The sequence below is a fragment of the Lacerta agilis genome, chromosome 16, assembly GCF_009819535.1.
Source record: "Lacerta agilis isolate rLacAgi1 chromosome 16, rLacAgi1.pri, whole genome shotgun sequence".
Taxonomy (NCBI): Eukaryota; Metazoa; Chordata; class Lepidosauria; order Squamata; family Lacertidae; genus Lacerta; species Lacerta agilis.
Window position 1 is genome coordinate 29,451,856 of NC_046327.1, and position 66,223 is coordinate 29,518,078.

The 66,223-nt window shown below is 43.2% G+C and overlaps 3 protein-coding genes and 1 non-coding gene across 12 annotated transcripts in view; 2 read left to right on the forward strand and 2 right to left on the reverse strand.

Moving 5' to 3' along the window:
- The window catches only part of LOC117060664 (cation-dependent mannose-6-phosphate receptor-like), a 9,928-nt gene extending 6,629 nt beyond the window's left edge, over positions 1–3,299 (forward strand). For both annotated transcript variants that reach the window (XM_033173077.1, XM_033173078.1), the window contains exons 6-7: positions 443–569; positions 1,700–3,299. In XM_033173077.1, coding sequence (XP_033028968.1) covers positions 443–569; positions 1,700–1,822 — 250 coding nt within the window. In that variant the 3' untranslated portion in view covers positions 1,823–3,299. The remainder of the gene's footprint in view (positions 1–442; positions 570–1,699) is intronic.
- Positions 3,300–6,162: 2,863 nt separating this feature from the next.
- On the reverse strand, positions 6,163–31,472 carry LOC117060493 (polyhomeotic-like protein 1). Of its 8 annotated transcripts, none has more exons than XM_033172741.1 (15): positions 31,375–31,472; positions 21,931–22,090; positions 20,599–20,709; positions 18,963–19,040; positions 18,059–18,208; positions 17,017–17,172; positions 15,292–15,787; positions 13,402–14,189; positions 12,123–12,309; positions 11,377–11,585; positions 11,035–11,149; positions 10,437–10,545; positions 9,142–9,289; positions 7,185–7,416; positions 6,163–6,567 (listed from the first exon to the last, which is right to left on the reverse strand). In XM_033172741.1, the coding sequence occupies exons 2-15, from the start codon at positions 22,042–22,044 to the stop codon at positions 6,413–6,415; spliced, it is 3,048 nt and encodes a 1,015-aa protein (XP_033028632.1). In that variant the 5' UTR covers positions 22,045–22,090; positions 31,375–31,472; the 3' UTR covers positions 6,163–6,412. The 8 variants fall into 8 exon arrangements, with proteins under 8 accessions (XP_033028632.1, XP_033028635.1, XP_033028631.1 ...); XM_033172744.1 differs by having other exon boundaries at positions 11,377–11,513; positions 15,292–15,793; XM_033172740.1 differs by having other exon boundaries at positions 15,292–15,793.
- Positions 31,473–42,164: 10,692 nt separating this feature from the next.
- LOC117061331 lies at positions 42,165–42,279 on the forward strand. Its single transcript, XR_004428067.1, has one exon. It is a non-coding gene; the product is annotated as a U5 spliceosomal RNA (small nuclear RNA).
- Positions 42,280–49,727: 7,448 nt separating this feature from the next.
- Positions 49,728–53,488, reverse strand: AICDA (activation induced cytidine deaminase). The gene is made up of 4 exons (XM_033173169.1): positions 53,269–53,488; positions 50,253–50,523; positions 50,041–50,156; positions 49,728–49,781 (listed from the first exon to the last, which is right to left on the reverse strand). Exons 1-4 carry the CDS (start codon positions 53,434–53,436, stop codon positions 49,728–49,730), a joined length of 609 nt encoding a protein of 202 aa, XP_033029060.1. The 5' UTR covers positions 53,437–53,488.
- Between the last annotated feature and the right edge of the window lie 12,735 nt (positions 53,489–66,223).

The window sequence follows — 66,223 nt, forward strand, 5'->3', positions numbered from 1 at the left end:
ACCCAAAGCGTTTGTAACCCGAGGTACCACTGTACAGGGAAATAAACTTGCACAAATGTCATCAAGTGTAGCCTGCAATTTAGCTTCCCTAAAGTGTACCCATTTTCCTCCCCATTTCTGGGCAAATAATTTGCCTGCCATATTGATCCCTATTCCCTTCCCATATTTTATGCTGCTGTGTATACTTAAGTGTGATACCTAACAACCATTAAGCCTAAAGTTGTGCACATTGGGCTTTCCTCTGGTTGCTCAAAATTAGAATTTGACTAGACGCTTTAGGAGTAACACATATTATACCATAAAGGTTGGAATCTCCTATGCCAGTCAGCCTCATTATAAGTTCTTAAGCAGTTTGAAAGAGAACATCAAGTTCTGAGTTTTATTAGAAATCATTATAGCTTTTGCCTTCCTGTTTTGTTTGTATTTTAACCTTCTCTTTCAGGCTTGCTCCATTGGTTACAGTGTACCTCATTGGGGGATTTCTTTACCAGCGTCTGCTGGTGGGAGCAAAAGGCATGGAACAATTCCCCCACTTGGCCTTCTGGCAAGATCTGGGCAACCTAGTGGCAGTAAGTAGCAAAACAGACAAATCCGTACAGTAGAAGGGGCAACCTGTGATTCTTCCAGAGTTTGCATCTGATATCATGCACACAAGCTGCTTCTGGCTGTGCCACAGGAAAGATGTATGCGCATTCAGGCATTTTGATGAATCTTGTTTTAAGCAGGCCTGGGTAACCTCCAACCTGTGGACCAGTCATAGCCCGCAAAGCCATTTTCCTCATGACATCAGCTGATGTGTGGGAGGATGGGTTTGAATCCTGACAAACGCCATCCTGATTAAGGAGCTGGTTTGCATCAGAATCTCGCTAAAATGAAGGACTTTCAAACAGCCCAGTGCTGTTCTTTGAAGTCCTGACAATTTGGGCTTCAAAGCACAGCATCACCTGACACCATAGTGATGCCCACCTGTCATATTCAGCCCTCCAGGGGAAGGAGATAAAAATGGGCCCCCCTAGACAGAAAAGATGCCCCCACCCCTATGTAAAGAAGCTGCAGTGAAGCTTGGGGACCCAGCTTGTTAACAATTTTTATTACTTGCCATTTAGTATGATGTCTAATGCCGGACTGTGGTTAATCTTTACTAATATTTGTTGATATAAGCCACTATCGTAGCCATGGTTTGAAGTTGCATTGTGTCAACTAATGATTTGAGATTACCCAGTTTGCATTTGGACAAAATGATACACTGTTTAATCAGAAGGAATCAGAGCCTTTCAATTCTTTGTAGCTGCACTGAATGAGAGGCGGTGTGTGTCCGGCTAAATAAACGGATTTATTGTATTGTCCGAATATAGCTATTGTTTTTGTTGGGAGATTGCAGCTAATAAATTCCTGTCAATGGGCTTCCCTTGAGAGTTGTCTGGGAGGCAGTTGTCGCAGCCTAGGCTTGTTTCCTTGTGGGAAGTTCTGAACTGATGCTCTCATGCTAAGCTTTTACTTACTAGTTGCCTATGCAAAGCCTTTGATGTGCTTTAGGTATGGCAGTTGTGCTTATTTGGCTGGCATGTCTTCTATAGTCCCTTCAGCATTGAGGTCCTCAAATCATGCTAAGAGGTGAAATCTGGATGGAGACAGGGGCTAATATTGCAATCACTATTCATGGTCTGGCATTAGTACATTAACCTGTGTGTGTTTACAGGATGGCTGTGATTTTGTGTGCCGGTCGAAACCAAGGAATGTACCAGCTGCGTATCGTGGTGTTGGTGATGACCAACTAGGAGAAGAGTCTGAAGAGCGAGATGACCATTTGCTACCAATGTGATCTTTTCTTTTCCTTCCCTGTTTGTTCACATAAGCGGGTCTCACCTGGTCACTTCCCCTTCATCTTTCTTGTGATCACCCCTTAAGCGGCTTGCTTTTTACCATGGCTGCCCCGTTTTTCCTCTCCTGCTATGAATGAGTACTGGGACTGGGGCTTGGGGCTTTTATGAATGTAAATCTGTGGTAACAAACTTTGAAATGGGGGGACTGGACAGAGCCCTGAAGGGCAAATGCTTCTCTAGATTGCCTGCTGAGGCTGATTTTCCTCAACTTATGAAGAATTGCTTGTAGGTTTGGAATGGAGCAGCAAGGGGGGACTTCAGTATGTGATGTTAAAGGGAAGAACCTGAAGGTGCAGGGAAATACTAGTAGCCTTGGGTATGGGGGGGTGGGTGGGGGGGTAGAGTGGCTGGGATTGAGAGCTTTTACATATTTTGTATGGGCTTTATTCTACAAAACACTGGATTTCTATTTTCAATTATTCATTTGTACATTTTCCTTGAAAGGTGTGGGAGCTTTCCTTGCATTTTCAGATTCACCTTTTTAAGATGCAGTAGACAAGACAGTCTGGAGACTCGTCCATCTTAAAGTATGAATTAAAAGTAGATTTGAGGTCGTCTTTGTTTTCCAGTCGCTGGTACATGATGATGGCAATAATATGTATATTTTGCTATATGGCCTGAATTGAAATAGAGGTGGAGACTTCAGAGGCAAAGAAAGAAAGTTTCTGAAAACAGCGGGGGCACCTGAGTGCAATCCCTGCATTATCACTTCCTTTAAATGCTTTACGAGAAAGAGGAATTATCTAGCTTTAGTTGTATATGTGCTTGTGGCGGAGGTTGAAAAATATAAGGAACACCAGTCCTCTTGGTATTTCAACAGGGGAATAAGGAATGAAAGTCTGTCTGGGTGGTTAGTCCACAAAAACCTATGGAATAAACTTTTATCCTTCCAGACTAGTGCAAACATCACTGCTGGTCTGTTCTCAGTAGGGATGCTAATCTAAATTGCACCTTCATCTGCTTCCTGGAGGGATTGGGACATGATAGGTCTGTTGCTTTAAGAAATTGCTTTCTTTACTTGGTACATGCTATGCTATCACCTACTGAAGAGATCAGAGCTGCAGCTCAAAAATATTCCTTACTTTCGAAGATAAGCCATTTACAGTTCAAAGTCTCCTGAATTCACTAGTAACACCAGCTATCTCTTGTGAGGAATAATATATTTACTTCGTAGGGAGAGCTGGTGGTTCAAACTGGGCAGCATTCTGTGGGGTACACAGCAGGGCAGAATCTCCTCTTTTCTGACTCGAGCAATGATCAGCTGGAATGAAATTAGATAAACAAAGCTGCATCAAGTGTCTCAAGTTCCCTCCAACAGGGATATGGTCACTGCAATGGTCACTTTTTCATGGTGGTGTTTAAAATAACTTTGTACAAAGACACAACTTTAAAATTAAAATGGCTTGAAGCCCTGAACTGTGTGTTTGTGAGTTAATCATAGACTGCAGCTAGGATCATGCTGATGGGAGTTGGAATTTAACAACATGGAAGGGCTGGAGGTTCCCCCACCATTTTTGTCTCTTAAGTCAAAGAAAGCTGCAGCAAATTAACCTTGTTAAATACTACTTTCCTGCGCTCCCAGCCACACAAGAGGGAACATAGCTCAGTAATCAAACACAGAACTTGTCTGGAGAGTGCTTAAATTTCAGTTACCTGTATCTAGTTTAGAATTCAAGGACTAGGAATATCAACTACTGTATTGGCCCAAATATAAGCTGCACCCGCAAATAAGCCACACCTTTAAAGTTGTAGCAGGGAGGAGGAAAAATGACAATACCCGGGCTGCTTCCTGGGGGGAGCCACGCCACTGCTGGCAGCCTCCCCCCTTTCCCTCTTCTTTCTGGTGGCTTGGGAGAGGCTGTTTACCCACACTCTGGGGCTGCTTCTTGGGGGGGGGGTGCCTCACAGTTTTGCTGACAGTATAAGGTCATGAATAAAAGCCACACTTTAACTTTTCACTGGCGGAATTTGGAAAAAAAGTGGCAGCTTATATTTGGGGCAGTACAGTGCTTCACATAAACATGCTGTCAAAGGCTGCCTCAGCCACACCTTTTTGCTTAGTACCATAGCATTATTTAAGTTATTCTTGTAGTTAAGTATGAACCAGCACACACAATGAGATGGTTGCTGCTTCCCCCACCCTCCCTATAATAACTATTATAATCTCTTCCAATTCACACTAAAATGGTGATCGCTATTAACTAATGTCACAGGAAATCTGAGCACATTTGATTCTCCAGAGTACTTAAGAAAGATTCTATACTTGTGGTTAAAAGCTCTCATTTGTTAGTGATATTAAACTTTGTGTTCAGATTTGGGGCAGTTTAGAAAACATGCACTTGGCTGTATTGGGATCCCTAGTTAGACCACCAAGCCCCACACACCAACCTGTATCTGACATCATGGAGTCTTAAAACCCAAGCACAGTACTTTACAAGACCCAACAATCAGCTTCCCATCAGTGCTTTCCAGGTTGATTTCAAACCTTGTGGGCAAAAACTGCTTGCTTGATGTCACTGTGACATCAAATAACAGGTGGACAATCCATGTCAAACTTGGGGCAGGAGGTGGGGAAGATGGTCTGGTGCAATGGAAGGAAACTTGGTTGAGCCAACAGTCCAGAAAGCTAAGGCATGAATCCCAGCTGGTAGGCATGAAGTAATACTGCCAAAACTCTGGTTCCCTCTAGTGGGCTTTAAAAGGCTACTTGAGTTGTGAAAATACTACAAACCCTAGCATTCAAAAAGTTTAAAGGTGACATTTTGGCAGATAGAACTTATTAAACACTATTTCTACTAAGCAGAAGTAAATATGCTTAAGCTGAGCTTTATGCTAAGATATTAAGCACACTTAGGTTTCCGACAGAAATGAGTAAACTCCTATAGAAATATATGGAAATCTCTACAAATGATTGCAAGGTAGGTTTAATTGTTTTAAACTACTATACTCCAAGAAATATTGCTAAATCTTGTTCAGTGTTCCAGAACTGTAGCAGAGGACATACAGTTTCAATCTCAGATTTGAAGTTAACACAGTTAACAAATTTCAGTATCCTTAACTGCAATCTACAGTGACAAATATCACACCTAGCTTTATAAGTACAAGTAAAGCTTTCTCCATAGCTCCCCTGCTCAGTACATGTCCCCCTCCTCCAATTACACTGCTTTAAAAAACTGTTAAAAACAGTAGTTGGAAAAAGGAATGGAAAAACACATCCTTGACCAAAAGCCATGGCTATCATCCAGCAGACACTGTAAACTGCCCTAAACCTATTACTGGAAGAGTCATACTTCAAAGGGGGTAATGATTAGTACTAGATATTACCACTGATTGGAACAAGCCTGAAATATGCAAGCACAGAACAGTGGAAACACCTGCCCTAGTATAAACTGTCAGACACAACATAAAATTTGAAAGGTACAGACTTTGAGACAGACATACAGGTTACATCAAAACTAAGATTTTGAACATGCTCTGTATGAATTGTAACAAATCCCTTTTGTAGTTAAAACCAAAGCTGTACCCTACTTTTGAATGATTTAACATGAACAGCAACAAAGCTTGCCTTCATTTCAACCTGCCATACATCTCCAAGTGAAACTATTGCACTGGTGTATCAGGAAAGTTGGGGAGAAAGAAAAATCAGGCCACAAGAGGACCGGCAACTTAAATTTTGAAGCATTCTTTTTACTGAAGAGAACATTTGTATAATAAACAAAAATAAACAGGCTTCTAACAGGAGATACAAACCTGCTAGAAGAAGCTTTGTCCCATATGCTCTCAGGGGGAGGGCAAGATACAAAACTAGTAAAAGAAAAAAATTCAAAAGCAAGATAGAAACAAATGGTACTTCAGTACAATTGGATTCTCCTTTGGATATTGAATGGCATCTTCCAACTCCACAAGACATGTAGAATTAAAGTTTTTCTTTAAAAAATCCCTTGATATCACAGAAGTGCTCGTGTTGTCTTGCCAAGGGTCCTATTTAGGCATGAACAAGCTCCAATCCTTAAGTGATCCAGAACACTTTCCAGTGTTCTGTATGGGGTCAGTTTGCTACTTACTTCCACGTGACGCTATGAACTGAGAAAGGCGTCATTTAAAGGACCTTCCAACTTCCCCTCCCTCCCTCATCAAGAGAACCCATTCCCAAACTTCAGTACTAACTGGTTCCCTGGAAAAATTAATCTGTGTAGAAGGGGGAAAGACCACATGGGCAGGAAAATGAGAAAACAAAAGCAACTCTAATTCTGAGAAGAGGAAGGGTCCTTCTCGGCCCTCCCTCTGAGAAGCCTCACCACAGAACACTCATCATCCTTGCTTTATTGCCACAAGAACGATTCAGAGGCTAATTTTCAGGCAACATGAGATGCTCTTGAAGAGGTGTTTCAAGGCCTCCTGGGGAGATATACTTCCTCCATGTAGCACCAAGACTGGCTTTTAAGAGAGGCCAGTTTCCCTCAATTCAGTGTTGAGAGCTTGAAATGGTCCCAGTGGAAAGAGGGTGAGAACTCTGGCTTCTTGCGTTACTAGGTCTCTTTGAGGATGTTGATCTTGGCACAGATCTTGAGGGCAGGACCCAGCTTGATATTCATGGCACTCATAAGGTGCTCTTCCTTCAGTAGGAGCAAAGCCTGACCGTCAATCTCCTGCGACCGAAACTCCTCCGCAATCTCCTGGCAGCCTATAGGATTCAAGAAGCAAAAAACAAAACAGCTTGTGAGATGTCAAAGAGGCAAGCAGCTGATGTCATTTTGAAGAACAGGATGTTTGTATCAAATCCCTTAGCAATCTTGAGAATTCTCACAACAGGTCTGAGGTGAGTGACCGAAAGAATAAAGGCTTGCTGAAGGAAAGCTGGCTGAAACAGAATTTCCTAGGCTACAGCTCACATTTTCAATGATTATGCTATGTTAACACAGATAAGTCCTCTATCGTCATGACCTTCATAAGTCCTGGAGCACGCAGAATAGTGTTCGTAGTACAGTGGTACCGTGGAAGTCAAATGGAATTCGTTCAGGAAGTTCATTCGACTTCCAAAATGTTCGGAAACCAAAGTGTGGCTTCTGATTGCCTGCAGGAAACTCCTGCAGCCAATCAGAAGCCCCGCAGGACATTTGGCTTCCGAAAATAGTTTGAAAACTGGAACACTCACTTCTGGGTTTCGATCTTTCAGGAGCCAAGGCATTTGGGATCCAAGGTATGACTGTAAATTACCGTTCCACATACTGAAACCTCGGTTATACCTAAGCACCTTGTCATCTAATCTCACTCCTTCTCTTCTGCTGGTGTCAGACTCACCTTGCAGAGATGCAATGAACTCATACACTTCCTCTACACTCCAACGGCTGGGGTTGCTGGAGAGGAAGACCGGGTTGATGCCATGGAGGTCAGGGGTAGGCTGAGACATGTTGGAGCTGGCAAGGTCTCTCTCCCCATGACTAGCCCTCACTGAAAGGGGTCCTGGAGATGTTGGGGACAATGCTTCATCATAACTGGAGTTATCAGATCCTCTACTAGAGTCTTCTTGGCCCTGAAAGACGCAAGCACCAGAAATAAAAGAAGAGGAGGAAATCCTTAGGTGGGGGGAAGTCATAGAACAAACGTAAGATGATGCACAAGACTAGGGCTTGCTGATCAGAAGGTCGGCGGTTCGAATCCCCGCGACGGGGTGAGCTCCCGTTGTTCAGTCCCAGCTCCTGCCAACCTAGCAGTTCGAAAGCACGTCAAAGTGCAAGTAGATAAATAGGGACCGCTCCAGCAGGAAGGTAAATGGCGTTTCCGTGAGCTGCTCTGGTTCACCAGAAGCGGCTTAGTCATGCTGGCCACATGACCCAGAAGCTGTATACCAGCTCCCTCGCCCAATAAAGCGAGATGAGCGCCGCAACCCCAGAGTCATTCACGACTGGACCTAATGGTCAGGGGTCCCTTTACCTTTAGCAGGTATCTTGGGAGCAGTTTAAAAAAGGTAAAGGTAAAGGACCCGACAGTTAAGTCCAGTCGCGAACGACTCTGGGGTCGTGGCGCTCATCTCAATCTACTGGCTGAGGGAGCCGATGTTTGTCCGCAGACAGTTTTTCTGGGTCATGTGGCCAGCATGATTAAGCCGCTTCTGGCGAAACCAGAGCAGCATACGGAAACACTGTTTACCTTCCCACCGGAGCGGTACCTATTTATTTATCTACTTGCACTTTGGCGTGCTTTCAAACTGCTAGGTTGGCAGGAGCTGGGGCCGAGCAACGGGAGCTCACCCCATTGCGGGGATTCAAACCGCCAACCTTCCGATCGGCAAGCCCTAGGCTCAGTGGTTTAGACCACAGCGCCACCCACGTCCCTAAACAGCAGTTTACTTATTATGAATTAACAAATGTGCACTCTCCTCCACTAAAGTACAAGATTCTCTTCACCAAAGTCTAGCAACTTGGAGTTTCCACCTGTCTGGGAATTTTTCTCATGGTGGAGTGCATATAAACCCAAGTGTGCCATAAGGCAAAGCTGGCCAGATTTAATCTGGGTTTTAAGTCTCCAGTTCCGGGTTTTTAAATATAAGATTTTGCTTGGCTTTAACATTGGAACTTACGCCACTGACGGAAAACTGTGTAACAGTCAGGATGGCATATGCTGTAAAGGCAATATTTTCTAGCCCTTATTTGAGTTGGGAGTCTGTGGTCAACACGACTGGAGACAAGTCTTGTGTAATTTGTGGGTCGGTAGCTCCTTTCTGTCATGCATTCCCCAATAATTAATCCCCATTCAACATACATAACCAAGCACAGCCACTTGGGCATCTTGTGTAGGAGCTTATAGAGGACCATACATTCCTTCAGCAAGTTAAAGGTGTGTTTTTACTCAACAACTACAGTTCTGGAGGGTCAAAGATTAGGCCACTGTTCTCTCAAAGGAGCCTCAAAAGCTCCAAAGAAGGCAAGAATCTAATCTCTATCTTTTGGAAATATTTCCCCTAGGCTTTGGCCAGGTTCTGTGAGGTCTTAAGTACAATTCCAGTACTTCAACGGCCCTAGCAAATATTGCCCTCATCTCCTTTTGAAGTATTTTATTGATGGCTTTAATTGATGTTTCTTTTATTCTTGTTTTTACAGTGCTGTATGCTGTTATTTATGTAAGAATGGCAGGGTATAAATATTTTAAGCAACAGACTTAAAAGACCTCCAGTCCCTGCCAGATAAGCCCCTCACAGCACCAGAGCAGGTGAAACTCTGCTGTCCTAGGCAAGGAGGAATGAGGGATGGACGCTTACCCGGTGACGCTTGCCCTGTATCTTGGCTCGGGCAATCTCTGAGCTGCTACGCCGAGGCCCCCGTCGTCGTCGGGCATAGTTTGCTTCCTGGAGCTCCTTCATTTTTTTCCTTTGCAGCCGAAGTTGGTGACTGCAGCCCACATTGTACCTGGCACAAGAAAGAAGGAAGAATAAATGTAACAAGGCTCATTTGAGAATTCCTCTGCAAGCTGGAAATTCTAACGTGCTAGTCCTTTTCCAGCAAAACCGTTTTGAGTATGTGGGTGCTCAAGCCCTACTTGAAGAGTCGTTCCTGCATCAGCCATCTAATCGGGCTTATTGAGATCTTTCCATCAGGAGGTAGAAACAACATACAGCCTCTAAATTATTACCCTCTAAATCTGGGCTTGAGGAATCCAATGGGAAAGGCAACCATAATACCCAGATAACACTGTACAGGTTTAACCTCAACTTTCAGACTTGCTTTCCAGGGAAATAATTCATTATAAAGGTGCCTGAAACATTCTAGGTGCTATTCAGAAAGGGTACTTATTGAAAAGGTACTTCCTCTTGAGAGGGTGGAAGGAGGCATCCGTCTACTAATGGGGTAAGTCCCAGGGGGGTTGGGAGAGGCAGGGAACCATATGACTACTTCTGCATAATGTCCCTGTCCTGTCCAATTAGTGGAGTTATCCTAGGAGAGGAAGACTTCCTTCTAACAAAGGAGAAGAACTAAGAGTGATATATAGTGGCCTTGGAGGCACAAAGTGCCTTCCATCAGCTTTGGCTGGTGGCCCAACTGTAACCCTATCTGGACAGGGATAACCTTCAGTTGTTTATGCTCTGGTAGCCTCTAGTTTAGGATACTTCAATGCTTTGCAAGCGCAGCTGACTCTGAAGATGTTTTGGAAAATACTTCTGGTGCAGAATTCGGTGGTGAGACCGAGACCAGAAGAGCTGAAAATATTACATCGGTTCTGGCCCAACTGCAGTGGCTACTGATTAGTTTCCAGTCTCTATTCAAAGTGCTGGTTTTGACCCATAAAGCTTCAGAGTAGCTCAACAAGTGCCTCTACCAGCCCAGGTTCTGCAGTCCATTGGGGCCCCTTCTACAAGTGCTCACTCAAAGGAGGTGCAGAGGGTAACCACGTGACAACAGGCCTTTTCAGTGATTTTATCCTGATACTGGTCATTGACCACAGTAAAATGACTTTACTTTGCAGGGGTGGCTCCCATCTGTGGAATGGTATCCCCAGGGAAACACAACTGGCTCCATCATTATCGAGTCTCAAGGAGGAGTTTCCAAGCACCATTACCTCTTGGCACATGTTACAGAACAGAACCTTTTGGAACCACGAAATTGATTGGCTGGGCCGTATTTTCCACAGAACTCGCATTTCAGCAGATTCCCTTTCTTGTCTTGCTCTGAGGAAGCAAGAGAAGCAGACACTTAATAGTAAAACAACTAGCTTCATTAACCAGCAACATCAGAATGCAAGCTTAAGACTGTTTGATAGCAAGCTATACTCTCTGTTGAAAGCCAAGTATGGGAGACTCCCCAAAGAGAAAGAACTGGAAACCCCATTAGCTGTTAGCTCTGCAAAGCTGTGTGTAACAAAAGCACATCCCTTGTTCACCTATGCTTATTTTGAGTGTGTGAAGTGGTGCTCTTCCTTATTCCACAGATAAAATGGGTAGTGCTTCAGTATAAACCATGTGATCCAATACAGCACCTCCACTCCTTCTCCTTTCCCTGGGCACCCTTTCAAGAAAGAGTAATTAAAGCTAAGCATTTGGCTTGGCTCTCAGTAACCTACAGGTTTGACAAAGGTGAAAAATGTGAACATAGAACTTGAAAGACCCTAACCCCACCCTGTTCCTTCTCATCGACTGCAGTCCCTAGAGGGGACTCACCTGCAGCAATGCTTTCCCCTCCTGGGGAGTTGCTAGGCTGGTTCTCAGTTTGCCTAGAGGGAACTCCTCCCTGAAGGGGTTTTTCAAATTCTTTTAGGAGCTGAGAGCAGCCCACCTGCATTCAAGACATTGGAAGGGGGAAACCCAAGTCAGAAAGCAACTTTGTGCACGAGTATTCATTGTGTGATGCTAAGCATGCTTCAACTACAGGACTAGTAGAATTTCTTTCCTGGCTTTAGCTAACATAAGCCAAGTTAGCAAATGGATCATGCTGGCAGAACAAAGAGAGAAAGAAGCAGAGAGCAGTCCCTGCCCTAGATACCCAAGGCTGAACCCTCTTACCGGAAAAGGCTCTGCCCCTTCCTGGATGACAAACCCCTCTATGATGTGCGTTAGAATCTGAGGCTTGACAATGGCTTGCGGAGGTTTGGAATCTCCCGTCTGGCGTGACAACATGGCTAAGGTAGGCATAGGAGCAGCTGTAGGAGTGACAGAGCTGGAGTCACTTGGAGGTGCATTGGGGGAGGCACTGGGGAGGGACTCAGATTTCTCTGAAATAACAGAAGCAGCATTAACAAATTAGACCCATCTGAATTCTATATGCAACTATGCGAATTATGTATTTGAAAATTATGTATTTGCATACATAAAAAAATAGGCGGAATTGGTTTGGTTTGTGACATCTGCAAGCATTACTGTTATCAGTATGGCTTGCATAGGGCATGCAGAGCTGGGCAGAGAAAGCTGCAGGTGTCCACTATGACAAGATAGCTCCTGCTCATTGTCAGCTTCGAGTCACGGATGCCAAACACACGAGATTATCACATGTTGACCAAAGGCATTCGCAGGACTGAATTTGTGAGCCGTGTAAGCAAGAAAGTTAAGCCATAAAACAAGTCCTGGTCCAAATCTTTCCCCCAACATTCAGAAGCTTCACCTGTGGTTTATGTATGTGTTTTAAAGTTATACACCATCACCCAGATTCTGCTCTGTGTACAGGAGCATTTTAGTCCATTTATACATTCCACCCTGAATCTGCCACCAGGCCTAACCACTTATCTACTCTACAGGGAGCAGGCAGAACTTACCTCTGTTCCCTTCACCTCCAAGGCCCCCCTTATCTTCTGTGGCTTTGGGACTCTCTGCCACAGGAGATGACTTAGCAGGCAGGAGAGAAGGTGGTGCACTGGAGTCATCCCTCTCCTCTTCAGATTCTGCTTTGCGCTTGACTGCCAAAGTCTGTGGTTTGCTCTGTGTGGGAAGATGGGAAGGGACATGCAGATCCAAGAGAAGGAAGGAAATAATTCTATCCCAGACACTAAATAGGCAGCAAAATGCTGCTAACCTCCATAGGCTGCATGTGAAGAGATGCAAGTGGACATCACACCACATGGATCTGCTGCTTCTTCACGCTGCATTTCCTTGCAACCCCACCCCCAAAAGCCATTCCAGAAGGCCTGGAACAGCATGGTATGTAATAGTTTTGAGAATTCAAGTGACTGAAGGCAGAAAATATGAAATGGAAACTGCACCACAGTGGGTATGATCTACCAGGAAATTTTCCTACGGTGCCTTCATTAAATTAAACAGGAGCTGCAGTGTTGTTTGAGTGCAGTAACTTAGTGGATTGTGCCCATAATGGCTCCCATCCATCATTATCTCAGGCCCAAATCTGCTTCCTGAAATGGCCACTACCCTGAACAATATCAGGATGCATAAGCAAGAAAGGGCATTGCAAACACCAAGGGAAAGGTCCAAGAGGAGACAGGTGATGCTGTCATTTGGGGGGGAAGGCCTGATAATAGATGGAACCACTGGGTGAGCTGCAAATTATGATCTCCCAAGAAGTGCCATGACAAAACCTTCCCAACTGCTTTTTTACCTTCGAAAGATCCCTATCCAGAAGACAAGAAATGACCACATTTCACAGCTCACCCTTTGTCTTGGTAAAAAAAAAAAAAAAAAAACAGATTGGGAAATGCTACCTGGACACCAGGCTCCACAGTCTGTTCCTGGTAACCAAAGCTACTAGGGAGTCTGTGAAATAGGCAACGTATTAACGCAAATGCAGCCCACCAGTCACATAAAACAGCACACAAAAAGCTAAATAATATTCCTGTTTAGCTGCTTGCCTAGGTCTCCAAATACGAGAGGATTGCAAAACAGCAAGCAAACAGATCACCCACCATACATGGCAGATGGACCATATGCTTTGCAGGCCTGACTGTACATGATAGAGGGAATGACTCTCAGTTACTGGCTAGCTAGGCTATGTCATACCCCAAAGCCACATGTGTGAGCAAGTGCGGATTTTGCCCCCCCCCCAAAAAAAAACATTCCTGACTCTGTACTTATGAGGTAACTTACAGGTAACTGGACAGGCTGCACGTAGTAGGCGGATGTTTGTGCCTGAGCCATGACGGGAGAGGAAACCGTGTTCTTCACCTGGGTCGTGCCCTGGACCTGGGCCACATTGACCCCCGAAGTGAGCAGTGGAGGGGCTTCTTGTAGAGGAGGAGGAGAACAAGAAGAAAAGGAGGCAGAAGAGGTCTGGGACAATGAGGATGCCGTGTGGGCCTGGGATACCGGCTGGACTACGGCTGGCAGGCCCCGGGGGGTCTGCACTGCTGTGTTCATCTGCGGAAGACCCAGTGCCTGAGCCTGGGCTGAACCTTGCTGGCGGCTGCCAACAACCTGCACTGGGATATGAGGCGGGGGCTGCTGGGACGCCGACATTTTGGCGGCCCCGAGCTGCGGAGGCTTGAGGGGGGCTATGGGCGGTTTCGACTGAATGGGGACAGGCATCTTAGTAGCTGCCTGGCAGAGGTTCTCCTGCTGGAGCTGCACCGGCTGAGGTTGTGACTGCAGCATGGGCTGGACGACAAGGGTCTGGGCTTGCTGTTGGCCCTGGAGGGGCAGGGCCTGCTGCTGAGCCTGTGCTGGCCCCTGCTGCTGCTGGGCCAGGGGCGGAGCTTGCTGTTGCTGCTGCTGCGCCAGCTGGAGGTGTGTGGCAGTGTGCAAGAGCTGGGACTGGCGGTGCTGGAACTGCTGCTGGTGATGGATGGCGATTTGCTGCTGGATCACCACTTGCTTCTGGAGGTGAATCTGTTGTTGCTGCTGGATCAGTGAGTGAGGCTGGATTTGGGTATATGTGGCTGTAAAGTATAAAAAAAACAGTATTATGACACACCATCAGGGTGCACGCTGCTTTATAAAGTAATTTAGGCAAAAGAGGTCAGGTACCTACCAAGCCCAAGAAAATTGCAATCTTGGGAAAGGCCAGGAGCACAAGGGTAGGAGGCAAGCAAATGCAGTTGCATACACTTAAGAGTGGGGAGGGACGGTTGCTTAGCAGCAGAGTGCATGCAGAAAGTCCCTGGCCCAAACTTTGGCATTTTCAGGAAAGGAACTAATATAGTAGAGTTGAACAGGACCTTTGCCCAAGACTGCAGAGCTACTGCATGCATCACAAAAGTGGCACCTGCAGGCACCCAAAGAGGTCTTCCTTGACACTTAGTTCTCTTCCTCTGCAACTGGATTTGAAGGAAAACGTACAATGTAACGAACATAGGAGCCTTTTTCCAAGCCTAATTGTTGCAAAGGGAGGGGCTGATCTTTCTGGAAACTGCAGTTGGGAAAGTTAATACTTGCATCCCCAGATGCACTCTCAAGGAAGACAACTGCCCCTACTGCCCCCACATTTAGGCTTGATGGGGAAAGAAAGAAAGAAAGAAAGAAAGAAAGAAAGAAAGAAAGAAAGAAAGAGAAAAGAAAAGAAAAGAAAAGAAAAGAAAAGAAAAGAAAAGAAAAGAAAAGAAAAGAAAACTTTTTTTCAAAGCCAACTGGTGCCTAGGGGTTTGGGAGGAAGCACACAGTTGTGAGGCATGTGTGGTGCCCATTCAAGTTTCTCTGGAAATATGCCCAGAAGCCCCAAAGGGCTGGCGTCCCCACCAATACAAGCTAGAAGGACAAGCAGAAGACAGTTTTATATGCTTCACATTTCAGTAATAAGCCATCAGTGAAAAATGAAGGAAGTGAATGAGAGTACAGTTCTCCTCTCCAGGGCACATTGACTCCAAGCCCAACAAGATGCAAGGAATGGGCTAAAATAGATTACAGCCAATCTGCCATGAGGCATCTAGCAAGGGGGTGTACAATTATGAAGATAGTGAGCCTGGTTAAGGGGTACATGGATGAAGGTATCAAGTCAAGTTACTGGAAGGGTCACCAGTAAGGAAATCATGAACTGTCACCTACCAGAACTGATCAAGGTCTGGCTTGGGGCTGGTGTCGCTGTCCTGGTCAAGTTCATGCCTACAGTCTGTTGACCATTACCATCTGCTTCAGCCTTCTTTGCTGCTGCATTTTCTCCTTCCGTCTGACTTCCCTGGCTCACAGTCACTGCCTGGGCAGCAGAAGCCACTGGTAAAGGCTGAACTACACCAGTACCCTTCCTCTGGCAGCTGCCCCCTGGGCCGGATGAGGCTGCTTGGCTCAGCCCGGAAGTAGCGTGGCTCCCCACTGAGGATGCCACAACCCCAGAGATGCCATTGCTTCCCGCTGCCCCTTGACTGAGATTAAGTGACTGGCCTACATTGCCAGAAGCGGCTTGAGTCACTGTCAAGGTCTGACCAGCATGGGTGGCCTGGGGTAGTACTGAAGACTGGGAATTCCCGGATAAAACAGCCTTTGGAGCTGAAGCCTGGAGCTGTGCATTAGCTGCTGAGGTCTGCTGACTTCTGACAGCCAAATTCTGCACCTGGGAAAAAATGCAGAGAGACAGATAGAAGAAGAAAAAGAGGGAGAGGGAGAAATAAATGACTCATTAGCTTCAGGTTACAAGAGGCAGGGACCCCTGGTATCTACTCTGGCTTAACCAGCAGTAAAAACTGAGCATGCTTAACAGCTGTTAGGAAGCTCTGTTCACTTTTATTTTGGTGCTGCACCCTTTGTCTTGCACCCAAAAATAAGTGTCACAAGGTACTACAGGGAGTGAGGAATCACACTTTTTATTATTTTAAAGGGATCAATCCTTTAAAATCGCAGCTCCTTTCTTCCTCATTTTCAGTAAAATTAAAGATCTCATGGCACTTTCTGAAAGGACCTTAAAGAAAATCCATTTAACTCAACCCTGCGCAGTCACCCTCATTATGTTGAAAGGCTGCTCGCTCAAACCGAACCTTTTATATTTGTTTTATGGTTCTCTTTTGTAAGCTATCTTGAAAATCTAGATTTAAATACACATTTTCAAATAAATAAATAAAAATTAAAGGAAAAGAAACTGACCCTTTTCTCTCTGCAATCCCTTGGTGCACAGCTTGGTGCACACTAGGGCCTAACGTATATTATTGCCTGTGTCTGGATACACTTTCTCCTACTGCACTTTTGGGATAAAAGATTACTTTTACCTAAAAAACTGAGATAGAAAATAGATGCAGAGAAGTTAGTTCTCTAAAGGCTCCAAGAAATGCTAGGGAGGAAGAGGAGGAGGAGAGAGCAAGATATGTAACAAGCATCAAGCCACAGTCAAAGCCTAAGCAACACTGAAGGTCCACAGAGGTAATTTCCCCCGTCTTGTCAAATTTGTTCCCCCACCACCACCACCGGCTTTACCTGGAAAAACCCTCATCATGCAGAAACAGGCACCTCAGGTTTCTGGAGCCCCATCAAATCTGATTGTTAAGTCTGGAGTACTTGTCAAGTGGCAAACAGCACACGTTCTTCGCATCAGGACGATAATACAAGGACATAACCAATCAATGGGGGATAACCAATCAATGCAAAAAGTGCAGCTAACTAGCTAGCTTGTCAGCTGCAAGCATGAACCCAGGTTTTGAGAACCGGAAGGCCACTGGCTGAAGTGTGCAGGGACTGAATGGAATGGGGATGTTCTTCTCATGGGATGTTTGAGCCAGAGGGACACACCCGAGACTGGGGCAGGCCAGGCTGGTCATGGGAACCCCTGAAGAGGGTGTCACTGACCTGGTCTGTGTCTGTGTGGACCCCAGGAGAATGAGTGGGTGGTGCCTCCTGCTGAACAGCAGCCACGGCCCCGTTAGGCATCAGGATGAGCTGGGAGGTAAGAGGTACATTGCGCCCCAAGGTCCGGTTCACCTGCAACAGGTTCCCCAGCTGTGGCTGTTGAGGGAGGGTTAGGTGGTGTGGAGATGGGAACAGCAGGAAGGAGAAAAAGGAGGAAAGAAAGCGAACCACAAGCAAATAGGTTATCACAGTGCATGGGGCCTAGGGTCTCCGATAAGACAGTCATTCTGTCTCAGCATTTTCCTCCATCATGGCCACTTTGCAGGTGGTGGAAAGCAGGTTAATTATTTCCACAAGCCAAACAACCTCCACTTCTCCATACTGGGCCAGCAGCATAGGTTACCTATAGGTTTGTGTGGCAGATGTTAAGTGTGGAATGAAGGGAATGAGGGACCCCTGCTAGCTTAGATCAACTGCAAAACTTTTTTCCCCCCATACTGAAAAGCTCTAACCAAGATAACTAAATATAATCTGAGGCCAAACAGATCAAAAGGAGTTTGCTATTTCACAGATATGCAACCAAAGCCAAGGATGGAAATGTGAGGAGGATAGAGTACAAACAAGAAGTGTGTTTCTCATTTAGCCTAATTAAGAAGATGGCTTTCCGGAAACTCTTTAAAGAACAGAAGAGAAAGCATTAAAAGTCAGGGTGTTTTAAAAGGATGAAATGGAGTCGTATTTCAGATGAGCACTTTATCAAGGCTGGTTTAAAAGAGATCTGTTTTGTAATGCATTTCATAAAATCGTACCAAGTGCCATGGGGTCTTTAAGATTCATGGAAAATAAAACAGCAAATGACACTAAATATCCTCTGTCCCTGTAGTACATCTGCTGAATTGAGAATCAACCAACTGTTCAAGGGAACAGAGATTGCTAACTTTTGTCTGAGCACAAAATAGCAGACTGTATGAAAGCTGGAGATTCATCAAGGGGGCTGCGAGCTATTTATGATGGGTGAAAGCAACACGTGTACAACTCTTACCCGAAGGTACATCTGAGCTTGTGACTGGTTAAGAGGTGGTGATGTGGTGTTACCGAGGAGCACCGATTGTGTCAAGGTGGTGGCACTAGGTGAACTCACACTCTGCGAACGGCTGATTAACTGTGCAGCTGATGTGGTAGCCAAATTAATCTGTAAAGTGAAAAGTTGTTGTGGAGGGGGGGGGGATGAAAAGTAGTATTAACAGAATCTAAGCTTGAAACAATTTCAAAGAAAGTGTGGCTGAACTCCAGCAATACGACTGGAACAAGGCCCACCAGCCACTTTTAACTCCTGATTTCATGCTCCCCTCCCATACCCACCTTGTTAAGAGCCCAGAAATTATCTGAAAGAAAAGTGTGTGGGGAAGACAACCCACTCTTTTCAGCAGCCCTACCAGGCTATGTGAAAAGGAGCAGGGGAGGGGAGTGTAGCAGATGCTCTCCAAAACCATTTTGCCCAAATTATTCTCAGAACTTCAGCAACTGGAAGAACATAACAATGGACTTGCAAACAATGACCATTCGATTATGATTTATGCATCAAAAGCACTAAATAAAAGCAGCATATGCAGTTTTATTATCAGCAGGTGACAAGTGCTTGACACAGCCCTCTTCTGCAGATGCTAATGTTCCCCTTTCATTCAGTTGCCTTATCATTAGGAAGGAATATCCCCTCTAGGGATGCTGCTCAGTCTTCTCACTTGCAAATAAGGAACTCCCGTTCTCTTCCCCCCCCCCCCCCGACTGACAATACTATCTACTCTCCTCCACCAATACTAGCAAACATTCTCTCTTGGTTCCAAATTGCCAAACTCAACACTGAAGTTACCCATCCATAGCCAACTAATTCTCCAAGAAAACAGACATGGGATGGACAATCATTTGAGGGCAGGTTAGTTGCTTACCGAAGCCTGTGTAGTAGCTGTCTGTTGAGAGGTGCTTGTGTTTGGAGAGCTTGCCTGACGGCTTGCTGCAATTGTAGCCTGTAAGAAACATTTTATATATTCTTCCAAAACCAAAGATTTAGCCAAAGGCCCCATTATTCCCATGTTTTCTGGTCCTCAAAAGGTAAGGCACAACAAAATGGTCATTAACATCTGCCTCATGTTTATTTCTCCAGCTTAGTTGACATGCAGCTTCTATACCAGGGGTGGCTAACCTTTGCCTCTCCATATGTTGCTGGACTACAATTCCCATCATCTCCAGTTATTGCTCATATTGCTTGGAGCTTATGAGAACTGTACTGCATCTGCAGAGCCAATGGTAAGCCACCTCAACCTTTCAATTAATGTAATTAAACTTGCCCCTCCACAATGCTCCCCAACAAAGAGCAAAAGAAGTGAGGAATTAACTTATCATCAATACATACTCTCTCTTTAATCAGACAAATAACCAGAGATCCTAATTATGTTTCATCAGTGTAGGCTGAAGCTACCACTTATTCAGATAATTTGAGCAAATCATTGGTATTTCTGGAAGTGAGGGAGTTGGGAGTACAGTTTATGATGTGCAAGACAAGACCTTTACTCTGCTATAAAAGCATTTTGAAAGCAATGTAGCCATTGCTAAGACAATGGCAGGTGCTGGGCAAGACCTGTTACATGGACCTGTAGCAGAATGGAAGTATTTTCATCAGAAGCTACAACTGACAGCTACACCTGCTCTGTCAGAATAGGCATTTATCAGACACAGAAGTAACACCTACTCAGGCTCACATCTAAAACACTAAGTCAAGTTGTTTCAAAACCTCTCAGGGAAATGCTGAACAGACTTAAGATCATTTTCAACATATGCAATCTAAATTATTATCACCTTCCCCAACTCTTACCTGTCAGGAACAGAACAGTTAACAATATAAAAGGGAGGGAAAGGAAAATGAGAATCTAAAGGATGACTATTTTAAATTGAAGTTTGTTTGTTTTTAAGCGGGAGATGGCAGAGGAAGGCAAACAGAAACAAGTAACAAAAGTTAGCAAAATGCCCTGCTTCATGATTCATGTGTAGAGTATGAATAAAAATGTAAGGGGTAAAAGCGAAATTGTGTCTTTAACCACAACTGTGTCCCAGAACCAACCTGGAGTGCTACAGCTTGTAGTGAACTAGCTGGTAGATAGAAAGTTCAAAATGCATGTAAAATCGTATACAGGCAATGACCATTCTGTGCATGAGCAAGGCACACATGACTGGACGCACACACATCATTTTCGGCCCCAGAAGTGGGCGGGGCAGGTTTACATGCGCTCCGCCAACACATGTGATGAACCAGAATGCAATCCCCACGCAAATGGGGAGTTGCCTGTATTGGAAAACCTGAATCAATAAGCTCTTAAAGAGGCAAGAGTTAATAAGCATTTTTTCCCCAGAGCAGAACAATCAGTGTCCACTAAGTCCATTACTGTGAAAGTACAACGTTCTCTTCCCATCCTTTGATATCCCCTCCTTGGGCCCTGTCCATCCAAAATCTCATTTGTTCGTTCCAAACTAGGTGTTTCACTCTTCCCAGTTTTAGTCAACTCCTGTCTTTTGAACTGTCTGTCTCACCTGCTGGACTGCAGCCAGACTGTGTAATTGAGCACTGTTGAGCTGCTGTTGGAGCATAAACTGGTGGAAATACTGGGCTGCATTGGGCTGCCTCTGCAGTGCTTGAAGTGCCTGTAATAATAAATAAATAAATAAAAATTCAGAATACAAAGCAGAACACAACCTAACATGCCCGAGGTCTCAGAGGACAAAATAAGTGAAAGCATATAGAATCGCAGCCCCCTATCAGCAGATCTGGACCGCCACATATTTATTTACAGTGGAACAACAGAACATTAGGCTAAAAATGGTTCCACCAGCTTAATTAGAATGGTCAGGAACACAACAATCCTTAGATTTATTAGATATTAAACGGGACCTAGCAATGCATGTGGCATGTTTGATGCCTCCTACTGATTTTCCTAGGCCACTGGATAAGGCAGGAGTGGAGCACTGGAATTGGTCAAAGGATTTGATCCTTACCACTCCACTCCTGGGGACCAACTCTGACAACTTCAAAGGGACTAATCAGCTGACTGACAGTTACAATGAGCCCCTTTGAAGTACATTGGCTGGCAGATTGGATTCAAACTGTAGGTACACACTCTGCAGCTGTCTGCAGAGGGAAAATATCCATTTTCAGGTGCAAATGGACAAAGTAGGGCTTGCAGCAAGCCCTCTTGAAGGCACACCGCCAGTTCCAATCGCATCACTGATGCTGAAAGCACACCTTCAAAGGGACACACAGATAGGCACTGACCACAACACACACACACCCTGCAAAGGCATTAGGGAATTCCTGATGGAGAACTCCTTAGTGCAGCTGATCCCAGTGGGGCTTGCTATCAGTGCCAATCAAGCAAACCCTCACTTGAAGCTCCCAATAGCTCCCTTTGGAGCTACTTACTTACCTGCCCCAAACCTGACATCAGGTATGGTGGGAGTACTTAGGGGGATATGGCCTTGCAGACTAAACTGGGAGCTATGCTGAACTTAACAACTGCTTTGCTGCTTCCTGCTCTGGGCTTCTTCAGGAAGAAGAACAAAACAGAAATTGAATAAAATCCTTGGGATAAGGAGAGGTATTCACTTCTCCAGATTGGTCTATTCTTTCCTGAAGAGAAGGCTGTCTGCTTCTCCTCTTATGTGAGGAACATAACCAATTCAGTGCTAGTCTCCTACAGGTTCATTGCATTGGCTAAGCCTCTGAAGCAATTTCCCCAGTGCTCATAAAAAGGGCACCTACTGGCTAAGCAGCAGTTTAAAGTGATGTGCTGCTAGTCTGATGATGATACCTTCCAGGGCAGTTTTTCCCCAAGAACAACCATCCCAAGAACAAAGATGGTCCCCCACCTGCACTGCCTGCCGCTCATATAGAGTCATCTGAGAGATCTGAGGGCGAGTGCTTCCTCCAGAGCTTGAGCTGCCACTAGCAGAGTTTGAGTTTTGCTCGCTTTCCGTCTCCATAGTGTCAGGTCCCCAAGATCCTTGCCTGAAAGCTTTGTCTCAAGCCCTAGATGAAGAAAACTGGAGGTTAGCTCATGGCACAGAAACTACAACATTAATCTCCCCCTGCATTATAAATTTGTGGAACATTTCCTTCCTAAACTCATCATCACACAGCTTAACCAAAGCCAATAATTGAGGCTATTTTTAAAATAACCATTTAAAATCACACATTTTGATATGTAAATTCCTCCAGATTTATAGCCATGATTCTATAGTACTAAAGCAAAGTTAGGTTACCTGTGAACGTTTAAAGACACGGAAGTCAAGAACAATGTAGATTATTCATAATAAGCATTCATCACTGGGGTTTGTCATAGTTTTGTTTTTGTTTTTTACCAAGAAACATAAGGTGGGCAAAGGACTATCTGAGGGGTTTATACAACATACGGGCTTATGCATGTAACAAATAGGAAGTTTCGTAAGAACCACCTAATGGATTAAGTACCAACAAGTTTTCTTCTAGCACCACGCTCAGAAATATGCCTGAACTTCTTTGGGGATGTGTCAGGGCACTGGAATGGTTTTGTATCATTTGGATGCAATCAACTTCCTAGAATCCCCCCAACACACATCCCTTGGAGATGTTGATTGGACAAGAGTGGAATCAGAGAAATAAGAGTTATCCTATGGCCTTGAGATGCTGTCCTTGAGACTGCAAGATTCCACCCTTTGTATTTACGTGGGGGTTTCGTTCTGGGGACAGTGCATAAAGCCAAAATTGTGTATGGTGAAAATACATTTGGTTCAATGGCAGGTGGGATTGTCAAAAGTCTTTTTTCGCAAGACACCCACCCCCTTTCCATTTTTTTTAAAAAAGATTTGCCAAGCTGAATGCGCACAAGTTAAATGTGCCTAAGTTGTGAGTTACTTGTAATGCTATGTCCAAACAATTCAAAGCTTTACATGGAAAATGTGTTTATTGCAATACTTAAGGCAGAATAACAAGAGCATACACTTTATTTGCATTGTTTGGATTTTAAGGAAAACATACCGAAAGTATTTTCTGTCCATTTTCTGTAGCAGCTCAAACTACCAGGATCTGACTAAGTCTCAAACCACATAAAGGCGGCGACCGTTTTAGGTGTGTCCAATTGATGTACAACACATGGGTCCTTTTAGACCTGGCAGAGGGCAGAACGGGGGCGGAACAGGGCAGGGCATTCCTTATGCGTGTTCCGCCAACATGTGCAGGGGGCCCAGGAATGGAACCCCTGTGCAAAATGGTCACCGTTTATACAATATGTATAACCAAGTAATACATGTATTATTGATTTTACTAATTGAACAACTTTCTGAAATGTGCTTAGCTTTTAAAAAAAGAAAATTTAAAATAGAAGAACATGTAGAACAAAGGGGAGATACAGATATTTAAGGCAGTCACTACAACTGGGCTTGCAAAGTGTTTCACATTCTTAAGTATAAGGATCAAATGTATTAACAGCTATGATTTTTCCAGCTTGGCATTATATTAAATCTTCCTATTAACAGCATTACAACCTTAATACATAGCATTACAAAGAGACCTGCATCACAAGTAAGATTCATTATTTGTGTGATGAAGAATGGAATGTTGGAAGAAAAGCAACATACTCTACCAACTGAATTCAAATGTTACCTTCCCAGTATTGCATTTATTATATAACTGATTTACACATTTGCAGATCATATGTATACACTTATCTGAGAGTGGAATATTTGTTTTTTATAACTTATTTTTAATTACGAGCATTGTGGCAGAAAGCAGGGTATGAGTAACTGATGAGACATCAGCCTGTGAAACTCAAATTCCCTCCACAATTTTACCAAATCATACAGCCACTAGCTTTTGTTAATAAGTCTATCTGTACAGATCTGACTGAAAACCTCAGCACCTCCGGCTTTTATAGCTCAATATTAAGTGCCAATGCACATCCTGTCTAAATTCAGAAGATGTGCCCAAGCATGGAGCATTATTTAAGCTGATATCTACAGCAGTGGATCTTTCAAGATTATCAAATTTTAGTTGCAACTTGTTTCTTACAGACATTCTATTGCAGGGATATTGCAATTTCCTAGAACTAGCTATGTTGTATTTATCAGAAAACCAAATAATTTTCCAAGATAGCACATGCATAGTCACTGCAGCTTCAAATACAGGTTCTTTAATATCCTGATTTTCAAAGCTGTGAACTTTGTACCCCAGTTGTGGAGTACACATTTAATGTAATTATTTGTTGCCTGAAATAATAGATAAAAAACTGTATATTCAAGAGTGCTATGAGATCCATAGTGGAAGAAAGGTGGGATATAAATGTGCCAAATAAATATCATTAGAGGACTACACTGGCTGCAGCAGAGAGTCAATAAAAATAAATTTAAATGAAACCAAATTTTAATTCAATTATTTTTCATAAAAATTACAGTAATTACTACTTTTTGTTTTAAAGGAAATCTTAAGTTAATGCAAAAAGGTATGTTAAAATCTACCCCAATTGAAATTGAATCATGACTATATCAAACACACTGAATTAAAGTTGTTTTTCTGTTTCAACAGAAAAAAGGGAGGGAAATCTCACTTTTTAGGTTAAGTATTACATGTGCTAAAAGCTTGCTCAAACAATTGTAACTCAGACTATTAAAACAATATGCACATGAGCTTTTGTCACACACAAAGCTCTATTGTACATGCTGCAATTAAACCAGGAAGCTTCCAATTACTGTAACCATACTTTCCCACTTCATCCAAACTAGGAAAATGTTATCAGCTTTGGAACAAGCCAGGATATTACACCAAAGTTTGAAGCCAGCATATTAGCCCAGTATGGTTAATTAGAAGTTTCCTGATTAAATCAAAGCTTACGGCAAAGGGAAAAACACAGAGACGGCCTATGCAGGCAAAAGGCTTGGGTATATCACAACTTTATAATCCAAGGTTTGATTGGTCTAAATGTGGCCCATAAATCTGCTGTACTTTACTGGAAGAAGAAAAATAATCATTTCCTTAATAACAATTTAAACAATTTATTCAACTAAAACAATAACATTATAGCATATGTATCCATGTTTGTTAACTGATACTGTTAAACTTTTTTTTAAAAAAAACACACCAACTTAGACTGAATTTCAGCACTCATGAAAAATTTAAAACAAATCCTTATTTCTGGATTATAGCCTTTGGACTATAGTGTAAATTAAATAGAAAACTATCTTTGGAAGGATTTTTTTCCTCCAAAAGCATTTTATTTTAAAAATCCAATTTAAATTTTAAAAAATGATTTAAATAAAAAAAATTCGATTTAAATTTTTAAAATCCATTTTTAAAAATCATTGATTTTTATCCACCCTGCCAGCAAGCCATCAGTAGCTCTAGGGTCCAGTATTTCACCAGCATCCTCCATTGAACCAGTTGGGTGATCTGTACTTGTTTTACATCCTCTGGTGGCAGGACCTTAAGAGAGCTGTGCATAAACAAATACTAGCAAACCACAATGAACTGAAGCAACCTTGTAAAGAAGAGTGGATCAAAATTCCTCCGCAAGGATGGGAGAGACTGATGAAGTCATACAGAAAACGATGACTTATTGCTGCTGAAGGTGGTTCATGAGGTGTACTTAGTTTTTCACACATAGCTTTTCCACTTTGGCTTTATTTCTGCTAAATAAATCATGACACGGTGTAGTATGCCATGTGCTGCTGTTCGTCTGGGGTTGTATTTACTTAATTTTAAGACCTCATATGTAAAACCACAGAGTTCAAAGAGTGTGTACTTCCTTTTTCCCATGGTTGTATACTACTTCAGTAATCTTTATGTTAACTCTGTAAAGTAGTAAATTATTATTCTGTCATAACATAAGGATAAAGTTGGACCAGAACTAGGTCATCTTAATCCAGGGGTAGGCAACCTAAGGTCCAATCACCTTCTCAATCCGGCCCACGGATGGTCTGGGAATCAGCATGTTTTTACATGAGTAGAATGTGTCCTTTTATTTAAAATGCATCTCTGGGTTATTTGTGGGGCCTGCCTGGTGTTTTTACATGAGTAGATGTGTGCTTTTATTTAAAATGCATCTCTGGGTTTATTTGTGGGGAATAGGAATTCGTTAATTATTTTTTTTTCAAAATATAATCCGGCCCACCACATGGTCTGAGAGACGGTGGGCCAGCCCATGGCTGAAAAAGGTTGCTGACCCCTGATCTAATCTATCTACAGTGGTACCCCCGTGTTATGTACGCGATCCGTTCCGCGTCGCGCCACGTAACCCGGGCGTACGTAACGCGAACGCACACACACAAAAAGAAAAAACCTGGAAGTTCGTGGTTTTTTGCACTTCTGCACACCCGCATGCTCCGTGGAGGACTTCCGGGTCGCGAACGTACGCAGCTCGAACGTATGCAACACGGAGCGTACGCAACACGAGGTATGACTGTAGTTCTCTTGCTCATGAAGGATCTGCAATGTAGTATGTAAATACAGTGACCCTGACTAATGGCCAACCACTTTCTGTTTATATACCTCCAGCAAAAGAGAGGCCACCACCTACCAAGGCAATCTGTTCCACTGTCAAAACTCCTCTTACTGTTAAGGAAGTTTCTCCTACTTTTCAGCCTAAGTCAGCTTCTTCTTCATTTGGTCAATGGTTTAATAACTCTACAAGGCATAAAATACAGTCCACTGTTGTTATGCTCATATTGCTCCAAGATTCAGGCTTATGACAATCCTGGAGCATTAACTACTGTCACAGACTGAGATCAAGTGAAGCCATTAGAGAACTTTCTAAATGCAGGATAAATCATGGAAGGAAGATTACAACTGAAGTCATAATACAGATAATACAGTCAAAGAGTTAAGCATGTGGAAAACATTTGATACACTTTACGGGAAGGTAAAGACAGATGATTTTCTGGTACTGTATATTAAATTCCCTACATATAAACACGTAACAGCAGCAGGCATACCATATGAGGCTTACAGGATGGATTTTTGCTGCTGCCACCACCTATATTTTATCCCTTGGGAAGGAAGCTCCACAAATGCAGCTCCTGCATAATTGGCACTGAGTTAATGTCCCACTGATTGGAAATTGAAACTTCCAAGCATCATTCTTAGGAATAAATTAACATTTTCACCAAAGCAGCAAAAACAACATACCCAAAATGTTGGCATTGAACTGAAGATATGTTTGGAAGGCCACAAACATCGTTGAGTGTGTAACCCTCTTACCTCAATGCAAAAATAATTAATTACTGTAACACAGTCACTTTTCAGTGCCCGTTTCTGAAAGTTGGCCAGATTATTGCAATACACAAGGTAGATTATCAATGCCAATTTTCATACTGTTAAAATCAACACATTTTGTCTTATACTGGTATACAGCAGAAGAACTATGACACTTTAGCCGTACCTGTGCCTTGAATCAATTGACTGAAAGACACTATAACATATTTACGTACATTATTTATTTTTGAAAAGATATTTGCTAAGCCTGGGTTTTTTACAACTTAGGACAGGGTGAATTTTGCATAGTGAAAGGAAATACAAAAGGGCACACTAGATAGTAGATCTTGCTACAGGACACAAAAGATCTGTGTGCTAAATTCTACCTTGATCTAGTATATTTTGGGGGAAGTGGTTTGTCTTTCCTTCTTTTCTCTGTGGGTTTGGGTGCTTCTTGTTATATTGCTGTCAAACTCGGCACAAGGTTTAGGGAAGTTTTTAATGTTCGACATTTTAATGTATTTTTAATCTTTGTTGGAAGCCACCCAGAGTGGCTGGGGAAACCCAGCCAGATGGGCGGGGTACAAATAATAAATTATTATTATTATAAGGTTTCCCAAGGTGGGGGTGTTAGTTTTCATCAACGCTGAACTGCTGGCCACCATTCTGAATCAAGATTGTGAGCCCAAACATAATTTGTGTGTGATCACACATTTTGGGGCATGAAGGGTCCAAACTACAGCAATTTGGAAATTTTTTGGCAGGTCTTTGTCAAATCTGTCACAATGGTTCCAACCTGCGCCAATTTAGATGCTTCTGGAGATACTGTCCCCTAACTTGGCATGAGAGGGCCTGAGGTGGACGAACTGATCTTCATCTACACTTGGACACCAGAGGCAGTTTTTAATCAACATGACAGGTCAAATTAACCCTAATTAAACTTTAGTTCACATAGAGAGAGAAACTGATTTGGGGTCAGGCAGACCCCTGGGTTTGTGTGTGTGTATGCACAGTCCTAAAACTTTTTTTTTTAAATATGCACTCTCCACTTAAAAATATTTTGAGATTGCTTCAAATTCCTGGGCAGTGCCAGGCATTTCCCACTAGTAATACATAAATAAGGAGCATAATTTTGGAGTAAAATGAAAATCTGATATAAGTTTCAAATGTGAAAATCAATCCTCAAACTGAAGACACTAAGATGGCCCCTGCTGGTCCTCTCACAAGTCAATCCCATCTTAAATAGGAAGTATTTCTATCACTGACTTCTCACCAGAGAGAAAAAATAATAATTGCCCTTCGAGAATTCTACTAATCTTCAAACATTAAGACTGCTCTGCCCAACCATTTTCCATCACCAGAGAAAACATCCAAATATTTTTGTTTAAAAAGCAGCTACACTGTTGCAAGCAAAGAAACCACACATCATCTGTTTTATCCTAATTATACATATTTCAATGCAGAGTGCTTCCCAGTATGTATTGCCACAAAAAACTCATCTCTCATTTAGTTTGCACACTATTATCTGTTGTCTATATACATTCCTTCATCTGCATAGAAAAAGGCAGCATTTAGTCACAAATAACCACAAGCATAAGCTTTAGATGTGTTAGGTTGCTCATTGTTTACTTCTGTCCTCCACAGAAGGGGCTATTAGTTGATTGATTCCCAGATGTCCTGGATTAGACATATTCCACTTGAATCTAAGTAAGAGCTTTGCTTATCCCTGGGCTCAGAGTTAAATCATGAGCAGATCGCTTTGGAGACTTCTTACAAACTTTGTGGCCAGCTCTCATGGTTCACCTGACCCCCACTCAAAGGATTACAAGCCACATGGGAATGAAAATGTGAGTGGGAAAAGGCCATATAAGCAGCCATGTTAACCAGCTTCCTCCTGGCCAGCAGTTGAAACAAACAACGTAATTTACTCACGTTAGATTTGGTGTGATGAGTTGTTATGAGTATCAACCCTGTTTCAAATCTTGCCTCAACCAGACATGTACTAAGTGGTCTCCACAAGACACTGTTCTTCCAGCCTTAACATATAATAATAAATACTACAGTGGCGCCCCACTAGACGAATGCCTCGCTAGACGAATGCCTCGCTAGACGAAAGGCATTCGCTAGCAGAAGGCTGTCTCGCAAGACGAATTTTTGAATGGGCTTGCCTCGCAAGACGAAAAAATTCTGTGTTTTTTTTTTAACTGCTCTTCCCCCGTTGGTGCTTCGCAAGACGAAATTTTCACTATACAACAGCACTTGCAGAACGAATAAATTTCGTCTTGCGAGGCACCACTGTAGTCCACTTTTCACAGCTGTTGTTAAGGTTACTGAAGACCTTTCCACGTGTGAAATATGCTGTGCAAGGGTTGCTTCATACTCTGAAGCTGATGTGTTCATAGCACCCTGATTATCAGTCCTGCACAACTCTTCCCAAATAGCAGCAGCTCCTGGTGCAAATCCAAACCATGTTTACGCATAAGCATCAAATATTACATTTACCCACTCCAAACACAGTTACCATATAAAGCAATATAGTAAAGCCTGGGGGTCAAGTGCAGCCCTCATTGCATCCCTATCTGGCCCTCAGGACTCTCCTCCAGGCCACACACCCTCCTTGGATGTTTTTGAACTCTGATTATGCCTCATTCCCCTGAATAGAGGATAAAGAGAGATACTGTACACGAATGTGTGTAGAAACTAGCTTAGTGTAGAAGGGTAGAAAAAATATTAACTACTCCACCCACTTTTGTCTCTGCCCCAACCCACCACTGGCATGCGGGTCCTAGAAGACTGTAGCCCAGTGTTTTTCAACCACTGTTCCGCGGCACACTATGTTGCCTGGTGTGCCGTGGGAAAATTACTTTATATATAGTCAATATAGGCACAGAGTTAAATTTTTTAACATTTTCTAATGGTGGTGTGCCTCGTGATTTTTTTCATGAAACAAGTGTGCCTTTGCCCAAAAAAGGTTGAAAAACACTGCTGTAGCCAAATGGTATACAAATGTACAGCAAATAGCCTTGGCCAAAAAAACTTACAAATACTGTAAGTGAAAGAAAATAATCAGACAAGAGAACTTCAATACAGACTGGCATTGCTTCATTATGCATGTTTAACATATCAGTCTACTAAACGAGACTGCCATCAGCAGACACCCAGACGTTTGGAGAGACTCTATTAAGAAAACACTGATGCATCTTACTGTATATATCAGTGTACAAAGGACATGCTGAGATTGTTTTGTTCATATGTTTTATATAAAAAATGCCCAGAGGGGACTGCAGCCCTTGGGCTGAATAACTTTCCAAACACTTGGTATCCAGAAACCCATTATTTAACACACTTCTCAAGTGCTCAAACTGTTCAACACACATAATCTCACAAAATGCAAGGCAGGTCCATATTACACTCCTCCTATTGCAAAAGGCGGGGGTGGGGCATGAAGGAAACCCTAAATATTAGGTAAGTATTATTATCAAAGCCTCTTGCGTGCAGAGGAAGCATGGTGGAAGCATTGTTTTTTATATTGTATTTTTATGCTCTGAACCACCCTGATATCTACAGGTAAGGGCGGTATACAAATTTAAAAAGCAATGATAAACAAGTAATAATAAACCAAACAGCAGAAGCAGCAAACCATGTGAAACACAAAGTAATGATGGGGGATCCCAGAGCAAGACGAAAGCCCTCTGGAGATAAAAGCCTCTTTTTTTCTTTTGCAAAGCCTCCCAACTGACTAAAACCCTAAAGACGCTCCACAGCGAGCAGGACCAGGGAAAACACGTGTTTGCCGACACAGGTACCGGGGTTACCTGTAGCTTGCCTGCAGAGCATGCACAGCCCAGACAGCACAACTCAAGTCTACAGGTCGCCGTAACGTGCGAATCAGCCCCGTGGGGTGTTTTGGAACGAAGAGCACGGGGAGGAGATATTGGGGGAGTAGGGCGAAGCGGCCTCGGAAAGGCGGCTCCGGGGAGGCCCGATAACGAGCTAATAACGGGCAGCGGCTGCTCGCGAAGGGGGCGTGGAGCGGGGCGGGCGGCGCTAGCCGCAGCAGCGGGAAAAGCCGGGGGCCGCCGGCGCTCGCTTACCTTCGTTTCCGCCTAGGCCCGGTACGTGCCCAGAGAGCGGCTGCGCCTCATGAGGGGCCGGCGGAGGGCCAAGTGGGCCCTTGCCTTCACGGGAGACGGGGAGACGGAGCGGGGGCGGAGCCGGGGCCCAGCGGGAAGCGGGGGGAGGGGCCCGGCGGGCTGAGGAACCGCGCCCCCCTCGGCGGGTTGGCCGGCCTCCCTGAGGACTAGCGTCGCTCTGCGCCCTCCCAGACGCGAAGACGCCGCCGCCTCCGAGGAATTTAATTTCTTTGGCTGCTGGGCTCCCCCTCCTCTCTCTCTCTCTCTCTCTCTCTCTCTCTCCACTTCCTGCCAGAGGGGGGCGCCAGAGAGGCGCTTTTCCGGGCCACGTGACAGCCCTGCCTCCGACTCCGCCTCGCGCAGGGTTTGCGGTTGCCATGGGGACGGAAAATAGGGCCTAGAGGGGCCTGGCGAGCCCCGCCCTCGCCTACTTTAGGGGGCCGAGCCGGCCCTCTAGTAGTAGCAGTAGTTTGCCACCTGGGCAGGTGTGGCTCGTATTAGCTCGGCCCGGCGAGCGGTAGATTCCATCGCATCTAGCGGACTCGAGGCCGATGCATTGCTCTCGATTCCCTTTGCAGGGTTCACTCCAAGCGCACGCAGGAAGGAATTCAGCCGGTGAAGCTCGAGTGGGAAAGTTGAACCTTTTTGCCTGTTGCGCGGCGCTCGAAATAGTCCGTGATTTAAATAAATAATAATAAAAAGACTGGCGCAGCCTTACCTGGAACGTGTGTGTGTGTGTGTGTGTGTGTGTGTGTGTGTAAACTTTGTTGGAGCTTGCTGTGTCCATAGTCGCACAGCAATTTAGGGGAAAGTGGGGCACGTTGAGCCATTTTTTACTTTAAGCTCTACACACCTCAAAATAATGCACATAACAGAAAACTTTTGCATTTAATAATTATTAGGTACTATTCCAAACAAAATCAAAGGGTTAATGTTTCTCATTTGATGGAATAAAATGACAAAAAATCACATTAAAGTTTTTCAAAATAATGGATCAATGTGCCCCAGTAGTGGGGCACATTGATCCTTCATTTGGGGCACATTGAGCCATTCCAATTTAAGAGCAAATAAGGCATTTTTACTACACAGTATAAACTTCCAAAAGAGTTTCAAAAGTATCTCACAGTTCTTAAGAGTCAGCATCACTTCAACTTGTACTCATTAAGTGAACATGGAAATGTTACCATCTTAGAAGCACGAGCAGTTCCTCCGAAGCAGAGTGGTTTAGGCAACAATTTTACAATATCCTCAAAAGGAATCAAAGCTTCTGGTTCAGAAGAGGGAGTGAACTGGTCATTCACTTTGGACAGAACACGTTTTAGAAATTTTACAATGAAGTCCCCATATTCATCAGTTCTGGTAACTTCAGCAACATAATGGGAAATTGTAGTTTTTCCTAAAATCTTCACAATAACAAAGTTTCCCTCTTTCACATCAGTCTTGTTGAATTCTATATTTTCTTCTTCCTCTAGTTCATCTTTAGAAAAGGTTTCAAAATCAGTCGAGTCACTTTCAAGCAGCTGGTTCGCATTCAACTTTTCTTTCATAATTTTTGACACAGCCTTTCCTGCTTCAATGTCTCCATCACTTTCTGATGTCTCATATAAATTTATTAATTTAAACATTTGAAGAAGTGTAAACTAACAGAATATAACACAAAAACTAATAAACTATGAATGATATTTTCTATGGGGTACATTGAACCATGCTCAATGTACCCCATTCCCAATTGGATCAATGTGCCCCACATCACCATTTCAGACATAAATCTATTTTACGCAAAACAGGCTGGCAGCCATGACAAATATTTTAGTACATACTGCAGCTATGTTAACTATGATCACATAAATGAAAACGTATTTCAGCTACCTTTACAAATTTTAGAGCAACATGGTTCACAATACATATAAATTTTTTTACTAAAGCTTACCTAATTTAACAAATCTGGATTTTTAAAAAAAACTTATTTGAAAACACAAACCCAAACACAATGACAATATGTAGTATCACTGTTGTTGTTGTTGTGTTGCCACAAACTTTGTATAAAAGATAAAGTACGGTTTTAAAATGGAAAGGATCAATGTGCCCCATGGCTCAACGCGCCCCACTTTCCCCTACTGTTTCTATTTACAGCATTTCTGTGCTGCTTAATTCTAGCTGGTGCACATAAAAATAATCTGTAGAAAATAAGACATTTTTTTAATGCATAATAAAACCAAACACATCAAACAGAGCCTATGCATTTTTCACCTGAGGCCCTGCTCCACACACTGCCTTTGAGGAAGATGTAGACTGTAGAGGATGCTGGATATGGAATAACTGATTGGTTCAAAATTGGGAAAGGAGTATGACAAGGCTGTATATTGTCTCCCTGCCTATTCAACTTATATGCAGAATTCATCATGCGAAAGGCTGGGCTGGATGAATCCCAAACCGGAATTAAGATTGCTGGAAAAAATATCAACAACCTCAGATATGCTGACGATACAACCTTGATGGCAGAAAGTGAGGAGGGATTAAAGAACCTTTTAATGAGGGTGAAAGAGGAGAGCGCAAAATATGGTCTGAAGCTCAACATCAAAATAAACTAAGACCATGGCCACTGGTCCCATCACCTCCTGGCAAATAGAAGGGGAACAAATGGAGGCAGTGAGAGATTTCACTTTCTTTGGTTCCATGATCACTGCAGATGGTGACAGCAGTCACGAAATTAGAAGACGCCTGCTTCTTGGGAGAAAAGCAATGACAAACCTAGATAGCATCTTAAAAAGCAAAGACATCACCTTGCCGACAAAGGTCCGTATAGTTAAAGCTATGGTTTTCCCAGTAGTAATGTACGGAAGTGAGAGCTGGACCATAAAGAAGGCTGATCGTCGAAGAATTGATGCTTTTGAATTATGGTGCTGGAGGAGACTCTTGAGAGTCCCATGGACTGCAAGATCAAACCTATCCATTCTTAAAGAAATCAGCCCTGAGTGCTCACTAGAAGGATAGATCCTGAAGCTGAGGCTCCAGTACTTTGGCCACCTCATGAGAAGAGAAGACTCCCTAGAAAAGACCCTGATGTTGGGAAAGATGGAGGGCACAAGGAGAAGGGGACGACAGAGGATGAGATGGTTGGACAGTGTTCTTGAAGCTACTAACATGAGTTTGGCCAAACTGCAAGAGGCAGTGAAGGATAGGCGTGCTCTGGTCCATGGGGTCACGAAGAGTCGGACACGACTGAACAACTGAACAACAACAACAGAGGATGCTGGTAGGGAAAGAGACCTTTTCAGTGGTGGCTCCCCATTTATGGAATACTGTCCCCAGGGGGAGGCATGCATGGTGCAATCACTATCTGCCTTTAGGTACCAGGTAAAAAACATTTTTATTTATGCAGTCATTTGGTGTGGGAATACACTTCGTGGATCCGTTAAGATCCGCGGTTATTTGTTTATATTAATGGTTATTACTTTTCGTATCCTTCCATTTAAAAGTGGAAGTGGAAGTAAGAATCAGTGGGCATTTTGCCACTGGGATTACTCTGCCTAAAATTGTAGTTCCAGAGGTTTTCAAAGTTATCAATGCTCGTTTAATCTGCTTCCCGCCTTTTTGGAGGGCAGCAACAGCGTTCCTATTGGTAAATATATTGGTTATGATGTCACACTTGGTTATCAATAAAAGGCTGAGGCTCCCCGCTTAGGCAGGTCAGTTCGTTCTTTTACTTTGGGGTTTAGTTCAGTCAAGTTTAGTTTAAGGGTTTTAGGGCTGAGGGTTGGATGGGTTGGAAGCGCGTGCAGGTGGTAGTTAGGGTCTAGATCGTGGAAGACTTGGTGGTGAAGGTTAGATAGCCCTTAGACCTAGCATAGGTTTAGATCGCGGAAGATTTGGCAGTATAGTTTTATTTAGTTTAGCATTGCGGAAGATTTGGCGGTGCAGGGACTGAGAGTTTAGGGAAAGATTAGCGTAGGGCTAGGAACAGCAAAGCGTAAAGAGCCTATGCGGGTCAGCCAAGGCCATAAAAGAAACATCGGTGTCTGTCTTTATTGGGGAAAAGGTTTTTTTATTTAATTTTGAAAAACGTCAGGGGTTTCACCTTAGTGCTTTAACTTTGCCCTTAGTTTAATTGCTTTTACGTTGGTAACAGTACAGGAGGTCGCAAGTAACTTCAAGTTAGTTCGAGGCATCCATTTATTTTTGAGGCATCCATTCATTTTCGAGGCATCCATTCATTTCCGAGGCATCATCATTTCCGACTTACTCACGCAACTTCAGGCTTGGCCGGCGCCCGTGCCAATACGCACGTGGAACGCTGGCCGCATTTCCCCAGCAACTGGTATCCCGTGTGTGGGTGGCCTAGACTCACACACGGGAAGCTCCAGCACCGAATCCCCGCAACTGGTGCCCCGTGTGAGGCGAAGCGTGTTGGAATCGCTTCTACGGAGGCTCCGGTGAGAGGCAACATTTCGGAAGTGGTCCGGAAGCAGAAATTGAGGTGAGGCATAACAGCCCGGTTCACCCAGGACTTCGCCGTAGTTAGCGAGTCCACCGCTTGCCCAGACCAAGCTGTTGGTCAATTTTGCGCGCGGAATTTTTTGTTCACCCCAAGGGGTCCCCGGGTAAAGCGGCAAGGGTTTTGGTAGAAGCCTACGGGCGGGTAAAGGAATCTTCCCGGTAAAGCCTACGGGTGGGAAGGGAGCCTACGGGCAGGGCAGAATCTCCCAGGTAAAAGCCTACGGGCAGGGAGGAAGTTTTAATAAGCCTACGGGCGCAAGCAAAAAACCTACGGGTTAAGTAAAAAAGTTTTTTCGGTTAAAAAACCTACGGGTTGAAAAGTAAAGCCTACGGGTCACCTACGGGTGGGAAAAGTAAAGCCTACGGGTGGGTAAAAATGGGCTCCTCACTCTCATCTGCTCAATTTAAGTTTTGTGAAGACTTGTTGTACCTCCTGAAAAAGAATGGTCACCCTGTCTCTGAGTCAGAGATAGAGCAGTTAGTAAAAACTATTGGTGAAGTTTGCCCCTGGGTCCCTAAAGAGGGAACGAAAGATTTAGCTTCATGGGAAAGGATTGGAGGGGAATTTATGGCCAGTCCGAGGGTCGGAATTCCTGTTCAGCTAGTTTGGAGCAAAGTAAGAACCTGTCTTCAGCCGGCCCCCGTGCCAATACGCACGTGGAACGCTGGCCACATTTCCCCAGCAACTGGTATCCCGTGTGTGGGTGGCCTAGACTCACACACGGGAAGCTCCAGCACCGAATCCCCGCAATTTGGATCTTAATTTTCTGCTTATCTTTTTGTTGTTGATGGATGAGATGTAATCATAGTTGTCAAGTTTTGAATTTGAAAACAAGGGATCACATGGAGTAACACACGACTGGAAAGGTTTGCAGTTCCACAACATAGGTCTGCACTGCCTTGAAATAAAAAGAAGTGAACAAAAGAAGGCTCACTAGGGGGGCATTGCTAAAAAAAATGTCAACTTTGTAACCAGAGGTTCAACTGAATAGAATCTGAATCATGTGCACCACAAGGCCTATGCAGCCTCAACTTAAGGTGGCTCCCGGCCTGGCTATTTACAGGCCCCAGCTGACTGCACAACCTGGCCTTTTGAAAGGCCATATAGACAGATACCTTTAGCTTCTGCACCCCTCCTTTGCACACCTGTCAACACAACCACATAGGCATTTTCCACAACAGCTCCGCAGCACAAATCCCTTCTGCAGGCAGGACCCGTGCACAAGAAATGTGCTCCACTCTCCACAGCGGACCCATGCTCCCTCGCCCTCTCGAATTTCCCCCCCTGCAAGCTGCATCTGTGGATCGAACACGGCACCTAAATATTTCCATTCTGCACAACGCGCAGCATTTGCATGACCCCATCCTGACACCACCACAAACGGAGGGATAATTACCACACACAGCTTGATGGGCACAAGAGAAGGAGGGAATGAAGGGGGACAATTCTCTGTTGTGAAATGCTTTTTAATGCTCTTCTTAGCCTGTTTATAGAGCTGTGTATCCCTATATTCACATATATATTTGTGTATTATTGCTCCTACAAGCCTCTGTGAAGAAAAACAGTTTTGAATTGGCATAAGCAGGAAAAGAGGCCTCTTGCAGCGCAATCTGCCACATGTCTCAAGGTTGAAGATAAGGCGAATGCACGCTGTCTGAAGGGACAAGGCAGCTTAAGTCTTATGAGTCAAAAATAGCCTGAATACCCAGTCTGCAAGACAAGAAAGGGGGAGAGGTTTCTTTCCGGAGTGTATTTCCCAATATATTAAGCTTCATATTTTAAGTATCCAGCTAGATATTCCATTGAAGTTTGTTAGGGTATTTTCATAATGTTAGTAGGCTCATTGCTATTATTGCGATATTGCTTTTATGCTTTTGTATTCCCTACCTGATGCAATAAGTTTCTTGTTAGTTAATTGAAGTCATGCTTTCTTACTTTCTTGCTGATTAGTAAGCACAGGTGCAAATAAATAGATCTGAGTGTTGAACCTTGAACAAACAGTAGTGGATCTTTGTGCTCAAAAGCCAGAGTTCTATGTTGCCAACCTGTAGGAGGCTTGCCAGGAAACCCCTTCACATTCTCAGACAGGAGGGTGGGCTCCGAATGGAGGCTGATAGTTTCGATTTCCCAGAAAACACGTGAATTCTTGTAAAACATGTGATCTAATTATGAATTAAGTTTCGAATTCCTATAAGCATGTATAAAAGAATGTGCACACCAGTTTCTATGTGTGCAGTTTGGCGAATTATTGCCCTGCACCTTTTGCTTTGCATATGCGATCCAAAATAAACCTGTTGTATCCTGCATAGTGTTTGCCTCTTTGTGTTCATGTTCCTGCACTCAAGAGCCCAGAATGGCCAGGTCATCCTCTTATATACCTGCTGGGATTGACAAGTCACCTGACCCTCACCTGAATCTCATCACACATCAGGCCTGGGGAAATAATTAGCATCACACATCATGTGCCAGGAAGTTGCCAAACCAATTAACCAACCAGAAGGATTGCTGTTAATAGCACCAGTTTTCCTATAACTTGATATTGCTGGATAGTTTTGATCAACTGCCAAAGCATTTTTAGTTTGCTTTCTGTTGCCACACTGGAATGTTTCTTTATTAGTGCCACTTTTTTGTAGGATTCCTGGCAAATGAAGGAAAACAACTTTTCTGCCTGTATACATTGATAATATAATTTTGGTTAATGAGGACAAACAAGATTGTCCAGAAACAAGATTGGGTGCAGGCCATGCTGTAGTGTAGTGCTTATGCAACTGTGAATAAAAGGTGGCTGGGCTCATTGTCTCAGGGTTTGGGGGGAAGAGGTGACAAAACTGATTTCCAGTAACTGCCCCCCCCCTTATTTCCATAACATGTCCTTGAGTCTGTACTCTGAATGGACTGGGCCTGAGCAGGCCAGGTCGTCCTGTTTTATACTGCTGGGAATAGCACCAATAGCTGCTCAGATTGACAAGTCACATGACCCTCACCTGACTCCCATAGCTCTTCAGCAGCTGCCTCTGATGAATTATCAATTCACTCTTGGGGAAAACAATTAGCACCACACATCATGTGCCTGGAAGTTGCCAAACCAATTATCCAGCCAAAAGGATGGCTTTTAACAGCACCAGATTTCTGCCTGTATACATTGATAATATAATTTTGGCTACTAAGGACAAACAAGACTGTACAAAAACAAGATTGGGTGCAGGCCATTCTGTAGTGTAGTGCTTATGCAACTGTGAATAAAAGGTGGCTGGGCTCATTGTCTGAGGGTTTGGGGTCAAGAGGTGACAAAACTGATTTCCAATAAGTGCCTCCCCTATTTCCATAACATTTCCTTGAGTCTGGACTCTGAATGGTGACATCGGGGACCTAGAAGGTGCAGGGCTTGTCAGTCCAACCCCTACACAGTCTCAGTCCAACCCCTACACAGTCTCAGTCCAACCCCTACACAGTCTCAAAAAACATTTTCTTTTCTAGTTCCTGAACCAATGGCCTTGAGTCTGTACTCTGAATGGTGACATCGGGGACCTAGAAGGTGCAGGGCTTGTCAGTCCAACCCCTACACAGTCTCAGTCCAACCCCTACACAGTCTCAAAAAAACATTTTCTTTTCTAGTTCCTGAACCAATGGCTTTGAGTCTGTACTCTGAATGGTGACATCGGGGACCTAGAAGGTGCAGGGCTTGTCAGTCCAACCCCTACACAGTCTCAGTCCAACCCCTACACAGTCTCAAAAAACATTTTCTTTTCTAGTTCCTGAACCAATGGCTTTGAGTCTGTACTCTGAATGGTGACATCGGGGACCTAGAAGGTGCAGGGCTTGTCAGTCCAACCCCTACACAGTCTCAGTCCAACCCCTACACAGTCTCAAAAAACATTTTCTTTTCTAGTTCCTGAACCAATGGCCTTGAGTCTGTACTCTGAATGGTGACATCGGGGACCTAGAAGGTGCAGGGCTTGTCAGTCCAACCCCTACACAGTCTCAGTCCAACCCCTACACAGTCTCAAAAAAACATTTTCTTTTCTAGTTCCTGAACCAATGGCTTTGAGTCTGTACTCTGAATGGTGACATCGGGGACCTAGAAGGTGCAGGGCTTGTCAGTCCAACCCCTACACAGTCTCAGTCCAACCCCTACACAGTCTCAAAAAAACATTTTATTTTCTAGTTCCTGAACCAATGGCCTTGAGTCTGTACTCTGAATGGACTTATTGGCCTGAGCAGGCCATTGGCCTGAGCAGGCCATTGGCCTGTTTTATACTGCTGGGAATGAGCAGTCATCTGACCCTCACCAATAGCTGCTCGGATTGACAAGTCACATGACCCTCACCTGACTCCCATAGCTCTTCAGCAGCTGCCTCTGATGAATCATCAATTCACTCTTGGGGAAAACAATTAGCACCACACATCATGTGCCTGGAAGTTGCCAAACCAATTATCCAGCCAAAAGGATGGCTTTTAACAGCACCAGATTTCTGCCTGTATACATTGATAATATAATTTTGGCTACTAAGGACAAACAAGACTGTACAAAAACAAGATTGGGTGCAGGCCATTCTGTAGTGTAGTGCTTATGCAACTGTGAATAAAAGGTGGCTGGGCTCATTGTCTGAGGGTTTGGGGGCAAGAGGTGACAAAACTGATTTCCAATAAGTGCCCCCCCTATTTCCATAACATTTCCTTGAGTCTGGACTCTGAATGGTGACATCGGGGACCTAGAACAGTGTTTTTCAACCACTGTTCTGCGGCACACTAGTGTGCCGCGAGATGTTGCCTGGTGTGCCGTGGGAAAAATTGTGTTTATTTGATTCCTATTCAAGAGAATTACTTTATATAGTCAATATAGGCACAGAGTTAAATTTTTTAACATTTTCTAATGGTGGTGTGCCTCGTGATTTTTTTCATAAAACAAGTGTGCCCTTGCCCAAAAAAGGTTGAAAAACACTGACCTAGAAGGTGCAAGGCTTGTCAGTCCAACCCCTACACAGTCTCAAAAAAACATTTTCTTTTCTAGTTCCTGAAACAATGGCCTTGAGTCTGTACTCTGAATGGACTTATTGGCCAGGTCGTCCTGTTTTATACTGCTGGGAATGAGCAGTCATCTGACCCTCACCAATAGCTGCTCGGATTGACAAGTCACATGACCCTCACCTGACTCCCATAGCTCTTCAGCAGCTGCCTCTGATGAATCATCAATTCACTCTTGGGGAAAACAATTAGCACCACACATCATGTGCCTGGAAGTTGCCAAACCAATTATCCAGCCAAAAGGATGGCTTTTAACAGCACCAGATTTCTGCCTGTATACATTGATAATATAATTTTGGCTACTAAGGACAAACAAGACTGTACAAAAACAAGATTGGGTGCAGGCCATTCTGTAGTGTAGTGCTTATGCAACTGTGAATAAAAGGTGGCTGGGCTCATTGTCTGAGGGTTTGGGGGCAAGAGGTGACAAAACTGATTTCCAATAAGTGCCCCCCCTATTTCCATAACATTTCCTTGAGTCTGTACTCTGAATGGTGACATCGGGGACCTAGAAGGTGCAGGGCTTGTCAGTCCAACCCCTACACAGTCTCAGTCCAACCCCTACACAGTCTCAAAAAAACATTTTCTTTTCTAGTTCCTGAACCAATGGCCTTGAGTCTGTACTCTGAATGGACTGGGCCTGAGCAGTCCATTGGCCGCCCTGTTTTATACTTGCTGGGATTGAGAAGTCATCTGACCCTCACCAATAGCTGCTCGGATTGACAGGTCACATGACCCTCACCTGACTCCCATAGCTCTTCAGTAGCTGCCTCTGATGAATTATCAATTAACTCTTGGGGAAATAATTAACATCACACATCATGTGCCTGGAAGTTGCCAAACCAATTAACCAACCAAAAGGATTGCTTTTAATAGCACCAGATTTCTGCCTGTATACATTGATAATATAATTTTGGCTACTGAGGACAAACAAGATTGTACAAAAACAAGATTGGGTGCAGGCCATTCTGTAGTGTAGTGCTTATGCAACTGTGAATAAAAGGTGGCTGGGCTCATTGTCTCAGGGTTTGGGGGGAAGAGGTGACAAAACTGATTTCCAATAAGTGCCCCCCCCTTTATTTCCATAACATGTCCTTGAGTCTGTACTCTGAATGGTGACATCGGGGACCTAGAAGGTGCAGGGCTTGTCAGTCCAACCCCTACACAGTCTCAGCCCAACCCCTACACAGTCTCAAAATAACATTTTCTTTTCTAGTTCCTGAACCAATGACTCTGGTTTCTCTTCAGATCATATAAATCTTTCACCTTTTACTAAAGATTTCCGTGGAGAGCAACATTTATGAGTAGGTGCTTATAGGTAAGTGCTTATAATATAATAGATTAAGTTACCTCTCATTCATACTGTTGACAAAAAATTTAAAAAGCATTTATACAACTTCAGTGCTTAGATGATTACTGCTTCAAGAGAAGAGGATGGTGAGGAAGCAGGGCTTCTTTTGGCGCCAAAGCAGCCACCAGCAGGTCCGGAAGTCACCAGATGTCACTCAGTCTATAACCTCTCCTCCACCCCTTTTTGGAACACCCTTTTTGACCACCACCACAGACCATGTTTCTGTCCTCAAAATAGCTTCACTGATTTGTCTTGGAGATTTCAATGGGGCAGTTTCCACTTTGATGGACAGATCACAAAGGACAAAAATTACAAATGAGGGGAAACTGCCCAAAACTTTCTTTCAGATGGTTGACAATTTGGATTTAATTGACACATGGAGATTAAAGAATCCAACAGAAACTGAAGCAACTTATTTTTCAGAACCACAGTAGTCGTGGTCGACGCTTGATTACATCTGGATTTCTAGAGAACTGGCACCAAAAATACAGAAGGCAGTAATTTGCCCCAAGACATGTTCAGACCACAATGCTGTACAATTGGATTTAAAAATTCTCTCCAAGGATTCTTTTAGATGGAGAATGGACGATGCATTGTTGAGAGATACCAAGCTTGTTGAAGAAGCGGCAAAGAAGATGAGAGATTATTTTCAGATAAATTTGAACTCAGAAGTGGAGAAAAGAACTGTTTGGGACGCAAGTAAGGCGGTGATGAGAGGGTTCCTCATAAGGGAAAAAGCCAAAAAGAAAAAGCAACAAAATCTAGAAAAGGAAAGACTATTGGACCAAATAAAAGAAAAAGTGAAGAAATTAAGAGGGCACCCGAAAAACCAACATACTCAGAAAGAAATAAAGATCTTGCAGTCCCAATATGCAAAGATTTTAAATCAAGAAATTGAATGGAAAATTAAATTGATGAAGCAAAGAACTTTTGATTCGGCAAATAAATGTGGGAGAATGTTGGCTTGGCAGCTAAAGAAGAGACAGAAATTGAATACCATCACCAATTTAAAGGTTAAGGACAAGGATGTGGAGAATCCGGAGGAGATTAGGAAATATTTTCAAAAAATTTATAAACAATTGTATAAAGAAGAGAAAGTAGAGGAGAAAGATATTGAGCAATTATTGGAGAAAAATGGTTTGCACAGAGTCCCAGAAGAGAAAGTAACAATACTCAACCACCCAATTTCAACTCAAGAATTGGAAGACGCAATCAATAACATGCAGATAGGGAAGGCCCCAGGACCAGGTGGACTGACTGCAAAATACTATAAATCTTTGAAAGATTGGCTGATTCAGCCGTTGAAGGATGTATGCAATGGACTGCTGGAGGGAGGCAGGGCACCAGACTCATGGAAGGAAGCATATATTACACTGATTTTGAAACCAGATTCTGATAAAACATCTATGAAGAATTACCGACCAATTTCGCTTCTGAATGTGGATTATAAAATTTTTGCAAATGTCATGGCCATGAGATTAAAAAGAGTGCTGAAGGACTATATCCACAAAGATCAAGCAGTTTTTTTACCTGGAAGACACATAAACAGTAACACAAGGATTATTGTGGATATATTGGAAAGGCTGGAAAAGAAGATAAATACAGACGCTGCACTGATGTTCATTGATGCAGAGAAGGCCTTTGACAATATTTCTTGGATTTTTATGAAGAAAAATTTAGAAAAGATGGGGGTCGGTCAAAGATTTCTGAATGGCATTAATGCTATTTACACAGAACAAAAAGCAAAAATCATTATAAACAGTGTAATATCAGAAGAAATTAGGATTGAAAAAGGAACGAGACAAGGGTGCCCTATCTCCCCACTACTTTTCATTACGGTCCTGGAGGTCCTTTTGAATATGATCAGATCTGATAAGCAGATAAAAGGAATAAGGGTGGGAGAGAAGGAATATAAATTGAGAGCCTTTGCCGATGATTTGGTGTTATCCCTACAGGAACCAGAAAGCAGTCTTCCCAAAGCATTAGAGACAATTGATATGTTCGGACAAGTAGCAGGATTTAAACTGAATAAAGCCAAAACTAAAGTACTGATAAAAAATATGACACCATTGCAGATACAGAAATTGCAAGACCACACTGGATTGAACTTTGTCAAAAAGGTAAAATATCTAGGGGTGAATTTGACTTCAAAGAATATAAACCTGTTCAAGGACAATTATGAAAAACTGTGGAATGAGGTTAAAAGAGACCTAGAGACATGGACTAGGTTAAAGTTATCCTTGATGGGCAGAATAGCGGCCATAAAGATGAATGTATTACCAAAGATGTTGTTTTTATTCCAAGGGATACCGATTATAGACAAGTTGGATTGTTTTAGAAGATGGCAAAAGGACTTATCCAAATTTATCTGGCAGGGGAAGAAACCCAGAATAAAATATAAGATTTTGACAGACTCTAAGGAGAGAGGTGGATTCTCCCTGCCAGACTTAAGGATTTACTTTGAAGCTGCAGCCTTTTGCTGGCTAAAGGACTGGTTTAAGTTAGAAAACACGGATGTATTGGACTTGGAAGGACATGATAATGTATTTGGCTGGCACGCATATCTTTGGTATGATAAGGTTAAGGCCCACAAGGCTTTTAAAAACCGCATAATTAGGAATGCCTTGTATCAGGTTTCGACTCGAAATAAAGACTTATTGGAGAGAAAGACCCCTAGATGGATATCTCCAGTGGAGGCCAAGGACTATAAGAGGCCCAACATGTCTGCAAAATGGCTAAAGTATGCTGACATACTGCAACAAGAAGGTCAAAGTTTTAAGTTGAAAAGTTATGAACAACTTAAAGAGGACGTTGCTGACTGGTTGCAGTACTACCAAATAAATGAAGTTTTTAAGTTAGACAGGAAAATTGGCTTTCAAGTAGAGAAATCTAAGTTGGAAACAGAACTAATAGAACCGAACTCTAAAAACCTCTCCAGAATGTACAATCTGTTGCTAGAGTGGCATACAAAAGATGAAATGGTTAAATCTGTAATGATTGACTGGGCAAAAGATGTGGGCCATAATATCATGTTAGAGGACTGGGAGAAGCTGTGGAGGGAAGGTATCAAATTTACTGCATGCAATGTCCTAAGAGAGAATATTATGAAAATGGTATATAGATGGTATTTAGCGCCAGTTAAATTAGCCAAGATGTATCATGGATTGAGTAATGAATGTTGGAAATGTAAGAATGTGGAAGGTACCTTCTATCACATGTGGTGGACGTGCCCAAAGGTTAAGGACTTCTGGGAGAAAATTTATAATGAACTTAAAAAAGTGTTGAAAAACACTTTTTATAAGAAACCAGAGTCCTTCCTGTTGGGCATAACTAACTATGAGATACCCAGAAAAGACAGAGTGTTTTTTATGTATGCCACAACAGCTGCTAGAATTTTGATTGCTAAAAATTGGAAAGGTGAAGAACTCCCAACAGTAGAAGATTGGCAGATGAAGTTAATTGACTACATGGAACTCGCAGAACTGGATTTATTTTGAGGCGGCGGCCTTTTGCTGGCTGAAGGATTGGTTTAAATTAGATAATACTGATGTATTAGACTTGGAAGGTTTTGATAATGTGTTTGGATGGCATGCTTATCTTTGGTATGACAAGGTAAAGGCCCACAAGGCGTTTAAGAACCACATAGTTAGAAAAGCCCTTTATCAGGTTTGGATGAGAAACAAAGATTTGTTGGAAAGAAAGACTCCTAGGTGGATATCACCTGTTGAGGCAAAGGCGTATAAGAGACCTAATATGTCTGCAAGATGGCCAAGATATGCAGATATACTGCAGCGGGAAGGTGGAACTTTCAAGTTGAAAAGCAATGACCAAATGAAAGAGGAGGTCACCGATTGGCTGCAGTATCATCAAATCCATGAAATTTTTAGATTAGATAAAAGAATTGGTTTTCAAACAGAAAAATCAAAGCTAGAAACAGAGTTGATTGAACCGAACTCTAAAAACCTTTCCAGGATGTATAACTTGTTGCTAGAGTGGCATACAAAAGATGAATTGGTTAAATCTACGATGATAGATTGGGCAAAAGACGTTGGGCATAATATCATGATGGATGACTGGGAGAAGTTGTGGAAGGAAGGTATTAAATTCACTGCTTGTAATGTATTAAGAGAAAATATTATGAAAATGATATATAGATGGTATTTGACACCAGTGAAGTTAGCCAAGATGTATCATGCTACAAGTAATATGTGTTGGAAATGCAAAGATGTAAAAGGTACCTTTTATCATATGTGGTGGACATGCCCAAGGGTTAAGGCTTTCTGGGAGAAGATTTATAATGAAATTAAAAAAGTAATGAAAATTACTTTTGGTAAGAAACCAGAGGCCTTCCTTTTGAGCATGTATAACCATGAGATACCCAGTCAGGATAGAGTGTTTTTTATGTATGCCACAACAGCTGCTAGAATTCTACTCGCAAGAAACTGGAAAGGTGAGGAGATTCCGACAGTCAAAGAATGGCAGATGAAATTAATGGAATTTATGGAACTCGCTGAACTGACCGCGAGACTCCGAGACCAGAGGGAGGAGAAGGTGCAACAGAATTGGAAGAAATTTAAGGACTATTTAAAAAATCGTGAAAAGTTAGATATCTGAAGCAGAATCTGTTTGTTTATATGGCTTTAGCTAGTTGATGTTAGAGAAAAATAATACATAAGAAGTAATGTTATGAATGCTGTAAAATGTTTAGAAATATCTAAGGATATATTGTTTAAGTGATGATTTATAAATGGTAAGTGAGTATCTTTATGATTATTAAGAATAGTGGTAAATGTTAAGAAATTAGTTACAAAGTTACCAAAGTATATTGATATTGAATGCAGCTGAGAGCACGGGGGAAGTCCCCTTTAAAGAAGAGAGGAACTAGAATTTAACAATGAATTATATGTTTTGGTTTGGGTATGTATGGGTTTTATCTTCGTTATTTCTATATTGTTTAATGTGCTTATGTTTTCTTTTTTTCTTGTTTTATTCTTTGTTAATTATTTTTGTTTAAGTGTTTAAGTGTTGGATTTATGTGTTGTTTAATGCAGAAAATAATAAAATCTGTTAAATAAAAAAAAAGGAACTCGCAGAACTGACCGCGAGACTCCGAGACCAGAGGGAGGAGAAGGTGCAAGAAGATTGGAAGAAATTTAACGACTATTTGAAACAACGTGAAAAGTTGGACATTTGAAGTGAAGTCAGTGAATATAATAGGTGATAGCTTTACAATGTTAGGTTAAAATAGTATATAAGAAATTAAGATTTTGTTTTTTATATTAGAAGTTATGGTTAGGAATAAGTTGATAGAGATAAGATAAGATGTTATTTGAAGATTAAGAATAATGGTGAATGATTGTTAAAATAGTTACAAAGTTACTAAAGTAAATTAGAATTGAACGCAGAAGAGAGAACGGAGGAAGTCCCCCAAACAAGATTTGAAATAAGATTATAATAAGTAGATTGGTGTGTTCCTGTGTTTTTGTAGGTGTGGGGATTCTTTTGCTGACGCCTCCCATGTGCAAGACGAAAATGGCCTCACACGGGGCGCCAGTTACAGGGATAGGCAGCCTGCGGGCGGGACGGGCGGTAATTCCGGAGCCTGCTCACACCGCGCCGTGGACAAAGAAAACCGCTGGCTGCAACCTGAAGGTTTTGAGTTCTGTGAGTTCGTGAAGGTTGCCTCGTTGATGATTGCGAGCGTCTGTCTGGTCCAAAAAACTCCGAGGAGCAAAATAAGGCTAAAGGTGGCCAAAACTAAACGGCCAAATGAAAGACTTTGAAAGTAAAATTGAAATAAAACTACGAAGACTGCAGTCTGGAGGGAAACGGCTTTAGCTGCCCTGCGTGGATGGTTTCACTTTCGCTTTGCCTAGGCTTGCCACGCAACGTTCTTCTCACTGGGCTTTTCCGCGCGTTCTCCACACACCCAAGCAGGGAGCGGCAGCTTTTATTGAATGAACAACCAACGTCATAATCGATACATGAAGCAATCACAACTCTGTTGCTGCCCTAATTTGGGCGGGAAGCAGATTAACTGACCGTTGACCACTTTAAAGTTTGGAGCCACTAAAACCTCGTGGAGGGATCCCAGCAGCAAATCGCCTGCCGGATCCTGTTATTACCTTTCCTTTGCAGACGGAAGGATACAGTAAAATTAAGCATAATTAATTAGAAATAAACACAAACGGCCACAGGTGCAAGCGCACCTGCGAGGTATATTCCCACATGTAGGGTGAGAGGTATGTATTAGTTTTTTATTTGATTGTTATTTGTATTTTGTGCTGTGTTTGTTTTTATATGTAGAATGTATGTCTTTTATTTGTTGTTTTATGTGGAAATACCAATAATTTTTTTTTAAAAAAAAAAGCTTCACTGCCACACTGAAGCATCTCTGCTGGTGGACCTGCATGGAGAGGGAGATGCAGAGAATCCAACAGCTCCTCAAACACCCTTTCCAGGAGCTAAAGATTGCTCTCTCATAAGCTCTAGATTTCCCCCCAATATTTTAACTCTTGTTCCGTTCTCTTACCCAATTGCCATAGGGGAAAAAAAGCTGGGTTGTGTACATAAAAATGTTGTTATTTACATCCATGAATAAGCATGCTACTCTGCTACATTGAAAGGAATTAATGCTTAGCAAATAAATGTCACAGTTGCCAAGATTCTGGACTTCCTTCTCTGGATCTGCAGTAATGAGATACTGAAGAACTCTTTGGAAGAAAAGAAGAATCAATCTTCTTTAAACTACAGATAAGCAGAATCAATTATTAAATAGTAATACCATAGCAGGCAATTGATCAAATATTGTTAAATACTAAATATATTTACATATCACTTATCCTCATAATGAATTGATCGCATATCAACACAGTGCTTGTGGGGTATAATGACCGCATCATAGTTTCCAAGTCCATTCTGTGCCAGTGTGTGTGTCTGCTGAAAACATGTGTGGGAAGATGCTTAACAGGTTCTCAGTATGAGGCATAATGGTTCATATTTTGTCTTTTGTTCCAAATGACGTTAGTGCTTTCTGTAGATGCTGAACATTTCCACAATTTAAGCTGGGTCTAAGGTTTTGAACTGCAAATTGATGAAGTTGCTAAGTGGTTTGGCTAAAGCCTCTCGAGCTCTAAGTGCCATCTCTGTAAGATGTTCATTTGTCTAGCTGTCCCCAGTAAGAGCAACGATCAATAGGGTCTTGTGGCTTGGCAAGTCTATCTCTGGCTTCTCCCAACAAAGAACAGAGCACAGCCGCAGTGTGCTCTTGAAGGTAGCCTCAGAATGTCTTCCTCGTTTATTCCGACATTTTCTCAGGATGCACATGTTCATGATAGCAGAGAAGGAAAAACTGGGACATGGAGTTGAATATTTCAAGACTCTTCCTGGAATGTTGCTGGCATGCCATTTCCCCTCCCCATTGCCCACTACCTTAGCATTTCAGAGTCCAAGGATTCGGAAGGCATCTCGCAAGTCATCAACCTCATAAAGGGGCTGTGAAAGAAAGAAGAGAATGGTCAGATTTGCAGGAGGCACAAGAAGAAGGACAACAAAAGGTTAGAGGTAAAGCTGATGAGAAATGAAGAAAAGATGAGGGCAGGAAAAGATGGAGGCTTGTGATCCTGAAAAATCAAGTTAAAGGAAGCAGAGAAGGCAGGTGAGAAAAACAAGGGCAGCAAGGAAGGAGGGGAAAGAGGTACAAGAAAAGGGGTAGAAAACCTCGCTCCAGGGTGCAGAGGGAAATACTTCTCACCAAAAGGATACGGCGGAGCCTCCTGGTTAGACGCACAGAATTTTCATGAAGCCCTTCCCAAGCTTTGAAGGTCTTCTTGCGGTTCTCTACAAAGGTGTTCCAGCAGTAAAAGTAATCTGACAAAAGAGAGACGTGATGTTCATCTTCCATTGCTCGACTTCCCCTCCAGCTCTTTTGCCACCTCCTAAACCCATCCCTCCACCCTGTTTCACCTTTGAAGGTCATGATGGCAATCTGAGCTCCTGCCCGGTGGAGGCGACGCAGCCCCTCAGGTTCGGCATTCCGTTCCTCACAGAAGTACAAGCGGGCAGCAAAAATGCGCAGGGTTAGGTTAGGGTAGGCGTACAAGAAGTCGGCCACATGCCGGGCGCAGTCATAGCACGGACTCCATGAGGTGAACCAGGTGATCCGATAGCAGTGCCTTGGGTCCAGGTCCCAGGTGGCGATGTAACGCAGGAAGAGAACTTCAACATGGCAACCTGACTGAAGTAGCAACACAGAAGGATGTTGCACGGGGGGGGGGGGCAGGACCAAAATAATACCAATAAACAATGAATGGTCAAACAAAGCATTTGTGCTGAGGCACAAGAAGTGAAGGTGTGAGAGAACATAAGACAAGTCTGGAGGTTCCCTGTTTCCTGGAATGAGTTGGTTAGTCTGCAAATAAGTGCTTGGACTAGTTTGTACAATTAGTAGAATCAAACGTTTTCCCTCAAGGATACCATTTTGCCTGTGTATTTGAATGATACCTTCCAGAAACCCTGCCCAGAAACTGAAAAGTACAAAAGTAAAAAGCACATCACAGAGAAGATTAGGTGAGCTTTACGCATATAGTGTTACCTTGGTTTTCTAGCGTAATGCATTCCGGAAGACCGTTTGAGTTCTGAAACATTCAAAAACCGAGGCACAGACAGTCACAAAAACAAATTTGTTGCAAGAGAGCTCCTGAGATTAGCTGAACACAGATTGATTGCATGCGGAAGCCATGTGGCATGTTCGACTCCTGAGGCATGTTCGAAAACCAAAATGTTTGTCAACAAAGATGTTCGAAAACCAAGGTACCACTGTATAATAATAATAATAATAATAATAATAATAATAATAAAAAATTATACCCCACCCATCTGGCTGGGTTTCTGCCACTCTGGGCAGCTCCCAATATCATGATGATGATGATGATGATAATAAAGTGATAAAATATCAAACATTAAAACTTCCCTAAACAGGGCTGCCTTGTCAGACGTTCTGTATGTGTGTAAAATGAACACATGGGGAGCCAGTGAGGGTCAGTACACAAGCTCCACCCTGTTTGTACTCCAGCCTCAAGTCTGCATTTTACATGCAGGCACTTCTAAAGCACCCAGATTACCGTATTTTTCGCTCCATAGGGTGCACCTCGTTTTTAGAGGAGGAAACAAGAAAAAAAAATATTTTTCTGGTTTTCCTCCTCTAAAAGCCCTGGTTTTTTTGAGGATCAGCTAAAAGTTTTGCAGCTTTTTTTGCAAAGGGAAAAGCCCTGTTTTTTGAGGATCAGCTAAAAGTTTTACAGCTTTTTTTGCAAGGGGAAAAGCCCTGGATGTTTTTTTTTTCTTTGTTTTTTTTAGGATCAGCTAAAAGTTTTGCAGCTTTTTTGCAAAGCCCTGTTTTTCTGAGGATCAGCTAAAAGTTTTGCAGCTTTTTTTGCAAAGGGAAAAGCCCTGGTTTTTTTGAGGATCAGCTAAATGTTTTGTAGCTTTTTTTGCAAAGGGAAAAGCCCTGTGTTTTTTTTTAGGATCAGCTTAAAGTTTTGCAGCTTTTTTGCAAAGGGAGAAAAGCAAAGCTCCTTTTGCAAAGGGGAAAAAAGCAAAGAGGAAAAGCCCCATTTGTATGGGGTTTAACTCACATTTCTGCAGCTTCTGAAGGAAAGGGAGCCATTTCTACAGTTTGCAGACAGATAATCTAATCAGCCAGTCACATGTAGCTGGGGAAACAAACAACCTCCCTCTGCAGCACATTCAACAAAGGAGGGCGGAGCTGAAATAGAGCCTGGACTCCTATCTCTCTCCTGATCTCTTGCTGATCAGCTGCTGAGTGGGGTCCTTTCAACACCCCTTTTTCTCTTTGTAAAATAAAAAGCACTATCTGCTTTTGGCCCCTGGGCAATTCGGCTCCAGGGACCACCATTCGCTTCATAAGACACACAGATATTTCCCTTAATTTTTAGGAGGAAAAAAGTGCATCTTATGGAGGGAAAAATAAGGTACAATGTGAAGGGAGGGCAGTTGTGGGGAGCATGCAAGCAAGCCACTCTCCAGATCTGTCTCAAAGTGCATAGGTAAAGTTTTGCCATTTGGTTCTGCTATTTGTATTATCTGGCCATTAGATTAAGATATTTAGAAGGTATAGGGATGATTGAAGGGGAAATGGAAGAAAGGGTAGTGGAGGTGCTTGCTCTTAGGTGGGGGCAAATCCATACGTCTATTCAAATAGAATGCTGTATGGATTTCTGAGGGCCTTAGCTATAGATCTGGTATTCCAGGCATGTCCAACGGGTAGATCATGATCTACTGGTAGAACATGGGGTGTTCCTGGTAGATCCTGGCTGGTCTCTGGCCCCTCAGTGATCTCCTTACAAAAAAGCATACAACAACAACAACAACAACAACAACAACAACAACCCAACTTTGCCTTTCCTAAATAAAGCTCCACAACTTTGGCTTCCTACAAAAAGCTCAACAATTTTGGGTAGATCACTGCCAGTCTTTTTACGACAATGGGTAGATCACTGCCAGTTTTTTATACTGTGAGTAGATCGCAGTCTATTGGGAGTTGGACGTCCCTGAATGTATTCCATTAGTGGTGCCGTTGCTCTTTCCGTGTTATCAATTCCTATGTCACTCTAGTAATGTTGGAACTGAGATGCCATAACATGGTTGCTGCTAATTCCGCAATCACTCCTCTTGAAGGCTGGGCAACATTGGCATAGGAAGCAATCATATTGACAGGCCATCCAATGTGATCTCTCCAAATCCAGCAGTACTGAACGAGTGTGGGAATATGTAGAAATGGCAATTGCACCACTAGGAGAAATGATTCTAATCAGAGAGTGAAAAAAGATTGCTAAATGAATAAATAAATAAATAAATAAATGGATAAGATGCTGAGCATTCCAGTGCTCATTGGTGCAGAAGGATGTGTTTATGGATATGAGCTTCGCTCGTGTTTTGTACCCTATTGCGTTTTTTGTACCTTATTGCGCAGATATCCAAAGTCCAGGGAGCAGGATGTTGCACTGTTCCGCCGTTTGACCACATAGCAAAGGTACGTTTCGTGACGGCCTTTGGCCCAGCGCAAGTTCTTGAAGTTGTAGAGGAATTTCTTTTGTTTCAGAAGTACACTGTGGAGGGAAACAGACATTGAAGTCACATGTATTCAAGTATGAATGAGGACAGCTGTGATCTGAACAGAGAGCAACTTTAGTGGAGTCCATTGGTTCAGGAAAAATATATAGAGAGAATTCCTGGATGCCAGGATTCAAGTTTGGGGCAAGTTCTCTTTGGGAGAGAAGCCCAGCAAAGATTTAAAGTCACAAAATTGCAATGTAAAGCGTGGTAATGTAGGCTGTAAAACCTTAACGTGTGGCCTTTAAAAAGTTCCTTCCAAGGTTTCCCAGTTCTCCCAGCATAGGAAAAAGACCACACATTTGGTAAGTTACAAATGGTTTACATACAAATTCTTCAAAGGTCAGGTTCATGTGCCTTGGAAAAGTTGCACAGGCAGTAAAACCGAGCTTAGTTACAAAGTGGTAAAAATTCCTAGATTATTGGTATAGGAACTCAAGAGTGGCTTATGAAACCCATGCTGAAACCTCTTTGCATGCTGAGCTTCTCTGGTAGACTAAGGGTGAACCATCACTCCCCACTAAGTTTAAGAATAAGAATACATAAAATACCACTATGTCTACCACTGGCTTCTTTCTATATAATGTCTCTAAAGCAGGGTGGGAGCAAGTGTGCAAAGTACAGAGCAGGAGTGTGAACAACTGTGTTCACCAAAGCGAAACATTCACTCCCCCAAAGGCAATGCAAAACAGAAGCGAATGGGTTAAAAATAATCCCAGCGCACCATCACCTCCTTTCTCTGCACTCTCAGTATGGGCTCAGCCAGCTACTTTAGTTTCCATGCATGGATGATCTGAGGGTGGACTGAAACACAGGCTTTATAAGTTCGAGTGCTCATACAAGCACAATATAGTGACCCGATGCCAACAGAGAGGCTGAGTCCTATCTCACCTTCAAAGCAAGCTAGTTTTTACTGCAGCATTGCAAGCAACCTGGGCCATATTGGCAACTTCATAAGCACATGAAGCAGGAGATTATAGGTGCTTTCAGATGGTTTCAGTTCTATGGGAGAGAGTCAACATCATACTAAGGAGAATGTTCCGAAGACCTCCCCTCTTCCTGTGTCCCCAGGCCCGTGCATTGTTATGAGGGGTTTCCCAACACTCCAGAGGTGTTTAGGAGGGGCAGTTGTGAGCGAAGCCCTGTTACACTAGCAGAAGTGTTGGCTTCCATTACTGGAACTGGGTAAGCTAAGGTAAAAGGTAAGGGACCCCTAGACGGTTACGTCCAGTCAAAGGCAACTATGGGGTACGGCACTTATCTCACTTCAGGCTGAGGGAGCCGGTGCTTGAACGCAGACAGCTTTCTGGGTCATGTGGCCAGCATGACTAAACCGCTTCTGGTGCAACAGGACACCATGACAAGTGCTGTTTACCTTCCCGCCGCAGCGGTACCTATTTATCTACTTGCACTGGCGTGCTTTCGAACTTCTAGGTTGGTAGAAGCTGGGACAGAACAACCACCAACCTTCCAATTGGCATGCCCAAAAGGCTCAGTGGTTTAGACCACAGCACCACCTTGTCCACATTGGAACTGGGTAGTTGAATCTGGCCTTACATTCCCAGGGCTACAGTGGGAAGATGTCCTGCATATATGGAGCGACATGTTTGGGCCATAGGAAACAGCACCTGTGCTGATTTATATCCATTATTTGCTGCAGTTGTAATTTCCAGCAGATTATAGGCCAGGAGTGGGTAACCTTAGTTTTCTGTCAAGGGCCACATTTTCTTGGGAATAATCTGCCAGGTGTCACAGGCCCATGGTGGATGGGGCTCAAATCAAAAGTTGGAGGGACTTTGAAATATTTCAGGATTGCATACCTCCCCCCCCTCTTTGCTCTGTCCATTTCAGCTTCCCCTGCCTCATTTCTCCCCATCCATTTACACAGCTTAAAACCATTCACTTGCAGAAGGCTCCTCTTTGCACCCCTCCATCCATCTCAGCTCTGTCCATTTCCAGGGCTCATCCAGACTTCCATTGGTGCCATCACTTTCCTCCTGGAACCTCTGCTCCAGGCTAAAGCAGGCTAGAGTGCTCTGAGATAACAGCTAGTGTGCCATAAGAAACTCATTCACTGATGAAACATCCCTGTGGAACCAAAGCAGCTTCCCATAGAGGATAGAATCATAGAATCATAGAGTTGGAAGAGACCACAAGGGCCATCCAGTCCAACCCCCTGCCAAGCAGGAAACACCATCAAAGCATTCCTGACAGATGGCTGTCAAGCCTCTGCTTAAAGACCTCCAAAGAAGGAGACTCCACCACACTCCTTGGCAGCAAATTCCACTGCCGAACAGCTCTCACTGTCAGGAAGTTCTTCCTAATGTTTAGGTGGAATCTTCTTTCTTGTAGTTTGAATCCATTGCCCCGTGTCCGCTTCTCTGGAGCAGCAGAAAACAACCTTTCACCCTCCTCTATATGACATCCTTTTATATATTTGAACATGGCTATCATATCACCCCTTAACCTTCTCTTCTCCAGGCTAAACATACCCAGCTCCCTAAGCCGTTCCTCATAAGGCATTGTTTCCAGGCCTTTGACCATTTTGGTTGCCCTCTTCTGGACACGTTCCAGCTTGTCAGTATCCTTCTTGAACTGTGCTGCCCAGAACTGGACACAGTATTCCAGGTGAGGTCTGACCAGAGCAGAATATAGTGGTACTATTACCTCCCTTGATCTAGACGCTATACTCCTATTGATGCAGCCCAGAATTGCATTGTACTTTAATTCTGGCCTTGCCTCCTTCCAAACAACCTTCATTAGATTCAGGCACATCAAGCTTGCTACATCAAGTGTGATTGAATCATCTAGTCACTTATGATGCAAAGAAGAAAATACAGTAGCTGTCCTAAAAAGGGGCTTCCTGTTGTGTTTCTGTATGAGTCACTGTTCTGGGCTTGTTTCTTTGCACCAGAAGGCATGTGCAGAATATTTGCTCATGCAGAAACGCAGGGGGGTGGATTCCTTTGACGGACTCCTCTTCTAATCCTTACTTGTAAACACTCTAAGGGCGCATAATAATGTGCAGCATTTGAAATAGTGGGCCCCACTGTCAAAGCACACACCTTCCCCCCCCAAAAAAAACATACAATTTTCTCTTCAAGATGGAATTTCTGTGTATTTGCAACAGAGATTGGCTGTGCATAAGCTGCAATTTGTATGATCAAATGAACCAACCTTCATTCCTCTTCCCTAGGCAGATTGCCAACATTTTAAAGCATTGGCAAATGTACATTTAATTGAACAAATGTGCATAAAGAACTTTACAAATAAAAATGGCTGATAGTCCCCCTGAAGCATGGGGTTGGGGAGAGGTGGAAAGCTGATAGCTGAACATGTGGCAAACACATTGTGTACAGCAGAGAGGAAAAGCAGACTCCCACTTAAGAATAAGAAAAATTGCTGAGTGCAGTTTCTTTTTTAAATACGTGCACACCCATTGCATTTGTCGACCCATTATATCCTAAAAACAATTTGGATCTCTCAGTCTGGTAGTATGCAGAAGAACTTGGACTGCTTCCAAGTCCTAGTGTCCCTTTGAAAAAAATCTGGTCCAATCAGGATTAGTGGGAGAAGAGATTGAAGGGAGAGATCAAAGATTCTTCCTCTACGCCACCACAGCAGCGAGAATACTACTGGCACAAAATTGGAAAAATTAAAAGACCTACCAACGGTTGAGGATTGGAGAAGAAAATTATTAGAATATTCAGAATTAGCGAGATTAACGGGAAAAATAAGAAACCAAAGAGATCAAAAGTTTCAATCGGAATGGAGTAAATTTCTGGATTATATAAAAGATTGTAAAAATTTGTAAGCACTTACAGGTGTGACGAAATTCTTGCAGCATGACAAAAAAAATGTAAAGATAGATAATGACAATAGTAAGATGACGAAACGTGATAAATAAGGGAAAGCGAGGGAATGATGAAAAATTAGAAAACCAGAATAGAGAAGGAAGGAAGTCAGGAAACTCGGCGGAGTTTATGTCATATTGTAAAAATTATATTTGATGAATATGTATTTATTTTGTTTTGTTAATGGAAAGTAAAAATATATTTGCAAAAAAAAAAAAGAAAAATGAAAAAATCTGGCCCCAGAATAAGAAATAGCTATATGTGAAATAGCTTTTGAACTGGTGTAGCAGTTCAAAAGCGGATTGCATGTTAAAATGGGACTGGCTTTGGGAGGCGAGAGCTCCTTGCAACTATAATCCTGTCATGTCAGCACCAGCCTTTCTTGCATCATGGCAACCCTGTGAAGTAGGTTAGGGTGAAGAGATAACAAACTGCCCAAGTGCACCCTGTGAGTCTCATTGCCAAGAAAAGATTTGAACATGGGCTTCAACTCCCAAGCAATGCTCTTGCCACAGCACCCCACTGGCTCAATAGAAGTAGATTGCAACCTCTGAATTCCAGAGCAGAAACCAGGGGTGTGGCAGCAAGCGAGGTTAATAAGCACTTTCACACCCGTCTGAATCCAAGGGGCGAGACTCTTAAGCACATGCGTATTAGTCACTATAATAAATGGGGACTTGAAAGGGCTTATATTTGGCTGTCATGTGCCCCAAAGTTTCCACTCTTCTGGAAATGGGAGTTCACAAACTACTCCAAAGAGGGGATAGGGAAAGGCATGCCATGAGACATTTTCCCCCCAGATGAATCTCACAAAGTCTTCTAATTCTTTAATGAATTATTAGCTTTCCCATTTGCCTAGATTAACCCAGGGAAATGTCCGACCCTTTGCTGGGGTAATACTGAGGTAAGAGGGAGAGGGAGCTGAGAAACTAGAGGCAGATCGCAGGGTGAGGTGAAAACTCAAATAGTATCTCGCACTATTTTCAGCGGCAGGCGGCACAAAATGAGAGACTTTTTGTGGTTGCTGCAGACATACCCCTAAAGTAGCTAACTCACTTGCATCTAATTTTAAAGAAATGAAACAGAGGAGGAGGAGGTACTCGGTACAAGTTAATATAAGTTATGCTACAATACAATTCAATACACGTTATGATCCTCCATAATGAAGGAGGAGTGTTTTATGAATAATATAAATATTACATACTCTGAAATTCTTAATTTTGCATCTAAGGACAAGTGCACACTCACAAGAGGGACTGGAAGACCTATAATTTAAGACCAATCAGGTCTTAGTTTTGAATTTGTTTAAAAAATCATTTTTCTTTTTAAATGATATATTATGTTTTTAATTTTTATCAGCTGTAAAGGAGCTCCATTGCGAGACAGAAATTGCGACAAAGATATTATGATAAATAGACAAATAGATTTGAGTCATTCACATCTGGAAACCGAAATTAGATGCATTCATCTATAGAAAGCAGCTTTCTTGCTAATCCCAAAATAAAAGATGCATTTGTTAATTATAATGCTTTCTTTATGCTAATGTGAATGAGTGCAGATTCAGAAAATTTGCAATTAGATCCATTCATCTATAGGCTGGACAGGTGTTCTGTTAGCACCCATACATGCAAGGTATTGGAAAACTTTATTGGAGCAACACTTTTTGATGCAGGAAAACATAAACTTTTGAGTTACACAGAAATCTCACTACACTTGACTAATTATTTTAATTGCCCCCAAAGGCATTGTAACCAAAGCCTAAGTATGTGAAACTGTATATAATTGTTCTCTGATAAACTCATTGCCCTCCCCTCTGTTGCAGCCATCATCGTTGATTGTAAGCTTCTTGGGGCAGGTGTCTGTTTCTTTGGATTATGCCATTATATAAACTACCAAGAAGAAGAAATAATAATAATAATAATAATATCCCTTATTTTCAAAAGTGTATGGAACAAACTGAATTAAAGGGGGGAAATGTCTTAGCAAACCATGTGCGAAAAGAGAGAGAGAAAGAACAGAAAAATTTCTGGGGGCATGGTAGACAACAATAATGATAAAACGTGTGTGAGCAAGAAAGCGAGAAAGAGTCAACAGCATCAGAATATTGGTTAGTGAGAGATATGGGAAGCCATCTGGAGAGCTGAGTCAGATGGGGAAAAGAGAATAAAACACAGAGCAAGTTCATACTCAGTGAATTCAGTGATGTAGCAATTATGCACTAGGGCAAAAGCTGTCCATTTACCTGTCCATGACTGCGCTGGGGTTTGATGTGGGAAGTCGCTTTGAGTCACCAAGCTGCTACGCCGTGTGTCTGAATAGCCTTATGACTGAGGTACAGAAATGAGAAGTGTCGTTGGCTGGGTGTTCCCAACCCCCTCGACTCCCCTTAGGAGTTATTTTGTCTGGGGTGGAGTTACACACAGCTCGCCGGAGTTGTGGGCCCCCATTCTAAAAAAGATGCTTGGTTCTGATTGGCTCCAGTTTCTTCAGCCTCCTCCCTCCTTAGAAATATATCCATCAATTATAACATTACAATGTAGGTAGGTAAGAAAAATAGTTACTGGTTCCAGCAAAAAAAAAAAAAAGTTGGTGCGCCTAGGTTTTGTGTTTTCGGTTGCCCCATGGCTAGTCTTGTGCCTCAGCTGGTTTTCTTTTCCTTTTTTGTACTTTAAATTTCCTTGGAGACGCCCCCCCCCCCGGCAAAAAAAAAAATTATGAAAACCTGTATTCCCACACATACACTGCAACCAATAACAGTAAAGCATGTAACAGATGCTTTAGTTGTGGTTCCTGCATTGCAGGGAGTTGGACTGGATGACCCTTGGGGTCCCTTCCAAGTCTACAATTCTATGGTTCTATGTTCCTATTAAGTGATCCACAATTTGGTATCGCCCCTTGGAACTGGCCTTTGGTTTTCTGGAGAACGTGCAAAGGAAACAAGGCACCACCATTCTCCCGCAAAGGCACCTTTGTGCTTCGTTCCTCTTGCCAATCTCAAATTGTGAGTCAATTTTTCCACAATGCTCTCTTGTGCCCAAGCGTTCAAGTTCTTCCTTTGGTTTTCTAGCAAAGGGGCTGTACTTCAGTGAATGCTATGCAGGCTGGACTTAAGGGGTCCAGGGGTCCTTTACCTTTACCCTTTTTTCTCTTTCTCTCCTTGTGACTCCACCCCTGTGCTCCTCAGCTGCCTAAGGAACAGCCAGTGGTGTAGCATGGGTTGCAGGTGCTTGGGGCAGGGCAAGTGTTGTCCCCCCACCCCCCATGGACTGGGCAGCAGTCAGTCCCTTCACCAGCCAGCATCTAATCAAGGGAGTCTCTTCTTGCAAACCAGCCCCAACCTTTTGCTGGCCATGAGGACAAAGAGGAAGTGTCCCTGCCCCCAAAGGCCCAGGCCTCGTTGCACCTCTTCAGAATTTTGTGCCCAGGGCTATGGCCCCTCTGCCGCACCCATGCTACAGCACTGGGAACAGCTGGCATTGGTGCAAAGGAGGCTGGACTGCAGCGGGGGAAAGCTGGTCTTTAACTGGAGCCCTACCTCTTCTTCCCAAAGCTCAACTGATCAGTGGGGAGGATACTTGGTGGTCAGGACAACTGTAGGATGAGGCAGCCGGCCAGCAGCAGCCTGGGATGGTTGCAGGGGTAAGGGAGGGGGCTCAGATGGCACACTTCTGAACTGGAGATAGAAAGCAAGGCCATGTTTCATGGAGACTATGCATACTGAGAAGAGGCTTGAATAGTGCCCCGAGAATGTGCAAAACACAGTCAAGATACACACATTTCCCAGGCCTGCTGGAGATGATGTATATTGGCCTGGCGTAGTGCACAAATGCAAACAGATCGTGTGCACAGTCTCCACAAAGCCTGGCGAAAGTGCACAACAGCCAGTTATTATGCACATTAACTGTGCATTTCTGTATAATCTTCACAAAGACATACCGGTATAGTCTTGAGTGGAAGAAGAAGAAGAAGAAGAAGAGTTTGGATTTGATATCCTGCTTTTCACTACCCGAAGGAGTCTCAAAGCAGCTAACATTCTCCTTTCCCTTCCTCCCCCACAACAAACACTCTGTGAGGTGAGTGGGGCTGAGAGACTTCAAAGAAGTGTGACTAGCCCAAGGTCACCCAGCAGCTGCATGTGGAGGAGCGGAGACACGAACCTGGTTCCCCAGATTACGAGTCTACCGCTCTTAACCACTACACCACACTGGCTCTTCATATACATGAAATAAGTGCCCTCATAACAGTCCTGTCATGTAGGTAAGTGTAATGAAATGTCACATTGCAGAAGGGATAGTGGCTTGCTCAAAGTTACCTGGCAGATTCTTGCGGAGGGACTTCTTGGTTCTTGGCTCAGTCTCCTAGCTACTGTGGCACCCTAACTCACATGCCTGCCATGGATGCTTTTGTATAGATTCCTGCATTGCAGGGGGTTGGACTAGATGATCCTTGGGATCCCTTCCAACTCTAGTGTTATATGATTCTATGTGACATCTAGCAACTCTGAGCCAACAGTCTCTTCTGGAACTGTGGAGAAAGACAAAAAAATACATCAGATTTTTTTTTTAAAAAAGCACACACAATGTGACATCAGATTTGATTGTACCGGTACGTCATACCTGCTAACAAAGCACACAGGCTCTCCTAACCCCTTCACCACGGCTGTTTGGTCCTAGATACTGAAGCTTTTATGATGATGTTCCTCAAGAATATCATCCCGAATACACATCTCAAAAATGATATTGTAGAACTGGAGAAGATGCAAAAAATTGCAAGCAAAATGACCTTGAGCTCATTGATTGACCTTGCCACTGATTGACACCTTTGGATGTGATAACCGCAACATCAAGGGACAACTTGCATGTATGTATACCTCATGTAGAACTTTTTTATGTTTCTTCAGATGCAGGGCTTGACAATTAAGCCTGTTCACACAAACACACGGTTGCTAATCAAGTGTAGTAGAGAAATCAAGTGATATACCTGCATGTGTGAAGCAGGGCTGCATTAGGAAAGCTTGCATTTGATGGGCATTGCCTTTAAAAATCCCTTAACCCATCCATCCTCACTGAAGATTTAGTCAGCAGTAACCTGGCCAAAAATCAATCACAGAACAGAAATACATTTCAGCCAAAGCACTTGGAGGGGCAGATTGTCTGTTTAATCAACAGGAAGTGGTATGATCTGCTTGTAAGATATAAATAACTGTTTATTTTCCACTCACCTACTTGCTCAGAAATGACATTTTGAATTACGCGCCAAAAGCTTCAGTTGGTTTAAATAAAACAAAGTCTTACAGCCACTTCCTTTTCCCCTAAAGTGAAAACCTCACTTCTGAACTTTCTCCGTTTGCGAAATGTAAAGCTGAAACTGTAGTAGCAACCTCTGCTTTGTGGGCTAATTATCACTTTGTGTACTCTGGTATAAATCTACACTTTCCCCCTTTTTTCTTTTTCAAAGCTATAGTCCCACTGTTTTGGCTCCAAAGCAAATCCTGCAACTGCCAAGTAAAAGAAGGAGGAAATATATAATGTCCCAAATTCAAACAATGACATGGCAAAACCACCAGCAAAATAAAAAACAAGCCAGCCAGCCAGTCCAAAAGTATTTAGAAAAAAATACATTAAAATCAGTTAAAACAATTTGCAATCAAAAGGATGGGGTGGGCAATGTGCTCTCTGCAGCGGGCACCGGTTAATAAGTGGGTTAACATGCTCTATACTCAGATTTCCAGATAAGAAATATACATTAGTATGACTATGAAGTTGAGGCTCCAGTACTTTGGCCACCTCATGAGAGGAGAAGACTCCCTGGAAAAGACCCTGATGTTGGGAAAGATGGAGGGCAAAAGGAGAAGGGGGCGACAGAGGATGAGATGGTTGGACAGTGTTCTCGAAGCGACTAGCATGAGTTTGGCCAAACTGCGGGAGGCAGTGGAGGATAGGGGTGCCTGGCATGCTCTGGTCCATGGGGTCACGATAGAGTCAGACATGACTGAACGACTGAACAACAACATGACTATGTATAAAATTTGGTGCATAGCTCTTTACAGAAGCAGGGGTCTTATTCATTTCTGTGCATGAGCAACTTTAACAATTGATGTATTTTGTAGTTCATTCCACACATAGTTCAATCCCCACTTTCCTTTCATCACCTGCTCCAGAATCCTCCGGTTGTAGTCATGGTACATCTCAGTCTGTTCCCACCGCTCAATTTAGCCTGTTTACAACACTTGCAAACAGGAACCGTTTTTCATACCAAGGGCCATTACCCAAGGCCAGAGCTGGCCCAAAACATTTTCCTGCCTGCAGCAAAGGACAAGATGAGACCCCTCCCACTTTCATGTACCAGAAACTGCTGGATCCTTCTTCAACGCTGGTGATTCAGCAGCATCCTCCATCACACCAGAAGGCTGCGTGCAAGTTTTTGTAAGGCAGAGCATCTGGTACACACAGCTCTGTCCGCCAACATTCCCTGCAACCCTTCAGCATTTGCAACCTGAGGCAGCTCCCTCACTTTGCCAAGTAGTAGGGTCAGTGCTGCCCAAGGCTTACCGCCATCATTGTTGTTGTTGTTGTTGTTCAGTCGTTCAGTCGTGTCCGACTCTTCGTGACCCCATGGACCAGAGCACGCCAGGCACGCCTATCCTTCACTGCCTCCCGCAGTTTGGCCAAACTCATGTTAGTAGCTTCGAGAACACTGTCCAACCATCTCATCCTCTGTCGTCCCCTTCTCCTTGTGCCCTCCATCTTTCCCAACATCAGGGTCTTTTCTAGGGATTCTTCTCTTCTCATGAGGTGGCCAAAGTACTGGAGCCTCAACTTCAGGATCTGTCCTTCTAGTGAGTACTCAGGGCTGATTTCTTTGAGAATGGATAGGTTTGATCTTCTTGCAGTCCATGGGACTCTCAAGAGTCTCCTCCAGCACCATAATTCAAAAGCATCAATTCTACGGCGATCAGCCTTCTTTATGGTCCAGCTCTCACTTCCGTACATTACTACTGGGAAAACCATAGCTTTAACTATACGGACCTTTGTCGGCAAGGTGATGTCTTTGCTTTTTAAGATGCTGTCTAGGTTTGTCATTGCTTTTCTCCCAAGAAGCAGGCGTCTTCTAATTTCGTGACTGCTGTCACCATCTGCAGTGATCATGGAACCCAAGAAAGTGAAATCTCTCACTGCCTCCATTTCTTCCCCTTCTATTTGCCAGGAGGTGATGGGACCAGTGATGGGACCAGTGATGGGACCGCCATCATTACCGCTGTGCATTGGGGAAGTCTCCACTTCAGAGCAGGGTAAGCCCTGCCTGCAGCCAGATTTAAAGTGGCCCATGAGCTGTTGAGCTGTGAAATGAGCTCCTCTCCTGTTCCGATCAACAAGGAACAGCTCAGTAGGGAGAAAGAGAGTGGGAAAGAGAGTGTGTAGGTGCAGTACAGTCTTCATTAGCACTGCGTTGCTAAGAGTGTGGCAAGATTCCCATTCTTGGATACTTCTATTGTAATATGAAATTACTGGCTGGCATGCATGAAAGGGTTAACCTGAGCCCTGAGTTCAAGTTGCCATTGGTGAGACTTAGCAGGCTCCCAGCAGCTTTTGCTTTCTCCCTCCCTCTCCTGCTTGGAAGAAGCTGCAGGTGAATAACAGCTTGCTCAGCCTCTGAGAATGCATGCATGACTAAAGGATCTTTAAACAAAGGTTTTCCTGCTGATTTGCTTGTGGGGAAAATAAGGGGGGACAGAAAAAAAATGTAGGGGGGCTACCCTGCCTCCCTAGTCACTTCCTTTCCTCTCAGCCCTCCCAAGCACAGAGATTTGTGCTGTCAAACTGTGGTGTTTATTAGTCACTATAAGCATGTTGGGCCACTTGATGAGGTTCACCCACTGAGGCTGGCCGAGCAGCAGCTGAAGGTCACACGTTCTTGCTGCACAGGTGGTGAGGAGGATGTGGTTTGGGCAGGATGCTGTCTGCAGCAGCAATAGTCCTGTTCATCTACACCAGCAGATGGCTAAAACCATGTGCTCACCCAGATGCAGATTGCTGCATCACTATTTGGTGTAAGAGAAATGCAGGGGAAACAATCAAGATTCAATGAAGAATCATTCACTTGCAACCAGAGCAGCATGATTTTTGGATTCCCATGTAGGGGCCACAGATCAGAGGGACACATGGTTGCATAACAGAGATCCCAGGTCCTAGGTCCTATCACTGACAATTACAAATGAAGAATCTCAAGCAGCAGGCATAACTCTTCAGTGTAGACTGGCCCTAAATCTGACTTGGTGTAAAGCAGTTCTGTATGGGTCTCCTTTGGAATTTAACACTATAGAAGTCTTCTACAGTTCTCAATTATTTGGGTGAGGCTTGTGCAGGAGAACTTCTCAGTGGATTATCGTACCCTAGGATGGATCTGCTATCTTGTGGCGCACAATCAGGACAGAAACCCCTTAAGATGGTAGGCTTACTTTGCCGCATAAACCTTGTGCAAGACAAAAAATGCTGGTTTCAGAACACAGAGAGTGTGGCAGGGCTGGTGAAGCACATTGGTCCACAGTCTTGATCCAAGCAACTGAGATTTTGGGTGGAATTAGGAACACTCTCTTCTAGCTGCGGCCATTAAGAGCAGATTATAACACTCTGGAAGCAAGAAAAAAACAACACTCCAGTCTGCTAAATACTTTCCAAGTGCTTGTCACAACCAAAGGACAAAAACTGGGAGGAACAGGGTAATTTGTCAGGGATAGGTCCCAGCAATCCATAACAGAGCTACAGGAAATTAATTTATCTTATAATGACAAATACCCATTTAAGGATCATTTATTCTGTTTATTCTAAAAAATGTGTACCCCACATTTACACTATAAAGGCCCCTCAAGATGGATAAAGTCCAACAGGTAGATCGTGATCTACCAGTAGATCACTGGATGTCTGTGGTAGATCACTGGCTTCCCCCAAA

What these genes read in the sequence shown, in the direction of transcription:
- AICDA (XM_033173169.1), bottom strand. Translation starts at nt 53,436, where the DNA reads ATGTCTGTTTCCCTCCACAGTGTACTTCTGAAACAAAAGAAATTCCTC. An exon ending in TTGGATATCTGCGCAATAAG is followed by an intron (nt 50,524 to 53,268) that starts GTACAAAAAACG and finishes TTGCTACTTCAG; the next exon opens with TCAGGTTGCCATGTTGAAGT. An exon ending in TGCCATCATGACCTTCAAAG is followed by an intron (nt 50,157 to 50,252) that starts GTGAAACAGGGT and finishes CTCTTTTGTCAG; the next exon opens with ATTACTTTTACTGCTGGAAC.
- LOC117060493 (XM_033172740.1), bottom strand. Translation starts at nt 22,044, where the DNA reads ATGGAGACGGAAAGCGAGCAAAACTCAAACTCTGCTAGTGGCAGCTCA. An exon ending in TCCACACAGACACAGACCAG is followed by an intron (nt 15,794 to 17,016) that starts GTCAGTGACACC and finishes ATTTTTTCCCAG; the next exon opens with GTGCAGAATTTGGCTGTCAG. An exon ending in CCAGACCTTGATCAGTTCTG is followed by an intron (nt 14,190 to 15,291) that starts GTAGGTGACAGT and finishes TATACTTTACAG; the next exon opens with CCACATATACCCAAATCCAG.